The sequence below is a fragment of the Homarus americanus genome, unplaced genomic scaffold (assembly GCF_018991925.1).
Source record: "Homarus americanus isolate GMGI-L3 unplaced genomic scaffold, GMGI_Hamer_2.0 scaffold39675, whole genome shotgun sequence".
Lineage (NCBI taxonomy): Eukaryota > Metazoa > Arthropoda > Malacostraca > Decapoda > Nephropidae > Homarus > Homarus americanus.
Window position 1 is genome coordinate 1295516 of NW_024736071.1, and position 72089 is coordinate 1367604.

General features: G+C 44.1%; 1 protein-coding gene across 1 annotated transcript; it reads right to left on the reverse strand.

Moving 5' to 3' along the window:
- Positions 1-15507: 15507 nt before the first annotated feature.
- On the reverse strand, positions 15508-35273 carry LOC121871735 (GTP-binding protein RAD-like). The gene is made up of 3 exons (XM_042374147.1): positions 35187-35273; positions 23476-23668; positions 15508-17850 (listed from the first exon to the last, which is right to left on the reverse strand). The coding sequence occupies exons 1-3, from the start codon at positions 35244-35246 to the stop codon at positions 17579-17581; spliced, it is 525 nt and encodes a 174-aa protein (XP_042230081.1). The 5' UTR covers positions 35247-35273; the 3' UTR covers positions 15508-17578.
- Positions 35274-72089: the final 36816 nt, after the last annotated feature.

A 72089-nucleotide genomic window follows, 5' to 3' on the forward strand; every position in this document is an offset into this window, starting at 1 on the left:
TAATGTTTAAATGTATTTATATCATTATTTTGCATTTTTGCAAAATAAATTAGTATTATGTGCTTTAGAACAGAAATTAAATTGTGTTTCTCCCTTTTAATATTTCAAGTTTTTTGTCTGTTCTTCAAATAACATCGTAGTGGTAATCAACTTTTTTCATGGTTCCCCAAGATTGATTTGGGTTGAATTTCTTTTGGAAACACTAGACACTGTATTAAAGGATTTAGGGAAAAAATTGCTTGTTATACAAACCGCTAGTAAATGATCCTTTTTGGCTAGTTCTCACTGGCCTATGAAAAACATAAGATAAAGAGTAACTGGCAACTTGACGTATGGCATGCAGGGCTACCAACATACTGTAAGGCATATCTCAAGAACGTTTGACAAAATTCTTGCTCCAGTGTGGCATATTACATTAAACTGAAAATATGCAGATACCATTTTTTCTGACTGTACATGCAATAATTTGACAATGTCCAACAGCTGAAGCTCTTTAGGAGTGGCATCGATGGGAGCTTCATTTTGTAAAATTTTACCTACCTTTTTCAATCGACCATAATTGTTGTCTGTACTTAGAACTTCACTGGTTTGTTTTTCAAAGAAATTTTCCTTTTCAATATATTTAAAAACTTCTACAACTCCTTCTACCAGTTCGATGTTGCTTCTCAGAGACATTCCTTGTTTTCTCTAATTTCAGGAACATGGATGAAACGGATATCAAGTTGGTTTATATATATATTGTTACGACCCTCCTCCTGCCAATCGCTTACCTAGCTTCCACCACTGGTTACCAGCGGCTAGGGTCGTCTGTACAGAGCAGTAGATATCTCTCAAGAGTTGTCGAATTACCACTGGTTGTCCCGCCAGTCTCCAGTAATTTCCTGACGACCGGTATCAGTGTACAAACAAACAACAGGCAGGTAGATTTCCACCAGGTCACAGAAACACACTTGTGCACTGTAGTCTTCTTTAATATACGGGTCGTCAGACGCCTAGAGCATTCTAGCAATGTCTAGACTCAAGAAATCGGCTCGCGACACGCCTGGAAAAATCTAGAATGATCTAAGCTTACAATAATAAGAAGAAATCAGAACAAAAATGATGCAATACATTCTATAATATTCATCATTATATTCACGAAAAAATTTCTAAACTTGCCAAAATATCTGTTGCTTGGAATAGAAAATAATCGAAACACCTACCTGTAGTTTACAAAGTTATAATACGAAATTATGCCTTGGCTTAACAATATTTTCCTTCCTGAAGCCTTTCTGCCTCAACACATATGGTGCCTCTTTGATGCTTGATACTCCAAGGGCTCACACATAACCAGCTACATTTTTTGAAATTTTAAAATTATCAGCAAACTACGACGCTGTCTCAATCCAAGTCTTCCGTCCGGTCACTACTGGTGACAGAGGAAGCGGTTGTAATGGACGTCTCCCCTACAACTGCCTACAACTGCGTAGCGGCGTCACCAAGCTGCTACCATCCTCCCTAGCAACCAACCAGATGTTACCGTATCTTAGCAACCGAACTAGTGACCGGCGACTTCTCGGGTTTTCCCAACATGACTCATAGCGGCTGCTGCTGGGTATATAAGCTCTGTCTCTCCATTGAGATTCATTCCGCCCATCTTCCTGAACAAGCAACACCTCCTCCAGCAAGCTCCACGCTGTTAACACTTATTCAACCAGGAGGCCAGCAACAGGCAACATCTTCTCTAACGAAGCTCCTGCACATCTACCTCCTTCAACACGCTACTCACCGAACGTCTTCTACTGAGCAGCTCCCCACCACACGGCATCTCCAGCACCAGACTGTCTATCATATAACTTATATATTATACAAGAAAACCACATTAGAGTTTCCTTCCATCCTGAGTGCTAGACAACATTAATATCTCGATACCCCTACAATGGTGACTCCCGGAGATTAGCACTCACACAGGATGGAGGAGACACTGATCACGCTCCCAGTCTTCAAGCAGACACCGGCTCCTCTTCCTGCCCCACGCACCACATTCTGACGACCCCAGCACACCCGTCCTGCCTCAGACGCCGACCCCGGCCCAGCAATAACCCCTGACGCGGCCTCTGTTCCTGAATCCGGACCCACACACACCCTCTTTTCTCCCTCAGGTACTCCCTGCTAATGTCCTGCACCCTGCTGCTGTCGTGGACCCAGCTGCTGTCACGAGCCCTAATCCGCTTCTGCTGACGCAGCCCCTGCTCCTGACCCAGGCCCACACACACCCCAGCAGGCGCAGCTGACGACCCTGTACCTGTCGTGAGGGAAGCACACCAATCATCGCCTCCACACACCCTTTTCTCCCTTCTCCCACAGAAGTGTGTATCTAGACAGTTGTATTTCAGCGATCGGCTCATCACGCCATCGCCGTTGTCTCACATGAGGCATGCACCGCCCGGTCTGCCTCACATGTGCTAAGCAACTCTACCGACAACAAGTCTCCTACACCGCCTGGAGGGAAGGGGGAGTATTGTAGTGGACGTCTCCCCTACAACTGCCTACAACTGCGTAGCGGCGTCACCAAGCTGCTACCATCCTCCCTAGCAACCAACCAGATGTTACCGTATCTTAGCAACCGAACTAGTGACCGGCGACTTCTCGGGTTTTCCCAACATGACTCATAGCGGCTGCTGCTGGGTATACAAGCTCTGTCTCTCCATTGAGATTCATTCTGCCCATCTTCCTGAACAAGCAACACCTCCTCCAGCAAGCTCCACGCTGTTAACACTTATTCAACCAGGAGGCCAGCAACAGGCAACATCTTCTCTAACGAAGCTCCTGCACATCTACCTCCTTCAACACGCTACTCACCGAACGTCTTGTACTGAGCAGCTCCCCACCACACGGCATCTCCAGCACCAGACTGTCTATCATATAACTTATATATTATACAAGAAAACCACATTAGAGTTTCCTTCCATCCTGAGTGCTAGACAACATTAATATCTCGATACCCCTACACGGTACATTACTAGTAGTTTGTTGGCACTTCTGCTTGCAATTCGGATTCTTTTAGAATATATTTTAAACAGTAGAAATCAGTAACACAAACACACCATTCCTGCTGGGCTACACAAGTAATAAGAATACATTTTGGATAAACGATTTGGAACCCTTTCATACATCTGTGATCAGAAGTAACAGCGCGATGTACTGTACCTCTCCCTTGTGCCTATAAATTTGCAATTTAGCTAGAAAATTCTAAAGCTATATATATTTGTATACCCACACACGCAATTGTATAATCAACCAAAGTTTAATTATCATAAGTTTTCATAAAAGCGGTTTATCTGTTCACAATTCTCTTTTCGTGGGGAGATCCTAATACAGTCCAATGTTTTTGTTTTTTGACGATAATAATAGTAATTATCAAATCCAATTGATTTACGTTACAATTATGCAATTGCTCGCTCTAAGATAAATACCTTATACAGGTATATTAGGTATTCTCAATTAATTAACTGAACAAGGCAAACCTACGTGTCCATCATTATATCAACAATAGATGTTTTGTTTTCCGTTTGGTAGAGCTAAGCATTTACGAAGCCCAGACCACATTCAGTTGTCTCTATTCAATACTGACACTCGATGACAAAAAATAACAAAATGAAGTTTTGTTTTTTATTCCGTGGAATCAGTTGACATGAATGTGATATTAAGCTTTTGATATTGACCCGTTTGTCAGCACAGTGAACAACAATGCCGGAGGTAACAAATAGCTGCGACAATTGTTCACGCATTCATTTGTTTTATTGTGTATTTTTTTTAATATTTTATGTTTCAACTACAGATTTTTTGTCAATATATTTTCTGTTTGAACTCTTGGGTTTTTCTGTTATTTTTTTTTTTAGTTAGTTTTAGTTTTACCAATATTTTGTGTAAGAATTGGTGTGTATCTTTCACTGTTTTCTTTTTTAATTGTTTCCTTTATTTCAATGATTAGTTTTTGTACCCGCACCTCCCTACCAAATTTCAGCTCTATCTTGAAAACTGTGAAACTGCAGAAGGAACACACCCAAAAAAAATAGAATGTATTTTATAAGTGAGTATTATATATATATATATATATATATATATATATATATATATATATATATATATATATATATATATATATATATATATATATATATATATATATATATATATATGCTGATAACACAAGGAAAGAAGAAAACACGAAGTTCCCAAGCGCTTTCGTGTAATTCACATCTTCAGGGGTGAGTACAGTCTGTACTGCACAAAAGCATGTTCTTCTTTCAGATTATCTAGTGATTTACTTGCACATATATATATATATATATATATATATATATATATATATATATATATATATATATATATATATATATATATATATATCATGTAGATCCACAATGAAAACGTGGATAAGATAAATCTTGATAAAATCACACAGGGAAAAGGGAAACAATGGAGCACCTTAGCTTTCGTCTTTATTCAAGACATCTTCAGAGGCAACTGAATTACATGGACAGAGAGAGGCTTAAATATACAGGGTGACCTTATTAAACATGAGATCAGGTCATAATCATGACATCCACTAATCTGCACACCAACACCAACACACACGTAGAGGAGCTTAAGACTAAGGGCGACGTGACTAGTCAAGTTAGGTCAGGTCAAAAATATGGGACCTACTATACTGTATATCTATCCTACATCTAGTTCCAAGGTTTTCAAAGTACTGTATTATGATTACGTAATGAGGGATTACTATTTTACTTTTTAGTATGTATACTGTATGTTTAAGCAAATTGGCTATTGGTAATTCTGGTATTTTTCAGAATTAGCAAAGTTATTATTAAAATTTATTTTCCCATGTGGGATATCAACTCTATTTTCGTTATTTTAGAATAACTTAATGCTGAAACTTGTTTTCTAATTTTCTCGTAAATTAAAAAAACAAAACAATAATTACATTAATGTTGGGAATTTTTTATCTTTCAAGATTTATTAAAAGTATGGTGAAATGATTTAGTTAATTGGTTAGGATTTTTATTTTGCATGCAGTTTATAGACATATAATGTGCATCATTTGGTGTCTGTGGTCAGAGAACACCATTATAATTCCAACAACTGATCTCGAGGTGTTACTTGAAGTATTTTTGTTCGGAACTACACACTTTTAATCAGTTCACAGCTTCTTACCCATGTTCAGCATTCTAAAGAGGAGAATATATATAGCGCTCTGAAAAGGATATATTGTAATTTTCTGTACCCTTTCCTATGTCAAAATTAATTCAATTTTATATGTTCCTTTATTTTAGATTATTAAGGTATTCATTAAGTTTATTAAAATAATTTCAACCCCATAATATCATACTTTTAAGCACACTGAAATATTGTATTTTTATATATTACTTATTCCTTTGCATTTTTTTTCCAAATACAAAAAATGAGTTTCAAAGTAGAGGGAATTTTTGCTTTTAACTTCTACTACACTGCTATATTTAACATTTCAAACGTAAAAATAATACTAGGATTAACGAAAACCATATCTACGCTTTTGTTTATACATTCTTTTATTAATATCTGTACAATGTTATATCATCTGAAAATGTACAAAGATTACCACTACTGAACTGCCTCCTCATCCATACTGATATGACACAGTTAGAATTATTGGTTGATAAGTTCTAGACAAACTAGAGTCACCAGGCTGTGCTTAGACCTTAGGGGAAATGGAGAAAGAGTAGGAGGAGGAGGAGGAGGAGAAAAAGAATGAAAATGAAAGAGAGAGAGAGAGAGAGAGAGAGAGAGAGAGATAATATCTATCCCTTTCCTCCCTTTCTTAACTGTTTCCCCTCATCTCTCTCTCCCTCCCTCTCTATATCTTATATTCTACTACATCATTATTATCGCTCTCTAAAAAAATCTATAGCGAGTTTCTGTACAATATATATTTTATTTTTATATTTTACAATTAGACTTTGCAGTATAAAATTGTAGCAAATTTTCTAAATATTGCTACCGGACACCAAACACGTGAGGCAAAAATTCGTTTTAAGGGAGGCAGATGGGGAGGGGAAGAGAGAAGGAACATGGAAGAGGCATAGTAGGAGATTAGAGAGAGGGGGGGGGGTGACAGATAGACGGAACGAAAGGCGGAGAAAAGAAGCAAGTGGAGATGGATGAGAGAAAAGATGAGGAAGGAGGGCGAAGAATATGAGGAACAACAGAGAGAGAGAGAGAGAGGGGGGAGGGGAGGGGCACAGATCTGAATGCTCTGATGGCGGACCCAGCGTTGCCACCAGCTATGGTAGGCCGGTCGTCACAGCCAAGACTACAAAATATATTCCTTCTTCTTCTTCAAAAACCTTTCATTAGGAAAAATCAATCCACAAAAAAATCTTCCTATAGGAGACCCGGTGGTTCAAGATCACGTAATTACTATGTACAACAACACAAAGAGATGTTAGAGGTGCAACATTTTACGTCTTCTCAACAGGGATCAGTCCAGCTTATTTCACAGCCACACCTTGACAATGATATGCTTCTTTGGTTGGCAGCCCTAATTGGCCACCATATTTCACGCTGTAAGGGAGACAATGGGCCTATATTATAGGCTCCCAAAAAAGGCATTTTGTATTTTTTTTTACTCCGCTCAAGTTTTTTTTTGGAAGGTGTGGCCTAAGCTCTGATGTACTATCTCGCCTAGAGTGCAAATAAACACCAAGCTATAATCGTATCCTAGAAGCCATTCCCTATTGCTTAAACAAGGTGGAAACTTGCATGTTTGACGATAGTAGCGCCTCCTAACTGGAGTAATGACACTACTGCCTTACACAAGCACCTGAAAGCAGCTTTGCGATAAAGTAAATAAAATGTGAGTACTGCTATTAAATATGCAATTAATGTAGTTCGGGTGTGTGTGTGTGTGTGTGTAAACTTTGACTTGAGGATCATATTTACGAATCTTGATTGACTTTTTATTTTATATTTATGCATCCAGTGTCTTTGATCTTTATATTTCGTGAATTTTGTTTGACCCCATAATGCCATGACCTATGTTTAATCCCACGGTGTCATAACCATTGCTTGACCCCATAGCATCACTGTCTCGAAAGGGATCATGATGCGAATTAGACCTTAGCAGAGTCTTACTCGGCATTTGACCCCGCTGGTGTCATTAGCTAATTATGTTATTTTATGTTATAAACCAAAAGCCTCCCGACAATAATCAACGTATACGCAAAGACTCAATCTTGAATTATATAACTAGACACCTATAGTGTATTTAGTGAAAATTATACAAGAACACTTGTATGATTGTTTAAATCATAAATATGGAAAACTTAATTATTTATATATATATATATATTTATATTTATATATATATATATATATATATATATATATATATATATATATATATATATATTATATATATATATATATATATATATATATATATATATATATATATGAAGAGACGAAAAGTAGCAAAGCCGCCTCTCTAGCATAATTATCCCAAATCTTTGACATGAACAATATCCTAACTTTATCACTTCTCTTACAGTATCACAAGCCATCCCATAATCACTTCAAACATATCAACAATTTGATCAATGAAACTACAACCTAAAATATATAACTATTTACATGAGACATAGAAATTCTCCCTTTTAGAAAAGGTTGTATAAACACATTAAGTATTATGGTAATACTTTCAACATTGATGACATCACCTCAAGATGTTTATAAACAAAGACTGGCGTCATATTTGAATTTTTGTAAACAAAGGTTGACGTCACTTCCGGGTAGGGGATTGTCTAACGTCACCTGTACCCGTAGTGGTAAAATGTTCTCCTTGGTGATAGTCGAAGAAGAGAGACTGAGAAGGAAGGTGAAAGAGAGATAGAGGAAATAATGAAAGTAAAGGGAGAGAAGAGGGAGAGGGAAGTTAACTAGAACATGGTGGGACAGGTAGGTAAATGGGGGAGTGTTGGGATTATTAGAATAAATGAATGATGCGGGGATTAGAAGAACAACAAAAGAAGAAATAATGGATGACGAAAGGAGAAATGACTATACAAGTTTTGAAGGAAAGGAAGTGAGTAGAGAGAGAGAGCAAGATAAAGCTGGAGAAAAGGCGAAGAAAACAGAATAGCGAAGATAGAGAAAATGAAACGAGAGGGAAAACAGAGGGACGGAAGGGAAAAAGATGAAAGAAAACGAAAGTCGAAGCAAACACGGGTGAAGAATAGAAACTCTTAAGTGATTAAAAATAGGGAAATGAACGGATAGAAAGAAGGAAGGAAAGGACAGAATATAGGAAAGTAGGGTGAGAAGATGTAAAGGTATAAAGGAAAAAGCGAATGAGGAGATAAAGGTATGAGGAGAGGAATGAAGGACGAAATAAAGGAAGAAAGGAATACATAAGAAGAGCGGTAAAAGGGAAGCAGTAAAGAGATTAAATAAGAAATTTATTAAGACTAAAGGAAGAAGAGAAGAAAAGATGGAAGGAAATTTTGAAAGGAGAGAAAAGGAGAAGACAATTAATATGTAAAAATATAATTGACCAGAGGAAGGGAAAGAGAAAAGACTATTATTATCTGAATGAACATTTGAAGTAAGATAGGAAACGCATAAAGTACGAAAGAAATAGAGAAAGTATCGGACGGGAAGACGAAAGAAGTGAGTGAAATAACAAATAAGAAAAGAAGAGGAAACACCCAATGAAAATGGTAATATAAATTGAAACGGATTCACAAAAGGAAAAAGGGTAAAAGACAAGGGCAGGAGGAAGAAAATTAGAATAACGTAGAGGGAAGAAAGTAGGAACGACGAAACGGAAGGGAGAGATAAGACGTTTTGTTCATCACGTTAGACGGAGAATAACATTTTCTCGACAATATCTAGGACTTTGTGAGCTTCGCCCATTACAACTGAGAGGTAGTCTGTGTGGCCAGTGGGATCCTACAGCTCTTTAAGGATATCCTACAACAGTTTAACGGGATCCTACAGCTGTTAAGTTTCGTACAGTTATTTAAGGGATCCCTCAACAGTTTAAGGTCCTTTTGTTGTGTAAGAGGATCCTACAATAGTTTAAGAGGATCATCCTTTCAGGGAACACTACAGCAGTTTTTTAAGGGATCCTACAGCTGTTGCAGAGGTCCTCCAACTGTAAAGAAGGCTCTATAGCTGTTAAAACATTTTAGCAGCTGTTTAGGAGGATCATACAGCTATTTAAGGATTTCAAGACGTTACTAAGGGTATCCTACAACTGTTTAAGTAATTCTTGCGGCTTTTTAAGGGGGTCTTTACAGTTCGTATTGGAATCTTATTGCAATATAAAGATAGCCTACGGCTGGCAAGGGGCTCCCACAACAGTTTAAAGGGATCACTCAGCTACAAAAGAAAGGTCCTACGAAAGTGCCATAGCTATTTGAAAAGGTCTTACAGCTGTTAAGGGAATCTTCCAACAGTATCAGGAGATTCTACAGCCGCGAAGGAGATCTAAAGCAATATAAAGGAATTCTACAGCGGCTAAAGACGGTCTTAAGCCCTTTACGGATGTTTGACAGCTATGAAGGGCGTACAGCAATTAAGATCATACAATAGATTAAGAGTTCCTAGAAATTTTATCTTAATATTACAGAAGGTAAATGAATTGATGGGTATCCTGCAGCGGCGTCCATTATCACACAACAATATAATGGAACTCGTAACTACATTGCGGCGTTCCTGCAATTATGAGGATCCAACACTAAGTGTGAGGATCCTACACCAATTTTGAGGATCCTAGAACTACTGTGAAGATCACACACCTGCTGTGAGGACCCTGCTCTCGTAGTAAAGATACTATAGCCATAATGCTAAACTATACCTGTCGTAGTAAAGATACTATAGCTATAATGCTAAACTATACCTTTCGTAGTAAAGATACTATAGCTATAATGCTAAACTACGCCTGTCGTAGTAAAGATACTATAGCTATAATGCTAAACTACGCCTGTCGTAGTAAAGATACTATAGCTATAATGTTAAACTACGGCTGTCGTATTAAAGATACTATGTACAGCTATTTAGCTACAGCTGTCATGGTAAAGGCTATGGCTATATTGCCTAAGCTTCATGTCGTAGTAAGATACTATAGCCATAATTCTAAACTACACCTGTCGTAGTAAGATACTATAGCCATAATGAAACTACGGCTGTGTAGTAAAGATATATAGCTATAATGTTAAAAGCTACTTTGTCGTGGTAAAGTATATAACTGTAATGTTGTTGAAACACGGCTGTCGTAGTAAAGATACTATAGCCATAATGCTAAACTATGCCTGTCGTAGTAAAGATACTATAGCCATAATGCTAAACTTCGGCTGTCGTAGTAAAGATACTATAGCTATAATGCTAAACTACACCTGTCGTAGTAAAGATACTATAGCTATAATGCTAAACTACACCTGTCGTAGTAAAGATACTATAGCTATAATGCTAAACTACACCTGTCGTAGTAAAGATACTATAGCCATAATGCTAACCTACACCTGTCGTAGTAAAGATACTATAGCCATAATTCTAAACTACACCTGTCGTAGTAAAGATACTATAGCCATAATTCTAAACTACACCTGTCGTAGTAAAGATACTATAGCCATAATGCTAAACTACGCCTGTCGTTGTAAAGATACTATAGCCATAATTCTAAAGTACACCTGTCGTAGTAAAGATACTATAGCCAAAATGCTAAACTACACCTGTCGTAGTAAAGATACTATAGCTATAATGCTAAACTACACCTCTCGTAGTAAAGATACTATAGCCAAAATGCTAAACTACACATGTCGTAGTAAAGATACTATAGCTATAATGCTAACCTACACCTGTCGTAGTAAAGATACTATAGCTATAATGCTAAACTACACCTGTCGTAGTAAAGATACTATAGCCATAATGCTAAACTACGCCTGTCGTAGTAAAGATACTATAGCCATAATGCTAAACTACACCTGTCGTAGTAAAGATACTATAGCTATAATGTTAAACTACACCTGTCGTAGTAAAGATACTATAGCCATAATGCTAAACTACGCCTGTCGTAGTAAAGATACTATAGCTATAATGCTAAACTACACCTGTCGTAGTAAAGATACTATAGCCATAATGCTAAACTACGCCCTGTCGTAGTAAAGATACTATAGCCATAATGCTAAACTACGCCTGTCGTAGTAAAGATACTATAGCCATAATGCTAAACTACGCCTGTCGTAGTAAAGATACTATAGCCATAATGCTAAACTACACCTGTCGTAGTAAAGATACTATAGCCATAATGCTAAACTACACCTGTCGTAGTAAAGATACTATAGCTATAATGCTAAACTACACCTGTCGTAGTAAAGATACTATAGCCATAATGCTAACCTACACCTGTCGTAGTAAAGATACTATAGCTATAATGCTAAACTACGGCTGTCGTAGTAAAGATACTATAGCCATAATGCTAAACTACGCCTGTCGTAGTAAAGATACTATAGCCATAATGCTAAACTACACCTGTCGTAGTAAAGATACTATAGCCATAATGCTAAACTACACCTGTCGTAGTAAAGATACTATAGCCATAATGCTAAACTACGGCTGTCGTAGTAAAGATACTATAGCTATAATGCTAAACTACACCTGTCGTAGTAAAGATACTATAGCTATAATGCTAAACTACGCCTGTCGTAGTAAAGATACTATAGCCATAATGCTAAACTACGCCTGTCGTAGTAAAGATACTATAGCCATAATGCTAAACTACGGCTGTCGTAGTAAAGATACTATAGCCATAATGCTAAACTACACCTGTCGTAGTAAAGATACTATTGCTATAATGCTAAACTACACCTGTCGTAGTAAAGATACTATAGCCATAATGCTAAACTACGGCTGTCATAGTAAAGATACTATAGCCATAATGCTAAACTACACCTGTCGTAGTAAAGATACTATAGCCATAATGCTAAACTACGCCTGTCGTAGTAAAGATACTATAGCCATAATGCTAAACTACACCTGTCGTAGTAAAGATACTATAGCTATAATGCTAAACTACACCTGTCGTAGTAAAGATACTATAGCCATAATGCTAAACTACACCTGTCGTAGTAAAGATACTATAGCCATAATGCTAAACTACACCTGTCGTAGTAAAGATACTATAGCCATAATGCTAAACTACGCCTGTCGTAGTAAAGATACTATAGCCATAATGCTAAACTACGCCTGTCGTAGTAAAGATACTATAGCCATAATGCTAAACTACACCTGTCGTAGTAAAGATACTATAGCTATAATGCTAAACTACACCTGTCGTAGTAAAGATACTATAGCCATAATGCTAAACTACGCCTGTCGTAGTAAAGATACTATAGCCATAATGCTAAACTACACCTGTCGTAGTAAAGATACTATAGCCATAATGCTAACTACACATGTCGTAGTAAAGATACTATAGCTATAATGCTAAACTACGGCCGTCTAAGTAGTAAAGATACTATAGCCATAATGCTAAACTACACCTGTCGTAGTAAAGATACTATAGCCATAATGCTAAACTACACCTGTCGTAGTAAAGATACTATAGCTATAATGCTAAACTACGGCTGTCGTAGTAAAGATACTATAGCCATAATGCTAAACTACGCCTGTCGTAGTAAAGATACTATAGCCATAATGCTAAACTACGCCTGTCGTAGTAAAGATACTATAGCCATAATGCTAACCTACACATGTCGTAGTAAAGATACTATAGCCATAATACTAAGCTACACATGTCGTAGTAAGGATACTATAGCCATAATGCTAAACTACGCCTCTCGTAGGGATCTCATATCTATTTTGGGGATTCTAAACCAGCTGTGAGGTTCTTACATCTGTTCTGAGTATCCTTCATCTGTTGTGGAAATCTTACTATTAATCTAGAGATCCTATAATTTCTACGGGGACATACTAAAACTGCTGTGGCATTCCTGCTTATTCACGTGGGTTTCCTTCTTCTTTCGAGGATCATACAGACTTTAGAGTCTTAGACGGATCTTTGGCATATTCCTACGACGTCCTATTTTACCAAAACAGGTCATCAAATCCACTTTGTATTGACTGTACAAGTACACAAAGTGCATTATTATTATTATTATTATTATTATTATTATTATTATTATTATTATTATTATTATTATTATTATTATTATTATAATTAATTATGTTATTATTATTAATATTATTATTATTTTAAACGTAGTGTCATGCGAGTATCTCTTTCTAGTGTTGGAAAATGGAGTTAAGGGATAGAAGGCAAAATTTTTCCTTAAGAAAATTTGTACAAAAAATGGACAAAAATATTGTACACGTGCGCCATAAAAGCTTTCTTTCTGACGACTTAACAGTCGGATACCAGTAAAAAAGGACAAACATTTGCTTTCAATTTCTGTTTTCCACATTCAGCTCAGTGGATTTTTCTTGTGTGCTGCAACACTGCACTACACAGCATCATCAAGACACGGGCCTATTTATCACGGCCCTTTGAGTTCAACCTCAATAGCAGATGCCAACACATCTTGATGTGAACACATATAATTCCATAATGATGAGATGTCTGGATTCTCTATGCAGGCGATCAATTTAATAATAGGCTATTTCTTGTCCATCATTATATAAACATATTGCCATGGTACTTGATCCACACAGGGGCCTCCTTCAGGTTCATTGTGTAGAAATATTCCCACAATACTTGTCGATATGCATTTTTTGTCAAGTGGACATTTCTGCTGCATGTGTCATTTTCTTCCCATCAGTCTAATAAACCATGTTAATAAATTCCCGAAGTCGCCTAATTCATCCTGCACTCGACACAATTGATAAAAGTTATTTCAGGATGCTGTTGGCTCCTTTCGCAAACGAATCCTCTACTCGAAGAGAGACGCCGGGAGAGTCACATTCCACAATGTTTAAACATAAGAGAATATTAGCGTCTGTACAGAAATTCACTCATCTTGCCAACACTGCCGAAATCTTAAGTGAGCATTGCTAGTCGAGACTAAGACTCACTGTTTGTAACCTCAGGCAACAATTGTAATTCCAGTCATAACTCTGTTGACTACAGTCACAAGGAACATGCCAAGATATAATTTCTGTTGTTTACAATGATTAAATCGCGGCACCTGAAAAACAAATCTCTTTAATCACATTTGAATATTCATAAGATACGTTATAATTTCAGTTATTCTCCCCAGTACTTGTGATAAAACCAGTCAATAAATCGTAGTTACCTTATCATAAAAAAAACCTGAAAGCGTCGAGGAAGACGCTGGCAACACGAATCACAAGGTGATGCTGTCTTAGAAGTGTCTTCATATTTGGGGAAATTAAACCAGACCTTCCTTACTATCAGTAGACTCAAGCTTAACATACAATTTTCAAGACACTCATTTATCACAAACGTCGACCGACAACTACTGGAAGAAATTCAGGAGTCAGCGCCATTGACAGTAAACACATACACGAGTAGTGCAAGTGATATTTTCTTCCACTTAGTTTTCCAGAACTCATCCCGATACTGTACATGAATCCTACCAAAAATAAAGCTACATTAACTCCATCTAATAACAATTACAGACACTGTTTTCGAAGGAAAAATAAATATAGAACAGTTTTTGTAAGATGACAACAAATAATTAAGTCCTAGACCAGTTTGATTACATTTCTTGATTACACGATCATATATTTCTAAAATATAATGTTCAGAAGTCAGTGGATCACTGATGAGATCAAAACACACATGATCACGGCCAATCTCTAAATGAACAACCATGATTCATCAAATTCAAACAGAGGAGAAACATCTAATATAATCAGAGCTAAGGTTTTTGATCAATTTTTGATCAAGCATTATAACCTTCTTTTATAAATTATATTCAGTAAAAGACCTGAGTATGGCAAGTCAAGAATGGATATTTTTCCGTTATACTTCAACATTTTCTATGATGGTATTTTTTTTTCAACTTGCCTAACCTAACCTAATATAACCAAACCTCGCGTAATCTAGGTTAGGTTAGGTAAGTTTAGCTTAGGTTAATTGAAAAAAAGAGGGGATATAACGGAAAAATACAGAAGTCCAGCCTTCTTGGTTATTTGAGATTAATGGCCCTTTTGAAATATTATTCTGGGTACATTATTTTCTTTATAAATCACACATTAACAAACAAAAATCTTTCCTCCTAATATACATCTAAGAAACACCATTGTATCAAAGAAATACAAGAAATGTTCAGTGAAAAAAAGTAAAAAAAAAAAACATGAATAAAAAAATAACATCTTTCTAGTCCAAACAACATAAAGAAAACTCTAAGAATTCTCACCTAAATATACTGTACAGTATTAGTAATATAAAATATATATATATATATATATATATATATATATATATATATATATATATATATATATATATATATATATATCTTCTTCAACATATGGTAGACAAACTGCAGAGAGTGTTGGCCCTCCTGTCATAATACTGTCAAGCGGAGAAAACTTCCAACAGCCTGTCAGTGAAAGTGATGGTTATTGACAGAGAACCTGCTGTGCCTGATCTTGCAGAAATGGTATTGAGAGGAACTTGCATAGATACAGATAAACAGATATAAGGAATTAACAAAGGCTAGAATGACGAAGAATTATTGAATATAAATGTTAAGAAAATATATAAAATGTGAAAAAATATTCAATATAGTGAAAGAGAAAGAGAGAGAAAACTATCATAGTAAAGAAACATACTGGTGAAAAATATTTAAATAAATCAAAGGCAGAGAAAGAAAGATATAAAATAACACAAAACGGAGAATACTAAATATACAATTGAAAGAAAGATTTAGAACGATCATAAAAGACACAAAGAGGGAAAATATTTTGAAATGACTTATCAACTTTTAAAAGTTGTTTTCAAGTGTAGAAACTAAGATTAGTGAACAGTAGTTAAAGACCTTCCTTGGCTGTTAAAATGGTTAAGTTTAATAAGAAACTACAACTAAATTACTTACTTTAAATTGCTTGTTTTTTATACTCAAGAAATATATTGTGAACAGCATCGTAGTTTGTTTCTGATATCAGAAAGTCACAAAATAATCTTTGGTTAGAGCAACATATGCTTCTGCTTATTTTAGTCACATATACACTACCTAACACACCATAATATATTCTTTCCCGCCCCAAGTCGAATTGCTTACTCATAAAAACTTTTAATAGAAATGACCCAGCTAGCCGTCAAGGACCACATAAGATTATATTTTATTGTTAAAAAAACATGTACAAACTCCTTAGCTCAATGTCCAGTTTGAAAACATAATTTATATAATATATAATCCTTACGTACCTTTATCATATTAAACTAATAATATTATCCTCTCTACTATCTCGGCATAAACAGGCAGAGTTCATTTCGCCTAAAAACAGAATGTAAACTTTTAGGAAAATGTACGGATGAAATAATACCACAAACGGAACTATAAAACAAGTTTTAGTAGAAACCGAAACGAGCCAAACCAAACTAAATCTAACCTAATCAATTCTCAAATACTCTACAGTCGTTTTGTTAGGGCTGGTTATATTAAGTTGGGTTGATTCGTATTGCCTGAATAACAAATGACTTTTGTGACTTTGTTCACGGTTCGTTTTCCAAAAGGTACGCCTTGGCAACAAACTTTGCTTGAACAACAACTTATGACTATAAATTCACGTCTTATCTATCTCTTTGGTGTGACGATAACACTAATAGATATCACTACTACCTTAAAAAGTTATCTTATGATTATTGTGAATGTTGTTTGCTTCTACTTGTCATCTGCCGCTGTCATACGCGTTTGTGAACCGCAACTCTCAATTTGTTTCTGATTATTTGTGTCTAAAGATTGTTTGTGTTCTACAAGCTTCACGGATTTTCTTATCAATTAGTGATGTTAAATGTAGAAAGACAGTGTAACGAGAAAAAGATCGAAAGTAAAATCTACCCGTTCTCTACAGCTGCCAAATGAAACTTTGTAAGCAAATCTAGTTTGAAGATCTTGGATAAATATGCCTTCCTGCATCAAACATAACGTAACTTGTTCTCACACTTAGGAGAGATTACGTCTTTCAACGAGGAAAAATATTTTTTTAATACACTAAAGCAAGAAACTCACACTATATAAATTTCCCCAAAAAAATTTCTGAAGCGGATAACTTGTGTTTTCTACAAAAGCAAATTGCTTGATTCCTGTATGCTCTCAGTCGCACACTCTCAATATTCTGCAAGCAAAATAAGTGTACACATTTCCTATGTTTTTTGCTGTTTGTTTTTAGATACAAATAGAGTGCCCAGGTTCTATGGGTCTCAAACACAAATTCAAGCACCCATTTCCTATGCATTTCAGGCACCAAGTTGAGGACAGACTGTGCTCTCCGTCGTCTACATATTCCTCCACCGTAGAAAGGCCACTTTGAGATTTAGAAAGAGATAGAGAGAGAGAGAGAGAGAGAGAGAGAGAGAGAGAGAGAGAAGTCAGAGGACGTGGAGGTTCTCGCAGGACTTGCTCTTGGTCTCTTTGCCACACACCTTCGTCAGGAAGCTCTTCACCTTGAGGCTTGCTGACGTTTTGGAACCCCTGTACTTTTTTCTTCTGGTGCTACGCTTCCTGGCTGTGACCTCTGGGTTGTGCGTCTTGAGGCGGATCTGTTTCAGTATCCCCACCAGGAGCTCGTCCACCTGGTGGTTGAAGCCGCTAGAGGTCTCGATGTATTTACAGTCATAGGAGTCCGCCAGATTGGATCCCTCTGTGAGGAGAGAAGGAAAAAAAATCTTAAAAGTCGATTTTAAATTTTTGAAATTATATATTGTTCCGTTTATCTAGTCTTCTCTATAATTATCTATCCATCTCGTGATACTTCTATTTACCAATCTCATGAAGAGTCTATAAGTCTGAAACTTGCACCAGTTACTGCAAGCACAGAACTGTGTCTGAACGGAATAACTGGTTAAGATTTATATAGCTACCATTTTCTATCTATTATTCCTTCGTACTCCATTAATCTCTCTAAGTTTATATTTTTGTCTATCTTTTGTCTCTGCCTGTTTGTGGCTGTCTGCCTTCTCTCTCTCTCGCTCGCTCTCTCTCTCTCTCTCTACTGTATCATCTCTAAATCCCTTCTCTCTTTTCGGTAAAATTATTGTTTCAGTCATCCACCTATTTGGAATTTGCTCAAAACACATCAAAAGCCATCGGAAAAACATAATTTGAACCTAACCTAGCCTAACCTAACCTAACCTATCCTATCCTAACCTAACATAACCTAACCGTAAATCCTAAAATTCGCTGGACGACTTAAACGATAATAATACCCTCTTTTTCTCAGCTATTCTTTATCTTACTCCCTATATTTCAGTATAACTCTTACATTTTTTTCTCTCTGTGTCATTTTCACTTCTCCTTCCCTATGTGCTTCTTATCCTTTTCTTTCATTATCTCTCACTGCATCTCTCACCTATAAAGTTTTCCCAGATAATACACCAAAAACAATTATTATCAAATTATCTTTTAAAATTTGTAATGCTTTTGGAAAATAGCAATATGTGCTACAACTCCTCCCACACCACTAAGTCGTCTGTACAGGATCCCATTCTCTTGAAACATATCAATATATCCGTCAAAATTCTCTTACAGGTAATTTATATCTTTATTAACAGAGAGAAATAGAAAAGGTCCTAAACTCCTCTACAAACTGCAATGTTTGTTTACTATAACATTTTGGTCAATTGTAGAATGTTTTAGAGGCAAATAATATGAGAAAAACATCCTTCCAAATTACGAGAAAATAATGTTATTACGCTGTGTTATATACCATTTGGAACGTCCCTATTATCTCCACTAACTTTTTCGTCTTAAAGAAATATAAATAATGCTCCGCACAAGATAAATTTATTGCTTGTATTGTTTTGTATCGCTCATAGTAACAAAAGTATTAATTCGTTTGCCTCTATCAAACTGAAAACTAATCAGGTTAAATACCAGTATGAAAAGTAACAGCGGATCTCATAGGCCTGACAGTTAGTTAGTATATATTGAAGAAAAAACTACTGTACAGTACACAAGCGACAGCTTGGTCGACACGGTCTTCTACTGCTTATCACGTCGACTGGGGGCCAAACGGCCGGCCACGAGACTCAAAATTGTGGATTATGGGTCAGGAGAAGAGCACAACTGTATATCCATTTCACCACCGTCTTCCTAAGACATAAACATTAAAAGTTGTGAAAATATTTGCTATGATTATAGAGTTATATAGGTAAATTATACTATATACCTGAAGAATTAATGAAGAACTCTCATGGAGAAAAGAATAATTTCTTCTATCCTAAGTTTTTTCTTCACATTTACGTCGCTAAGAACGATTTTGTTTCTTTATTAAGATAAAGTTTAGTGTTCATTTTGTGGTCTGAGCTCAACTCATATTTCAGAATACTTCAACAGGGAACTTCTCAGACCACATCTCCAATAACACTGTGTCTGATATTCTTAGCGTATAAACAATACTGTATTATTCGTCTCTAGCCTCCTATTATAAAACCCCTTACAATATATTCATTATGTTCATACTGTACTTACTTCTCGAAATGAATCTGGGAATTCCTTTCCTTCCGGAAAAGGACTCCGAGTTATGACACTTAACTGGGATTTACACTGTTTTTACTGGAGCCACTGTTACATAATGCAAACGGAAGGGTTCGTTCCGGGAGTGACCTGAAGATCATTGATATCGGTATTTACGAAATGTCGTTGATAAAGTTTTGGAATTCTACGTATTCACCGCGACTGGGTCGAGGATTAGGTTGAATTTCTGGGCAGCAACTAGATGGTCGTAAGTTCAGAACACATTAAAGGGGGAGGATCGAAGGTTTCTTGAGATAGTTTATGGTGATTGTAAGACTGAAATATATTCCCTGTGGAAGACTAACAGCAATTACTTATATTCTTTGATTTAAAATTGTTTGATTCCTTGGCATATTAAGAAAAAGTCGACAACAACACATGCTCACAATTACACTCCATAATACAGGCAAGATAACAGAGACCTCGTGTTCAGCTGATCATAACAAAGGGGGCGGGGTTAGCCTCGATATACTCACCTACATCCAATTCAGTAAATTTTAAACTTTACTTTAAATTTGTTATATAACTTACTTATTTCTAATAGATTTAGCTATTATCGCTTTTAGTTTTAGTTAGACCCATAACGGGTCCTGGGGAATATGAAGAAAATAGAGGAGAAAGAATGTGTTAATCTATACCACGAAGATGCCGGAAACGCAGTTCTTTTGAAGTGAGACAGATTGTATGAGGATGGAAACATAGAAGAAGCCAAAGCATTCCAGAGTTTGGCTGTGTGAGGAAAAAAGGATGTATGAGTACTGTAACGGGATATTCTATTCTAGTGTGAGTCTGTGACCGACAACCATGCATGTCCGGCATGGATGCCGCAAGGTCTTACACCAGCCCCGGTCCAAGTCTGTCAATGTACACCATAATGTCAAATTACAGTATGTAAAAGTTGATTGAGCAAATTGTTTCGTGAACTTATTAAACAAAACAATGACATCCTTTCCCAGCCATCATTGAAATTTGGAAGTATCATAGCTCGATTGTTGAACTGCTTGGGTGCTTGTTTGTGTGTAGGGGACAATGGCTGGACAATGGACACGCCTTCCAGTAAGGGTGGGCCGACTTAACTCCCTTCACCTTGACTGCATCACGAACTTCGGTCCGGGACTGTACGTCCCAGAAGTGAGGACCTGTCATTTACCTTATAGAAAATTTATTTTATTAAATTAAGATGAAGTAAAAAGGACAGAACCAATGAGAAAAGAGGATAGAACAAATAAGTGTGAGTATGGTACTTCGCCTTATGTAATACATTGGATATGATGTGTTTAGATTACTGATGTCACGATTGTCATATTTCAAAGCTCTATAATTGCAGTTGTTACAGTCGTCTCCCCTTTCCCTCAATATTTGTTTCAGCTACCCATTGTATTTAGTTTCTGTTGTTTCCCGTTTTTCTTTAGAATCGAATTTCCAAGCTTATGGTAAAAACTTTTAAAAATGCCTTGATTATTTTATATAAGTATGTATACTAGTATTTGATTCATTATGTAAACTTTGTAGAATGCATTCTTATTTTGTATACAGCTATACAAGACTGTAAGAAGCAGGTGAAGTATAAAAAAAATAGAAATTATATGTTGATGAAACAAGAAAGTATTGGAACATTGTTCTGGGTTTGGCGGTACTCTCGGTAGCTAGGTTGAGGAGGATAGGAGGGTCAAGTTTGTGTGGTGCACATTTATCTATTATTATCTGGGCAATCATGGATAATTATGGTGTTAACTAAAGTGTAATATGTTCATTATAGTCTAAAGAATATTACAGTAGTGAGAGAGCATTGTATTTGGTGGAGATAACATTATTTTGAGTGAATATTTTGTGGTTTTTTTGTATGCACATGGAAGGAGAGCACATATTTATTATATTTTTGTTGTTAAATATATTTTGTTGTAATTTTAAAGCTGTGTTTTGATTAAACCAGTTTTATTGGAAACAGTGGTATTAAAATAAACACCCGTCAGCTGTCAGGAGATTGTTAGCCAGAAATAAGGTCAGGGTCTGTGTTTAACATTTAATCTCTCTGTTAACAGAAGCTGTTATTTCAGAGTCTCCTCTGATATAATGGGTCTGTGGGCTGATTATACATCCTCTGGCGAGTCCTAGAAGAGGGTGTGAAGGCTGTAACACAGTTGAGGTTGTCAGGAAGTCACAACTGCACGGGTGCGGTTGGATTAATGCTGTAACCTGTGTGAACTTTTCAACTTATCTTCCTATGATTTTTCCCTTTGAAAAAGCTATAATTTTGAGCAACGTATTACTTTAGTTTAGCGTATAACTTGTACTATAATGTTCTAAGCTGAAGGATTAAAAATTTAATCTCAGTGCAAACTATGAGATGTTTATACTCACATTAATCGCTATATTACAAAAATTCCAACAATGCAAGTCATATTCTCAGTGCCGGATTTAGACCTGTGGAGGCCCATGGGCAGCCTCTTTGTGGAGGCACCCCTCATTATAACTACCCAAGAGGGTGGGGTGGCGAGTGAAGCGAGCCTAAACATCTGGGAGTTCCGGGGAGCGCTGTAAGCCCCCCGGGAAAATTTTGAAATTTGAACACTTCTTTGGAGAATTTTGAAGCCATATGCAGTTATATTGAGGAAATTAGAACATTGAGAAATGTTTAATTAACTGTATATTTATTGATGGTGTACAAATTCCCAACACACACACACACACACACACACACAAAAAAGTGATAGATAAACATGAATTTTATAGAATGAAAATAAAAACCTTCCAAATGAATAAACAAATAAATAAAATATTGTAATATGTGGAGGCCCCCAGATTGTGGAGGCCCCTGGGCAGCTGCCCACTTTGCCCACTCCTGAATCCGGCCCTGCATATTCTGCTAAGTCAAATCTGTGACATTTTATAAAAGAAAACTATAAGCCTAAACCAAATTCATCCTGTAAAATCCTGATCACCGCCATCTTGCCTCCCTTGTTGGCTGGGAGGAGGGGGTGGGGGGTAGTGGGGTGTTGACAGCCAGCAATGGGAGATTAGTTGTCAGTGGAGGGGGAGGGATGGTGCAGGTCAGGGACTCGTGATTGTACAAGACAGGGAATTCAAGTTTATGCTCATCAGATTGTCCAATACTACTATTTTTTTTACACTCCATGTGTGAAAAAGATCATAAATGGTCACCTGTAATTATGCAAGTTACTCAAGATTTATCTCTGTAAATATCGAAAAACATTGTTCTCTTTATCTATCATTGTAGTATATTGTACATAAAGGCAAAATAGTGGTTGAAAGGTCCCACTGCCCAATTAATTTCTCAGATCTCAACCCTCGTTTGTGATTGTTTTACAATCGCGACAACAGTGTGGGTTCGTGCGGTTGTTTCTGTAGCGGCGGGTGTTGTAATTTATGCGCTTGCTTCGCAGTTGCGGTTGCAGTTGCGAAGCTTCGTGACATGACGAGTTTAGATACTGTGACGTTGGACATATTGACTTTGGAGACCTTACCTTTGAACATATTAGTGCCATGGACATAATTCATATGCATATAGTATATTTGAACATAGTATATTTGGACATTATACATTTAGATACATAGTACTTTTGGATATCTAGTACCTCTAGACATACAACATATTTGGTAACCCAGTACTTCTGAATGTCCAGTACATTTGGATACCGAACACAAACTTTTAGGTACACAGTAAAGTTTTGCATCAAGTACTCCAGGATATGGCACATTTGGAAACACATTACCTCTCCACGCACAGTACCTTTGGAGGTGACAGAGCGTGACCTGACGATATCCGTTTTGTTGGCCACCAGAATGACACCCTTATTGGTCATGACGTCAAGGCGCCATAGGTATTGCAGCACCTCCTCCGCCCGCTGGTAGCTGCCGCGCTCGATTACGCTGAACACCACCACGAAGGCATGAGGCTCGTACGTCGACAGGTAGTTTTCCACCTATATGAGGAAAGTAAGGGAAGGGTTATATTACGATGAGGGTCAGTGTGTGTGTGTGTGTGTGTGTGATGGGAAGGAGTTATATGAAAAGGTAGATTGAAGTGGGTGTTCATGGGTGAAGAGCGTGAAGATTTTTTGTTTGTGGGTCAGTTCATGTCTTGGATCCTGGTGTTTGTGTGGTGGGCTATGGTGGGTCTTATGTGTGTAGCGTGGGTTAAGGTGGGCCTTTATATGTGTAGGGTGGGTTAAGGTGGGTATTTATGTGTGTAGGGTGGGTTAAGGTGGGTCTTATGTGTGTAGGGTGGTTTAAGGTGGGCCTTTATATGTGTAGGGTGGGTTAAGGTGGGTATTTATGTGTGTAGGGAGGGTTAAGGTGGGTCTTATGTGTGTAGGTTTAAGGTGGGTCTTATGTGTGTAGGGTGGGTTTGTATGTGTGTAGGGTGGGTTGACGTGGGTCTTTATGTGTGTGTAGGGTGGGTTAAGGTGGGTTAAAGTGGGTCTTTATGTGTGTAGGGTGGGGTAAGGTGGGTCTTATGTGTGTAGGGTGGGTTAAGGTTGGTCTTATGTGTGTAGGGTGGGTTAAGGTGGGTCTTTATGTGTGTAGGGTGGGTTAGAGTGGGTCTTCAAAACAATAAACATTATACCACACACTTATCACAGTACACATTACTCCACACACTCACTACACCTCAATCATCACATGCATCAATGCATCTCACCACACACTCATCATAACACACGCTAAAAACTCTTCACTACGCCACTTGCTACATAACTCACTACACACATTCATTACAATATTCAATAAGCACTCACAATATTACAACACTATGCACTCATTAAGCACTCACATCACTGCAATACGCACTCTCTGAGCACTGACTGCAATACGCAGTCACTAAGCACTCACAACGACAATACAATATGCACTCACTGAGCTCTCACATCAATGCAATACGCACTCACTAAGCACTCACAATATCACTACTATAAGCACTCACTAAACACTCACAATATCAATATAATACGCACTAATTAAGCACTCACAGTATCATTACAATAAGCACTCACTAAGCACTCACAACATCACTATAATACACACTCACTAAACACTCACAACATCACTATAATACACACTCACTAAGCACTCACAACATCACTATAATACACACTCACTAGGCACTCACAACATCACTATAATACACACTCACTAAGCACTCACAACATCACTATAATACAAACTCACTAAACACTCACAACATCACTATAATACACACTCACTAAGCCCTCACAACATCACTATAATACACACTCACTAAGCACTCACATCACTATAATACACACTCACTAAACACTCACAACATCACTATAATACACACTCACTAAGCCCTCACAACATCACTATAATACACACTCACTAAGCACTCACATCACTATAATACACACTCACTAAACACTCACAACATCACTATAATACACACTCACTAAGCACTCACAACATCACTATAATACACACTCACTAAGCACTCACAACATCACTATAATACACACTCACTAAACACTCACAACATCACTATAATACACACTCACTAAGCACTCACAACAACACTACAATACACACTCACTAGGCACTCACAACATCACTACAATACACACTCACTAAACACTCACAACATCACTATAATACACACTCACTAAGCACTCACAACAAAACTACAATACACACACACTAAGCACTCACAACATCACTATAATACACACTCCTAAGCACTCACAACAACACTACAGTACACACTCACTAAGCACTCACAACATCTAATACACACACACTAAACACTCACAACAACACTACATACACACTCACTAAACACTCACAACATCACTATAATACACACTAAACACTCACAACACACACAATACACACTCACTAAGCACTCCACAACAACACTACAATACACACTCACTAAACACTCACAACATCACTTTAATACACACTCACTAAACACTCACAACAACACTACAATACACTCACTAAACACTCACAACATCACTATAATACACACTCACTAAACCTCCCACAACATCACTATAATACACACTCACTAAGCACTCACAACAACACTACAATACACACTCACTAAACACTCACAACATCACTATAATACACTCACTAAACACTCACAACATCACTATAATACACACACTAAGCACTCACAACACTACAATACACACTCACTAAACACTCACAACATCACTATAATACACACACTAAACACTCACAACATCACTATAATACACACTCACTAAACACTCACAACAACACTACAATACACTCACTAAGCACTCACAACATCACTACAATACACACTCACTAAGCACTCACCACAACACTGATACCTCACTAAGCACTCACAACATCACTATAATACACACTCACTAAACCTCACAACAACACTACAATACACACTCACTAAGCACTCACAACATCACTATAATACACACTCACTAAGCACTCACAACAACACTACAATACACACTCACTAGCACTCACAACATCACTATAATACACACACTCACTAAGCACTCACAACATCACTATACATACTAAGCACTCACAACATCACTATAATACACTCACTAAGCACTCACAACATCACTATACACACTCACTAAGCACTCACAACATCACTACAATACACACTCACTAAGCACTCACAACAACACTACAATACACACTCACTAAGCACTCACAACATCACTATAATACACACACTCACTAAGCACTCACAACAACACTACAATACACACTCCTAAGCACTCACAACAACACTACAATACACACTCACTAAGCACTCACAACATCACTACAATACACACTCACTAAGCACTCCCAACATCACTATAATACACACACTCACTAAACACTCACAACATCACTACAATACACACTCACTAAGCACTCACAACAACACTACAATACACACTCACTAAGCACTCACAACAACACTACAATACACACACACTAGCCTCCAACATCACTATAATACACTCACTAAGCACTCCCAACAACACTACATAATACACACTCACTAGCACTCACAACAACACTATAATACACACTCACTAAGCCTCCCAACATCACTATAATACACACTCACTAAGCACTCCAACAACACTATAATACACACTCACTAAGCACTCCCAACAACACTACAATACACACTCACTAAGCACTCACAACAACACTATAATACACTCACTAAGCACTCACAACATCACTATACACACTCACTAAGCACTCACCACATCACTACAATACACATACTAAGCACTCCCAACAACACCATTACACTCACTAAGCACTCACAACAACACTACAATACCACTCACTAAGCACTCCCAACATCACTATAATACACACTCACTAAGCACTCACAACAACACTACAATACACTCACTAAGCACTCCCAACAACACTACAATACCCTCACTAAGCACTCACAACATCACTATAATACACACTCACTAAGCACTCACAACAACACTATAATACCACTCCGCTCCCAACACACTATAATACCCGCACTCGCACCCAACAACACTATAATCCACCTCACTAAGCACTCCCCAACAACATTACAATCACACTACTAAGCACTCCCAACACTACAATCACCTCACTAAGCCCAACAAACACTACACTCACTAAGCACTCCCAACAACACTACAATCACACTCACTAAGCACTCACAACAACACTACAATACACTCACTAAGCACTCACAACAACACTACAATACACCTCACTAAGCACACTCCAGCACACAATCCTCACTAGCACTCAACAACACTATAATACACACTCACTAAGCACTCCCAACAACACTATAATACCACTCACTAAGCACTCCCAACAACACTACAATACACACTCACTAAACCTCCCAACAACACTACAATACACACTCACTAGCTCCCAACATCACTATAATACACACTCACTAAGCCTCCCAACAACACTATAATACACACTCACTAAGCACTCACAACACACTACAATCACACACTCACTAAGCACTCCCAACAACACTACAATACACACTCATAAGCACTCCACATCACTATAATCCCACTCTCATCCCAACAACCTACAATACCTCACTAAGCACTCACAACAACACTACAATACACTCCAGCCTCCCAACAACACTACATCACTCACTAAGCACTCCCAACAACACTATAATACACACTCACTAAGCACTCACAACAACACTACAATAACACACACTCACCTAAGCACTCCAAATACACCACTAACCACCCCAACACTACAATACACACACTCACTAAGCACTCCCAACAACACCAGTACACACCTCACTAAGCACTCCCAACAACACTACAATACACACTCACTAAGCACTCCCAACAACACTACAGTACACACTCTGCACTCCCAACAACACTATAATACACACTCACTAAGCACTCACATCTCTATAATGCCTCACTAAGCACTCACAACATCATATAATACACACTCACTAAGCCTCCCAACAACACTACAATACACACTCACTAAGCACTCCATCACTACAATACACACACTCAAGCACTCAACAACACTACAATACACACTCCTAAGCACTCCAACAACACTATAATACACTCACTCGCCTCCCAGCTAACTATACTCACTAAGCACTCCCAACAACACATAATACACACTCACCTAAGCACTCCCCAACAACACTATAATACACTCACTAAGCCTCCCAACAACACTATAATACACTCACTAAGCACTCACAACACTGTACACTCACTAAGCACTCACAACATCACTATAATACACACTCACTAAGCACTCACAACAACCTACAATACACATCTAAGCACTCACAACAACACTACAATACACACTCACTGCACTCACAACAACACTATACACACTCACTAAGCACTGCCAACAACTTCTACACACTAAGCACAACAACACTACAGTACACACTCACTAAGCCTCAACTTACAATACACACTCACTAAGCACTCCCAACACTACGACATTCACACTCACTAAGCACTCCCAACATCACTACAGTACACACTCACTAAGCACTCACAACAACACTATAATACACACTCACTAGCACTCACAACATCACTATAATACACACTCACTAAGCACTCACAACAACACTATAACTACACACTCACTAGCACTCAACAACACTACAATACACACTCACTAAGCACTCACAACAACACTACAATACACTCACTAGCACTCCCAACAACACTACATACACACTAAGCACTCACAACAACACTACAATACACACACTCACTAAGCACTCCAACATCACTATAATACACACTCACTAAGCACTCCCAACACTACAATATACACACTAGCACTCACAACAACACTACAATACACACTCACTAAGCACTCACAACACTACAGTACCACCGCCTCCCAGCACCCTCCCAACAACACTCTAATACACACTCACTAAGCATACAACAACACTACTAATACACTCACTAAGCACTCCCACAACAACACTATAATACACACTCACTAAGCCTCCCAACAACACTATAATACACACTCACTAAGCCTCCCCAACAACACTACAATACACACTCACTAAGCACTCCCAACAACACTACAATACCTCACTAAGCACTCCCAACAACACTATAATACACACTCTAAGCACTCCCCAACATCACTACACTCACTAGCACTCCACAACACTATATTACACACTCACTAAGCACTCCCAACAACACTTCTAATACACTCACTAAGCACTCACAACACTATAATACACACTCACCTAAGCACTACAACATCACTATAATACACACTCCACTAAGCACTCACAACATCACTACAATACACACTCACTAAGCACTCCCAACAACACTACAATACACACTCACCTAAGCACTCACAACAACATACAATACACACTCACTAAGCACTCCCAACATCACTATACACTCCTAAGCACTCCACAACACTACAATACACACTCACTAATCACTCCCAACAACACTACAATACACACTCACTAAGCACTCACAACATCACTATAATACACTCACTAAACACTCACAACAACACTATAATACACACTCACTAAACTCCACCTCACTATAATACACACTCCCTAACCTCCCAACAACACTACACACTCACTAGCACTCACAACAACATTATACACACTCACTAAGCACTCACAACAACACTACAATACACACTCACTAAGCACTCACAACAACACTACAATATACACACACTAAGCACTCACAACAACACTACAGTACACACTCACTAAGCACTCACAACATCACTATAATACACACTCACTAAACACTATCCACACACTCAATAAACACAAACTCACTCTAATGATTTTTTTCTCAGGTGAGAAGAAATGCCCTCCTCCTCCTCCAAGAGTTACAGCTGATTGGCTTTACAAATCTGTCCGGTTTCGTCGCAATGATGTATTTCTAAATTAGTTTATTCATAATCGTTGGGATGACCGTTTCTGACAAGAAAGATATTTGAGTAAATTATATAAAGATACATACATTCATAATTTCAAACATGAGCGCATAGGAAGTTTATCAGGAATCTTATACGGGAATTAACAGTTAAACTCTGGTAGCAAATTCACGCTTTGGAGGCGCATTTAATATATACTTATTTTTTTAACACAATGTGGAATACTAAGACAAATTACGTATCAGTAATTCTTCATTATGCAAAAGCTAACATTTTAAAAGATCAGAATCACAATGAAATATTACACGGCCCATGAAAGTTGGTGGATGAGTATGACAGACTAGGAGCTTGGCCGTTCGAGCTTTCAGCAGAGGCAGAAATATGAAGTTGTTCGCAGTTATAGTTCCTGCCTCTGCTGACGGCCATGTAACATTTCAATGTGATTCTGATCTTTTAAAATGTTTGTTTTTGCATAATGTAGTATTACTGATACGCAATTTGTGTTAATATGCATTATTGTGGGTAAAATTAAGTATATATTAAATGCGTCCTCCGAAGGTAATTTGCTACAGTTAATTCATATATAAAATTTCTGATAAACTACCTACGTGCTCATGTTTGAATTAATGAATGTATGTATCTTTATATAATTTAGCAAATTATCTTTATCGTCAGAAACGGTCATCCCAACGATTATGAATAAACTAATTTAGAAATACATCATTACTTCAGGACGAAATCGGACAGATTTGCAACAGTCAATCTGCTGTAACTCTTGAAGAGGGGGCGGGGCATATCTTCTCAGCTTGAAAAAAAAAACCGCACAATGCACACTCACCACACGACAAACCTGCTACAAAATCACCTCCTCACACACACAAACACACACACACACACACACACACACACGCTCATTGCACACCACTACATAAGAAACCCCATACACTCATTACACTTTATATTTACCACATACTCACCAGACACAACATGTTCACCACACCCACTACATCACACAGTCACAAAACACTCACTCCCTCCTCTACACAATCACCACACCAAGCGACCACGACATCATAAACTTACCACATCACACACTTATCACATGCTCACTTCACTATATATTCACAACACACTTCCTACATTATACGCTCACCATTCACTCACCACACATTCACATTACCACATATACAGAGCTCACCATACACTTACCACACACTCATCACGTTACACACTCACATCAGCATACACCATCACCACACACTCATCTCACCAAATACTTGCCTCACCAAAAACTCGCCTCACCACACACTAGCCTCACCACATAATCGCCTTACCACACACTCACTTCACCTGACACTAACCTTACGAAAAACTCGCCTCACCATACACTCATCTCACCACACTCACCTTACCATACACTCTCCATCACCATACACTTGCCTCACCACCCACCCTCACTTCACACAAAAAGCGTTTCATCACACACTCAACTCACCACACACTCGTCTCGTCTCACCACATACTCCCCTTATCATACACTCGCCCTACCGCACTCTTATCTCACCAAACACTCATCTCGCCACACACTCACTTCACCACCAACTCGCCTTACCACACACTTGCTTCATCACACACTCACTCCCCACACTCACTTCACCACACACTCACCTCACCATACACTTGCTTCATCACACACTCTCCTCACCACACACTCGCATTCACCACATACTCGCCTCACCTCATACTCACCTCACACACTCACCCCACCACACCTCTCACCTCACCACACACTCACCAAACCACACCTCCCTGTCCACACCTGCCTACCACACACACTCCCCACCACACACATCTGCCCCACCACACACTCACTTCATCACACACTCACCTCATTACACACTCACCTCACTAAACACTCATCACACCACACACTCACCCCACCACACACACACACACCCCCCACCACACACCTGCCTTACCACACACCCACATCACCACACACCCCGCCCACCACACACTCACTTCATCACACATTCACCCCCAATATACACTCATCTCACCAAACACTAACCTCACCACACACTCACCCCACCACACACTCCACCCCACCAAACACTAACCCCACCACACACCCCACCCCACCACACACACACACACCCACCCCACCACACACACCACCCCACCACACACTCACCCCACCACACACCCCACCTCACCACACACCCACCCCACCACACACCACCCCACCCCACACACTCACCCCACCAAACACTAACCTCACCCACACTCACCTCACCAAACACCAACCTCACCACACACTCACCTCACCAAACACTAACCTCACCACACACTAACCCCACCAAACACTAACCTCACCACACACTCCACCTCACCAACACTCACCATACCACACACTCACCTCACCAAACACCAACCTCCACACACTAACCCCAACACACACTCACCCCACCACACACTCACCTCACCACACACTCACCCCACCAAACACTAACCTCACCACACTCACCTCACCAAACACTAACCTCACCACGCACTCACCCCACCAAACACTAACCTCACCACACCACCCCACCACACACTCACCTCACCACACACTCCCTCACCAAACACTAACCCCACACCAACCCTCACCAAACACTAACTACCACACACTCACCTCACCCAACACCACCAACCACACACTCACCTCACCAAACACTCAACCCCACCACACACCAACCTCAACACACACTCACCTCACCAAACACTCAACCTCACCACACCACCTCACCAAACACTCAACCTCACCACACACCCAACCCCAACACACACTCACCCCACCAAACACTAACCCCACCACACACCCACCCTCACCAAACACTCAACCCCACACACTCCACCTCACCACACACCACCCTCACCAAACACTAACCTCACCACACACTCACCTCACCAAACACTAACCTCACCACACACTAACCTCAACACACCACCTCACCAAACACTAACCTCACCACACACTCACCTCACCAAACACTAACCTCACCACACTCACCTCACCACACACACCCACCACCACACACTCACCTCACCACACACTCACATCATCACACTCACATCATCACACAGTCGTCTTACCACACAATCACATCATTATACACTGACTTCACCACCCACTCACTTAACCACACACATCACCTCAACAACACTCACTTCACCACACACTCACCTCACCACACATTCATCCATCCACACCACCACCACACACCAACCCCACCACACACTCATCCCATCATACACCAACCACCACCACCACCCCACCACACACCACCCCACTACTCACTCACCTCACCACACACTCACCTCACCACCCACACACCTCACCACCCACACACCTCTCCACATATTCGGCCTGCCACACACTCACCTCACCATGCACTCACCTCACTACACACTCACCTCATCACACACTCCACTTACCACACACTCATATCATCACACAATCGTCTAACCACACACTCACATCATCACACATTCACTTCAACACACACTCACCTCACCACACACTCACATCACCACAAACTTACCTCACCACACACACACTCACTTCATCACACACTCACCTCAACCTCACACTCCCGTCAGTACACACTCACATCATCACACAGCTACCTCACCACACCCACTTACCTTATCACACACTCATTTCACAACACACTCACCCATCCCACACTTACCTCATCACACACTTACCTCACCACACACTCACCTCACCACATACTCACTTCACCACACACTCATCTCCCACACACTCATCTCACCACACACACTCACTTCAATACACAGTCGCCTCACCACTCTCTCACCTCACCATGCACTCACCTCACCACACACTCACCTTACCACGCACTCACCTTATTACACACTCACCTCACCTCACACTCATCTCACCTCACACTCATCTCACCACACACACTCTCTTCAATACACAGTCGCCTCACCACTCTCTCACCTCACCATGCACTAACCTCACCACACACTCGCCTCACTACACACGTATCTCATCTCACACTCACCTCAACACACACTCCCCTCATCCTTACACTCACCTCATCACAAACTCACCTCATCACACACTCACCTCATCACACTCTCACCTTACCACACACTCGCCTCATCACACACTCGCCTCATCACACACTCACCTCATCATATACTCACCTCACCACACCCTCATCTCTTCACACACATGCCTTACTACTCACTCACCTCACCACACACTTCGCTTCAAAACACACACTCGCCTCACCACACACTCACCTCACCAGGTAGCAGGCTGTTATCAAACAGGGAGGTACTACCACCTGGGAAGATATTGGAAGCATAATGTGTTGTCTAATGGTATACCCTGCTGCCATATGGCATCACAAATTTTTTTACCAAGTTTCAGGTTGCTGATCTGACTTTTACACAATTGCAGGGTCTCAATTGTTTCTCTTACCATTGACAACATAACATACATATATCGTTTCTCACACTTGATCTTTTATTTAAATTTTGTATTTATTTTTTTTATTATTATAATTTTGATTGGTTGATTTATTGAATTATTTATTTAATTTTTTTTACGGGGATTAGCCCACCCGGACACAGGCCACTTCAGGTCAACCATTGGCGGGAGTAATAATAATGTAATAAATAAATGAAAACACAAATAAAAAAACAAATCAAGAGTGAGAAACGATAAACAACAGGTTTGATGTGTTGTCGATAGTAAAAGAAACAATTGAAACCCTGTAATTGTGTGTTTTAGAGGCAGAAAGTCAAATCAGCACTTCCCCACACACTCACCGCACCAGAAACTCACCTTACCACACATTCACCTCACCACACACTCACCTCACCACACATTCACCTCACCACACACTCACCTCACCATACAGTTACCTCACCACACACTCACCTCACCCCACATTCGCCTCACCACACACTCACCGTCATCTCATCAGCTGGGTGGTCAATAAACATGATCTCACTCTCCTCGCCGTCCAACATCACCGACACCGAATGTTCACCAAACTCCTCATCTGGAAAGACAAGAAACTCCTTCAGCTTTTTCAGTTCTCCGAGAGGATCGACGAGTCCTTCGGGTATTCCCCAAAGGATCCTAGAAGACAGACGAACCGAGAATTGTCCCTTAACAGTGAGGGACATCTTGGAAAGGTGTAAGAACTTCTTCGGGAGTTGGAGTTTAAGTTAAAGGTATCGAAGGACTCCCAGAAATTCAGCACCGAAGGACCCTAGGAAGCTTACAATAAAAGCAACACGAGAAAATTGGTGAAGGAATTGTACATCTCACCTTAAATAGTTCGTCTTAAGGAATTCTTTATGGCAGAGGGAAGAGGACTAGATACTCTGTAATAGCCTTTTTTAAGAGGGGGGGGGGACTCTAAGAGGATATGATACTTCGAGTTGTAATTTGTAAATGCGTTTCACTGATTGGGTGACATTAGGTGAGTAGGAACGAGTAGCTTAGTTTGCATAAGTAAGTATGGATTCGTTTCTTGGAGGCGGTAAACAAGAAATTTAGTAAGGTAAATACTTCATATATTAATGAATCTGATAGGAATAACTCAGCATGTGCATAATGGGTGGGACGGACGAAGAGGGGTGTGACGGATGACGAGGGTTGTGACGCACGATGAGGGGTGTTGTAACGTTAGTGAATTGATTTTATGTAACTTTATACCAAAAATTTAATTTATATTTTTCTAAAAAATATTCTGACTATGTGACGCAAAAATGGCGTAATAGAATTAGTTTAGTTGTCGCTCTGAAAAGAAAGAGCATGGAATGACCAACTGGTAACCATTGTTTACAGAAACACTAGAATTGTGAAGTAATCTTTGATTATTTTAATATTTAAAGTTTTGTGTGAAGTATTTTGAGGATTGAAGAACATTTGGAAATATGAAGTAAATCTTTCAATTTTATAACCATGTAAATTCAGCAAAATAAGTTTGCATCTTGTTAAAACTTTGTATGTTATGGTAATACATATGTAATTTTCTCAGTAAATACACACCGTTATCTTTTTAAATGCTATTTGCATGATAGCTTAATGATTATAGATCATTTTTATATAGCTGAGTACCTATAAATATTTCAGATTGCTTTATAAATTGGGAGTGACTGAGGGAAAGTTTTGTGGAAATTTTGGAGTGTTGTAAGGGAGTGGATAAATTTGTTCATGTAGTTCATTGGTCCCCAACCTTTTGTAAGCTCTGGGCCACATTTATCATCGTAAATATAGTGGAGGGCGCCAGAACTTTGGATCTACATTCAAGAATTTTTTTTTTCATATATACTGTACAGTTATTTGCAGTTTTACACGTCCAGCTGTTACCCCAGTGAGAAGGCTGGATCTCTCTCTGGGCTCGGGTCGGGTAAATACACACGTCCCGTACACGACAGACCCAAGACAAACGCGCAGATCCTCCTTCTCCCTATTTCTCAAACTATAAAGTTGTATCAACTTTTATATATTCTCATTAATTTCACTCTTACAAAGAATCCCAAATAATTAAAAATTTTCTAATAAACTCTTGCGGGATCCATAATATGGATCCGGGCGCCCGCGAACTGCAGGTTGTGGACCACTGGCTGAAGGCCAGGGTAATAATGAAAGAAAAGTTTCTTCAGAGTTATAAACATTCAAATAAAATGTATAAGATTATAATGTGAACAAAATTAATAATATATTTAATATAATAAACTGGAAATGTGTAAATTATATTATAATTATTCGTGATGGAGAGTGTGGAGGCCGCCATTGTTATTTCATATTTTGGAGAGGCAACATGTAATTTTCCCTCTAATATATATATTTTTTAATTAAGTGTTAATACCATAAAAAAGATGGTAAGATAACTGTTATTTTTGTAGTATTGATTAGAGTTAGATGTAGAGTTAAAAATATTTGTTACAAGTGAATTATTAACTTGCTATAGTGAAATTGTAATCAGGCTGAGTTTGTAAACAATCGAATTTTTCAGTCATGTTAGAATGTTTTTGTGTGATGATTCTTAAAGATAATACTAAATTAATACAGTAAGTAATTAGTGAGGATACTTAACAGTGAATATAAGAAAGATATTATAGTTTCTCCAATTTTTAATTGAACAGTGAGAAAGCAAAGTGCAGTATTACTTATTATTAATAGGAAATATTTGAGTGAAATTTCGGTGAACTTCTTGGCAACTTAAATGATTCTATGTAAAGTGATTTTCACTGATTTAAAGTGAATTATTAATATATATATAAATATATATATATGTTAGGAACTGAAAATAAACATTTTTTCAGGGGTTCGTGAGTGTGCAGTTTGTAAGGAACAGTTAAAACTTTGCTGTAAGTCTGAAACTGTGGCTAGTCCAAGAGGTTTCCACGTATTTTAAACATATTGGTGGAAAGGAATACTGTATACAACTTGGAACAAAGGCTTATGGTTTACCTAAGTGTAGAAGTTATGTGATAAAGCTTTTTAAGGTCAATTAAAGGTGAAAACTTATTTTATTTTTATAAGCAAATGAATTTTTAGTGAGAAATTATCACCATATAGGGTATGTGTGATTGAATTATAAATAATTATGTTTATGTATAATTAAGATTTTCTATCAAGAAATCATCACTAGATAATGAATTGTTTGATTAAATTACAAATAATTATGTCTGTATAATTAATCTGAGTATTGATTTAATCCCCATCTTTGCAAGCAAGGAATTTCTTGATTTGGTAACACATATATATATATATATATATATATATATATATATATATATATATATATATATATATATATATATATATATATATATATATATATATATATATATATATATATATATATATATATATATATGCAAATAAATCACTAGGTGCGCGTGATCCAAGTATATGCTGATAAACTACAACAAGAAAACACGAAGTTCCCAATTGCTTTTGTATTCATAAGAACATAAGAACATAAGAAAGGGATACTGCATGAGGCCGACTGGCCCATACAGGGCAGATCCTTTCACACCCATTCCAGCACTTCCATGTGCTTCCATCCAACTTCTGTCTTGAAGTTTTCTCCCTAGCGTCTTGATCCTACTATAGCACTTCCGGTAGCCTATTCCACATATCCACAACTCTATTACCAAACCAGTGCTTGCCTATATCCTTTCTGAATCGGAATTTATCTAATTTAAAGCCATTTGTTCTAGTTAGTTTCTGTTATTACTGGAGCTTCAGAACATCTTCCATTTTACCCTTGTTAATCCCACTTACCCAATTTGTACACCCTATCATATCTCCCCCAACTCTATTACGCCTCTAATGAATGTGTTCAAGCTTTTCAGTCTTTTCTTCTTCATATGGAAGGTTTTAATATTATGGGATCATTTTTTGTTATCTTCTTTGTACTCTTCCAAAAGAATCTATGTCCATTCTATAATAAGGACACCAGAACTGGAACCGCATAATCCATGTGTGGCCTCACTAATGCTAGGTAAAGTTTCAAGATAACGTCAGCAGTTCTGTTACTCACAGACCTAGATATGAACCCAAGAACTTGCTTGCCTTGTTGCTAACGCTAATACATTGTTTTCTAGGTTTCAAGTCGTTGCTACCAAATACACCCAGATCTTTTCACAAACCGAGTTTTCTATTTCCGTGTTACCTAGTTTATACTTAACAACAGATTCGTCTTCCTATCTGCACCTTGCATTTATCAGTATTAAAAATTCATTTTGCCAGTCTACTGACCACCATGTAAGGTATCTAGATCTCTTTGAAGTTGCGTTCAAAGTCACTGTCTGAATTTATCACCTCCCTATTTTGGTATCATCTGCAATCTATTTGCTAATCCTACTAGTTATGCCTAAAATCAAGATCATTAATGAATATACAAAAGCAGAGGGCCTAATACAGATCCCTGGGGAACTCGCTTTGGACTCGCACCTCAGTCTGACTTAATCCATTTATGCTGACTTTACTTCCTACCAGTTAACCATGACTCCATCCATTTAATACTGATCCACCTATTCCATGTGCTTCTACCTTCCTTATCAATCTCTCTGAGGGACTCCCCATCGAATGCTTTTACTGAAATCTAAATAAATTATATCATATGATTTATCATTATCTACCGCCTACATACTTCTGGAGAAAAAAAGCTACAAATTGTGAGACAAGAACGCCCCTGGTGAACCCAAGGAGAAGAATGTATTGTTGAATGTTCTAAGGTGGCTTCTTGATTTTTGTAGCACACTGACTCTCTAGCAACTTTGCCTATGATTGACGTGAGACTAATGACGGTAATTTGATGCTATTGATTTATCACCCTTTTTGAAAATCGGAATCACATTTGCAAGTTTCCAAGCTTCTGGCACTGGGCCCGATTCTACCGACTTATTAAATAAACTGCTAATGGATTACTCAACTCATCTCTACATTCTTTTAATATTCTAGCATATACCCTTGCCTGACCAGGCGATTTATGAGGCTTCAGTTTGTTAATTACTTGAAGCAATATCGTTGCTTAGTAATATTGATATTCATCAACATATTTTCTATACTGTCGTTATATATAATTATGAACTTCTGAAACTGTGCTAGGTTTTCTATTTGTGAATACGGAGCGAAAATGACTATTTAACGTGACTACACATTTAACTCATATCATCAGTCATTTCTCCTGTCGTAGTTTTAAGGGGACCAATTGTATCTCTAACCTTGATTTATACAGTTGATAAAAGCTTGGGGTTATTTTTCGATTCGTTTGCTACCTTGATTTCATAATTTCGCTTTCCTAATTTCTGTTTTACCTGTCTTGTTAGGTTCTGATAGTAACCAAGTAAGTGATTTTCGCCTTTCTAACTTTTCTATATACTCCTTTTTTCCCAGAAGATCTAAGAGTCTATTATTCATCCATTTTGCTGGTTCCAGACGATCTGAATTTTCTTTAGGGATGTAGTTTATTTTGGGTATTATTGATTGTCTAATAAAATTGTTCATAAGTAGCTGCTAAATTCAAATTCGCTATCCCGTCCTAAGTTGACAGTTTCCGGAGGTGTGGGGGATTAATTTTTGACCATAGGTCATCCTTAGGTCTTCCCTTTATGTACCGTAATTAGCCTTTTCCTAAATCCGATGAAGGCCGCTAATTTTCTTTCCCGCCATCCCATATTATGTTAAAATATATGGCTTTTATGATCACTGTTTCCTCAGTTCGCTCAATCCCAACATCTTTACTAGATTTTCATTATTACTGAGAACCAAATCGAGGATATTATTTCCTCTAGTGGGCGAGTTTATGAATTGATATAAAAACTATCCTTGTACTACTTTCTAGAAAATCTTTCAGATTCATTATCGCTAAGTTGATTTTTCCAATCTATGCCTGAAAAGTTGAAATCGCCTAGAATACATACATTGTTTCTATTAGATGCCTTCTTTATTTCCTCCTCCCATAGCACTTACCATCGTTCCTACTCAAATTAGGTGGTTCATATATAACACCAATGACTACGGATTCACTGCTCCTCAACACCACCCCACCCAAATACTTTCATTGTCGCTATTTGTTTTAATGTTTGGATTTATTGCGCTTTTTAATGACACCCTGATATACACTGCCACACCACCACCTCTCCTTCCTACTGTCAAATTTGTATTGAGGTTATATCCTGGAATATGAAATTCTGCTAAAAATGCTTGCTGTTTGAATTTATCCATGTTTCCGTTATTGCAATTATATCTATAAATTTTCTTTACTAACAATGGCCCCTGAGCTGGTCCATTTTGTTAGCAGAGGCTTCTACTATTAGTATAATAAACACTCAATATATTTTTTTTTCCGTTGCTATCTGTTTTACATTTATTACTTTGAGTAATTATTCACAAGGCTCATATGTTGTGTAAGGGAGAGTGAGATCAAGTCCCAAGGGGCAGCAGGTGTCCACCATATTCAGGTCATAAGGTAGAGTGACCCAACCCTTTCACCTGGTTACAAAACTTCTTAATCACAAAATTGTCCAGTTTGTACATGGCATTACTCAAATTGATGTTGACAGATTCGGTATGTTAATGAGACTAGATTCTATAATGTTCCTGCTGACAGTTGAATTACAAGGTGAAAAGGCGAAGGTAATCTTATTAAACATTTTCTTCAATATCTCCTTCACTGCCATACATGTACGGTCTTATCAAGACCCATTATTAGCTCAGTTGGGTCAATCACTTATAAGTTATCTTAATGGTTAGTTTGTTTACTGAACCCCCTAGTTGGCAACATATCAAACTCTAATATCAAAAATAATGTGGATTTGGTTGATAAACCCAATAACTTACACATTAATTATGATTTTATACTGGTTAGCTTTGATGTAACATCACTCTGCAAAGGTCCCAGTTGATGATTTCCTTGAGTTCCTCACAGATTCCCTAGAGAATATTCCCTTACCCGTCTCAACATATTTTTCATTGATCTTATCAAACTGTGTATTAAGGATTGTTAATTTGAATCCAAAGGAAAATATTATGCGCACATCTTAGCAGATCAAAACAGTAATCAAGCATGAACTTCTTCCATTTACTCGGTGTATATTTATAAAAAGATTGTTTTTTTCTTTCTTACAATACGAAAAAAAAAATTCCACTTCAATCTACTTTATTTCAATGCGCTTCTTTAGGATGATTTCCTGGAATTTATCAAAAGGGCGGTCAGACATCTGCAATACTTAGGGGTACTTGTAAGCCCGGACCTTCGGCCGAGGAAACAGTGCGTTAATGTTCGAAATAAGGCAAATAGAGTATTAGGTTTTATATCTAGAAGTGTAAGTAATAAGAGTGCAGAGGTCTTATTGCAACTATATCTTGTTCTAGTCATGCCGCACCTCGATTATGCCGTTCAGTTATGGTGCCCTTATTATAGAATGGATATCAATTCACTAGAGTCGGTGCAGCGAAGAATGACGAAAATGATTCCGGGACTTAGAAACCTTCCATATCAAGTTAGGTTAAAGAAACTAAACTTGCATTCCCTAGAAAGACGAAGAGTGGGGGCGGACAGCAAGTTAAAACCTAAACTCGGCAAAGGGGGGACTCAGAACACAACTAACTTAAATGTTCACTACGCCAACAGTAGAAGTATGAGAAACAAAATGGATGATATTAGGGCCTTGGTTTGTACTGAAAAAATCGATATAATAACATTCACTGAAATATGGATCAAATCCCACCACGAGTTACCTGTCGAATACCAAAGTGCAGGTTACAAATTATTCCATACTGATAGGCAGATTAGGAAAGCGAGGCGGGAGTAGCACCTGGCGTTGTGGATATTCTGAAGTGTGAAATAAATATGAAACATAAAACTAAGCGAATACAGAAAACAATTTTTGGATAGAATTAATCGACAGGGATACTAATCACAGGTAGTAATATATAAGACCTCCAATCTTGATAGAGCACGAGCGATTTATTCGGGATGAAATGCCCAGGCTTCCAATACCACAACAAAGTCTGTATAGTATGACTTTAACCTTGGCCAAATAGATTGGATTGACTCACGTGGTAACCTTGTGAATCAGAGGATTTTCTGGAAAACGATCCAGGACTGTTTCTAAGTCAACATATAACCGAACCCACTCAGTAATAATATACTGATTTAGTTCTGTCGAACAGAGAAAAACACATCATTAGTAATGTCGAAACGAGCTTGCAAAAAAAACAGCTATCACAAAGAAGAAATTAGATTCCAGTTAGATTTCTAGGCAGCCATATGAAAAATTCCAACAAAAGTCCCAGATTTTAGAAGGCAAACTCTTGATAGTTTGAAGAGGCGGAAGCTGGAGAGAAGAGGCATCAAGCTTCGAGTGAACTGGCTGATGGGATCTGGACGGTTGAAAACCGACCTGATAACGCTTATTCGAAAGCGTTGAAAGTTCCACGCATAATTCTAAATAATGAGTTACTTAATGCACAAAAAGCAGAACACAAACATACAAAAACACTCAGATCAAACAACAACAATGACCTTAAATGATAAATAATTGCTTAAAAGAACATTATTGGTCAAAGGAAGGCTGTAGGTAAGAGGATAAATCATGGCACTTACTCTCCGGATTATTATAAGGTATTCACGGTATGGTTAAGACCCAGATAAAGAAAAGCAAAGAGGAATAATGAGCTGAGGATAGCAAGGGAGGCGAAGACAAACCCTTATGTGACTTATCAAATGTATCAAACTAAACACGAGAAGAGATTGGGCCAATAGTCAGATACCGAAGTAGCTAACTGATAACGAAGGAGAAATGAGCAATAATTCGATTAAATATTTCAACAAAGCTACCACCGAAAATTTAAACATGATACTTAGGCAATCACTTATTCAGAAGATAGTGAAAACAAATTAAGCAAGATAATAGTGACTAGTAACGATGTTAGTAAGCAAACAGACAAACTAAAAGCCTAATAAGTCACCTGGTCCCGGATGATATAGTAGAAGGTAAGGAAGAGCTTAGCATGCCCTAGCAAAATTGTTTAAAATGTCCTTAAAAAACAGGCAGTACCAGAATCCTGGAGGATAGCTATCGCACACCGATTTTCAAGAAGGATAGATCACTAACTTAACTACTACTCATCCAACGCTTAACATCAATTGTAGGCAAATTTCTGGAAGTAACTATTTCAAACTCTATTCGAAACCGCCTGGAGAAGCAATAAAATTGATCAATGTTTCCCAGCATGGCTTGGCCAAGCGGGCGTTCATGCCTAACTAATCTATTAACGTTCTTTCATCAGTTTCGAACTGCGGGACGCAGGGACACAATTATGATGGTATACCGACTTAGCAAAGTTTTCTCACAGAGTCCCCACGAAAGACCAATTGAGTGGTAGCTGACATGCATTAAAGGCAATATCTAAAAATCCAGATTAGGCGTGAAGTTGCAGGACAGGAAACAGCTTAGTGAGAATGTAATCTACCAAATCCCATTGGAGCAACGGCCACTCAGTGGAGTTCCCTGCTCATGTGCACGGACCATTATTATTTATTATATACATAAACCATACAGAGACATCGCATAGACAGCAACATAAGTAAATTTAAGCGATGACACTAAAAACAGGACGGTAATTAACTGACTAGATTCTGCAAAACTACAGGAAAATTCCAAAACAAATTTTTTCGAATGGCCTGAAAAATGACAGATGAAATTCAATGTGGACAAATGTAAGTACTCAGTATAGGATATAAACAGTGAAACCATAGTTATTACCAGAAGAGCTAATGAGATGCCACAGAAATCCGACTGCCAGAGATTTAGAGCAATGACAAGTAGGAATCTTGGGTCAAGTAAAACAACAAGTGGTTTCTAACAAGGCTAATGTGCTACTTGGGTTCATACAAAGGATTGTTAGTTAAGAAGACTAGCGAGGTCATCTTAAAATTATATCTTATGCCAGAGACCTCACCTGGATTACGCAGTTCAGTTCTGGTCAACAGATTGCAGAATGGATATAAAACTGTGGAAAGAATTCAGAGGAGAATGACAAGACTAATCCTGGGCATTAGGAACCAAGAATAGGAGACAGGTTAAGGCATTTTAATTTGTACTCGAGAGACGAGAGCGAGGGGCGACATGATAGAGGAGTATAAATGGAAGCTAGGCCAAACAAAAGGACATTACAAAGGTACTAAACTATCCAACCAGGAGCGAAATTCGTGAACAATGGTTTTAAATTAGACAAATTTAGATTTAGGGCGAAACAGGTTAAACACTGGTTTGGAAACAGAGTAGTGGATGAATGAACTAGTTACCAACATCATCATTAACCTGAATACGCTGGATAGCTTCAAAATAGGTTGGATGCTTATATGAGCAATAGGGGTTGGGTGTAAATGGGACTGTCAGTATGGGCCAATAGGCCCACTGCAGTTTCCTCCATTCTTATGTTCTTATGTTCTTATATGATAGAGGTGTTTAAGTGGGTGAGAGGAATCAATAAGGGCGATATAGATAAAGTTCTTATAATATCCGAGCAGGATAGGACTCGTAGCAACGGATTTAAGTTGGATAAGTTTAGGTTTAGGAGGGAGATAGGAAGGAACAGGTTCACAAATAGGGTGGTGGACGAGTAGAACAAGCTTAACAAGTTTGTAGTAAGTGCTGGAACACTGGAAAGTTTTAAAAGGAGGTTAGATAGATTCATGGATGATAGACAGTGGTAGTAAGTCTCGACAGGAGCTGTTATGCACAGGCCTACCGGCCTATTGCAGACCCCTTATTTTCTTATGTTAGGTTCTTAATACACGTTGTGGGAGGATTAATCTTGACATAACTTGTTCACTAAGGCATATCTGATGAAATTTTAATCGTATTTTAAATTTATGGACCTTGACCATCGAAGAGGAGTATTCAGTAATGGAGGGAGACTGTCCAGGACAGCTTGTAGAGAAGTAGAAGGGATGTGTGGAATCCATAATGAAAATCTAGTCTCATTAAACATACCTAATCTGTCAACATGAATTTGAGTAATGGCATGAACAAATTGGAGCAGTTTGTGATAAAGAAGATTTGTAACCAGGTGAAAGGTTGGGTCACTCTACCGCATGTCCTGAATATGGTGGACACCTGCTGCCCCTAGGGACTTGATCTCTTTCTCCTTTACTGTATAATTATTATCCCTGAAGATGCGAGTTACACGAAAGCGCTTGGGAACTTCGTGGTTTTCATTTTTCCTGAATGGTTATCTGCATATACATGGATCACGCGCACCTACGGTGATTTATTTGGATAAACATCAACAAGTACATTGACAGAGAAAAAAAAATTGAACAAACAAACCATTGAGTAGTTAATTTAATAATTTTCGTTCAATTTAACTATACAGAGTAAAATACTAAAAATAAGCATAAATCCTACAGATGAATATACAAAGATGAATGGGTCGTGAGGGCTGGACAGTGGGTTCGGTCGTGGGAGATGGCTGGAGAGTGGGTGGGTCGTGCGTGGGTTGGTTGGAAAGTGGATGGGTCGTTTCTGGGGGCTGGAAAGTTGGTGGGTCGTGATTGGGGATGGAAAGTTGATGGTTCTTGTGTCTGCCGGTGAGGGTGGGAAAAGTAAGTAGGTAGTGTGTGTGTGTGTGTGTGTGTGTGTGAAGGGAGGGGTAGAAAGTGGGTGGATCGTGTGTCATATGTCTGTCGGTGGGGATGTAAAGTTGGTGAAACGTGTGTCTGTCGGTGGAGGGATGAAGAGTGATGGATCTTGTGTCTGTCGGTGGAGGGATGGAAAGTAGAGTTGTGCTGTCGGTGGGGGGATGTAAGTTGGTGAAACGTGTGTCTGTCGGTGGAGGGGATGAAAGTGAAGGATCGTGTGTGTCTGTCGGTGGAGGGGAAGGTGAGTAGATCATGTGTCTGTCGTGGAGGTGATGGAGCGGAATGGATCGTGTGTCTGTCGGTGGAGAGTGAGAGATATGGATCTTGTGTATGTCGGTGGAGGATGAATAGTAAATGGATCGTGTGTCTGTCGGTGGAAGAAGAAGAGTGAAAGGATCGTGTGTCTATCGGTGGAGGGATAAAGAGTGAATGGATCGTGTGTCTCGGTGGAGGGATGGAAGTGAGTGGATCTCGTCTGTCGGTGGAGGATGAAGAGTTAATCGATCGTGTGTCTGTCGGTGGAGGGATGAAGAGTGGAATGGTCGTGTGTCTCGGTGGAGGGATGGAAAGTGGAGTGGGTCGTGTGTCTGTCGGTGGAGGGGATGGAAGCGTTGGGTCGTGTGTCTGGGTGGAAGGGATGGACAGTGGAGTGGATCGTGTGTCTGTCGGTGGAGGGATGGAAGTGAGTGGATCGTGTCTGTCGGTGGAGGGATGAAGTAGGTGGATCGTGTGTCTGTCGGTGGAGGGATGGAAAGTGAGTGGGTGGTGTGTCTGTCGGTGGAGGGATGGACAGTGATTGGATCGTGTGTCTGTCGGTGGAGAGGATGGAAGTGAGTGGATCATGTGTCTGTCGGTGGAGGGATGGAAAGTGAGTGGATCGTGTGTCTGTCGGTGGAGGGATGAAGAGTGAATGGATCGTGTGTCTGTCGGTGGAGGGGATGAAGAAGTGAATGGATCGTGTGTCTCTCGGTGGAGGATAGAGAGTGAGTGGATCGTGTGTCTGTCGGTGGAGGGATGGAACGGTGGGTCGTGTGTCTGTCGGTGGAGGGAGATGGACAGTGAGTGGATCGTGTGTCTGTCAGTGGAGGGATGGAAGTGAGGGGATCGTGTGTCTGTCGGTGGAGGGATGGAAGTGGAGTGGATCGTGTGTCTGTCGGTGGAGGATGGAAAAGTGAAGTGGGTCATATGTCTGTCGGTGGAGGATGGACAGTGATTGGATCGTGTGTCTGTCGGTGGGTGGAAGTGAAAGGGATCGTGTGTCTGTCGGTGGAGCGGATGGAAGTGAGTGGATCTTGTGTCTGTTGGTGGAGGGATGGAAAGTAGGTGGATCTTGTGTCTGTCGGTGGAGGGATGGAAGAGTGAGTGGGTCGTGTGTCTGTCGGTGGAGGATGAAGATGAATGGATCGTGTGTCTGTCGGTGGAGGATGAAGTGAAAGGATCGTGTGTCTGTCGGTGGAGGATGGAAAGTGAGTGGATCGTGTGTCTGTCGGTGGAGGGATGGACAGTGAGTAGATCGTGTGTCTGTCGGTGGGAGGAATGGAAAATTGAGTGAGGTGGTGTGTCTGTCGGGTGGAGTGGATGGAGAGTGGAGGGATCTTGTCTGTTGGTGGAGGGATGAAAGTGTGGTGGATCGTGTGTCTGTCGGTGGGAGGGATGGACAGTGAGTGGATCGTGTGTCTGTCGGTGGGGATGGAAGTGAGTGGATCGTGTCCTGTCGGTGGAGGGATGGAAGTGAGTGGATCGTGTGTCTATCGGTGGAGGGTTGGAGAGTGAATGGATCGTGAGTCTGTCGGTGGGAGGGATGGAAGTGGTGGATGTGTGTCTGTCGGTGGAGGGATGAAAGTGAATGGATCGTGTGTCTGTCAGTGGAGATGGAAATAATGGATCGTGTGTCTGTCGGTGGAGGGATAAGAGTGAATGGATCGTGTGTCCGTCGGTGGAGGATGAAGGTGGTGGGTCGTGTGTCTGTCGGTGGAGGGATGGAAGTGAGTGGATCGTGTGTCTCTCCGAGTGGAGGATGAGAGGAATGGATCGTGGTGTCTCGGTGGGAGGGATGGAGAGTAAGTGGATCGTGTGTCTGTCGGTGGGAGGGATGAAGAGTGAATGGATCGTGTGTCGCCGGTGGAGGGATGAAAGAGTAGATGGATCGTGTGTCTCGGTGGAGGGGATAGAGAGAGTGGTGGATCGTTTGTCTGTCGGTGGAGGATGAAGAGTGAAATCAGTCGTGTGTCTGCGGTGGAGGATGGGAAAGTGGATAGATCGTGTGTCTATCGGTGGAGGGATGAAGAGTGAATGGATCGTGTGTCTCTGTCGGTGGAGGATAGAAGTGGAGTGGATCGTGTGTCTGTCGGTGGAGGGATGAAGAGTGGATCGATGTGTCTGTCGGTGGAGGGATGGAGGTGAATAGATCGTGTGTCTCCGGTGGAGGGATAGAGAGTGAGTGGATCGTGTGTCTGTCGGTGGAGGGATGGAAGTGGAGTGGATCGTGTCTGTCGGTGGAGGGATGAAGAGTGATGGTCGTATGCCTCGGTGGAGGATGGAAGTGGAGTGGATCGTGTGTGTCTGTCGGTGGAGGATGAAAAGTGGAATGGATCGTGTCTGTCGGTGGAGGAGAAAGTGAATGGATCGTGTGTCTCGGAGGAGAGGATAGAGAGTGAGTGGATCGTGTGTCTGTCGGTGGAGGGATGAAAGGAGATGATCATGTGTCTGTCGGTGGAGGGATGGAAGTGGGAATGGGTAACGTGTGCTCTCGGTGGAGGGATAGAAGTGAGTGGATCGATGTGTCTGTCGGTGGAGGGATGAGAGTGGATGGATGTGTCACGGTGGAGGGATGGGAGTGAGTGGATGTGTCTGTCCCTGGAGGGATGAAGAGATGGATCGTGTGTCTGTCGGTGGAGGATGGAAAGGTGAAGTGGGTCGTGTGTCTGTCGGTGGAGGGATGGAAGTGAGTGGATCGTGTGTCTGTAGTGGGAGGATGAAATAGAATGGATCGTATGTCTGTCGGTGGAGGAAGGACAGTGAGTGGATCGTGTGTCTGTCGGTGGAGAGGGATGGAAAGTGGAGTGGGTCGATGTGTCTGTCGGTGGAGGGATGGAAGTGGGTGGATCGTGTGTCTGTCGGTGGAGGGATGGAAGAGTGAGTGGGTCGTGTGTCTGTCGGTGGAGGGATGGAAGTGAGTGGATCGTGTGTCTGTCGGTGGAGGGATGAAGTGAATGGATCGTGTGTCTCTCGGTGGGAGGGATGGAAGTGAGTGGATCGTGTCTGTCGGTGGAGGGATGAAGAGTGAATCGGTCGTGTTTTGTCAGTGGAGATGAAGAGTGAATGGATGTGTCTCTCGGTGGAGGGATAGAAGTGAATGGATCGTGTCTGTCGGTGGAGGATGAAGAGTGGATGGATCGTGTCTCGGTGGAGGGATGGAGGTGAGTGGATCGTGTGTCTGTCGGTGGAGGGATGTAGAGTGAGTGGATCGTGTCTGTCGGTGGAGGGATAGAGGTGGATCGTGTGTCTGTCGGTGGAGGGATGAAAGTAGATGGATCGTGTGTCTCGGTGGAGGGATAGGGAGTGAGTGGATCGTGTGTCTGTGGTGGAGGATGAAGAGTGATGGATCGTGTGTCTCGGTGGAGGATGGGAGTGAGTGGATCGTGTTCTGTCCTGGGAGGATAGAAGTGAATGGATCGTGTGTCTGTCGGTGGAGGATGGAAAGTGAGTGGGTCGTGTGTCTGTCGGTGGAGGGATGGAAGGTGGATCGTGTGTCTGTCGGTGGAGGGATGAAGAGTGAATGGATCGTGTGTGTCTCGGTGGAGGGATGAGGTGAGTGGATCGTGTGTCTGTCGGTGGAGGGATGAAGGTAGATGGATCGTGTGTCTCGGTGGAGGGATGGAAGTGAGTGGATCGTGTGTCTGTCGGTGAGGGGATGAAGGTAGATGGATCGTGTGTCTGTCGGTGGAGGGATGAAAGTGATTGGGTCGTGTGTCTGTCGGTGGAGGGATGGACAGTGAGTGGATCGTGTGTCTGTCGGTGGAGGATGGAAGTGAAGTGGATCGTGTGTCTGTCGGTGGGATGGGAAGAAGTGAGTGGGTCGTGTGTCTGTCGGTGGAGGATGGACAGTGAGTGGATCGTGTGTCTGTCGGTGGAGGATGGAAGTGGGTGGGTCTTGTGTCTGTCGGTGGAGGATGGAAGTGAGTGGATCGTGTGTCTGTCGGTGGAGGATGGAAGTGAGTGGATCGTGTGTCTGTCGGTAGAGGTGATGAAAGTGGATCGTGTGTCTGTCGGGGAGGTGGATGGAAGTGGAGTGGATCTTGTGTTTGTTGGTGGAGGATGAAAGTGAATGGATCGTGTTCTGTCGGTGGAGGGATGGACAGTAGTAGTGTTGCCTGTGTGGAGAGGATGAAAAGACTGGATCGTGTGTCTCTGGAGGAGGATGGAAGTGAGTGGATCGTGTGTCTGTCGTGGAGGGTGGAAGTGAATGGGTGTCTGCCGGTGGAGGATGAGGAGTGCCGTGTGTCTGTGGTGGAGGGATGAAGAGTGAATGGATCGTGTGTCTGTCGGTGGAGGGATGAAGGAGTGGGTCGTGTGTCTGTCGTGGAGGAGGACAGTGAGTGGATCGTGCTGTTGGTGAGGATGGAAATTAGGTCGTGTGTCGGTGGAGGGATGGAAGTGAGTGGATCTGTGTCTGTCGGTGGAGGATGAAAGTGAATGGATCGTATGTCTGTCGGTGGAGGAAGGACAGTGAGTGGATCGTGTCTGTCGGTGGAGGGATGGAAAGTGAGTGGGTCGTGTGTCTGTCGGTGGAGGGATGGAAGTAGGTGGATCGTGTGTCAGTCGTTGGAGGATGGAAGTGAGTGGATCGTGTGTCTGTCGGTGGAAGGATGGAAGTGGAATGGATCGTGTGTCTGTCGGTGGAGAGATGAGTGAGTGGATCAGTGTCTGTCGGTGGAGGTGATGAGCGAATGGATCGTGTCTGTCAGTGGAGATGGAAGTGAGTGGATCTGTGTCTGCGGTGAGAAAAATAATGGATCTGTGTCTGTCGGTGGAGAAATGAAGAGGAATGGATCGTGTGTTCTGCAGTGGAGGGATAAAGAGTGAATGGACGTGTGTCGGTGGAGGGATGGAAGGGGACTGTGTCAGCCGGTGAGGGATGAAGAGTGAATGGATCGTGTGTCGGTGGAGGATGGAAGTGAGTGGATCGTGTGTCTGTCGGTGGAGGGATGTAGAGTGAGTGGATGTGTCTGTCGGTGGAGGGATAGAGTGAGTGGATCGTGTGTTTGTCGGTGGAGGGATGAAGAGTGGAATGGATCGTGTGTCTCGGTGGAGGGATAGAAGTGAGTGGATCGTGTGTCTGTCGGTGGAGGATGAGAGTGAATGGATCGTGTGTCTCGGTGGAGGGGATGGGGAGGTGGATCGTGTGTCTGTCCTGGGAGGATGAAGTGAATGGATCGTGTGTCTGTCGGTGGAGGGATGGAAGGAGGTGTCGTGTGTCTGTCGGTGGAGGGATGGAAGTGAGTGGATCATGTGTCTGTCGGTGGAGGGATGAAAGATGAATGGATCAGAGGGAGTGTGTCTACGGTGGAGGGATGAAGAGTGAATGGATGTGTGTCTTCGGTGGAGGATAGGGAATGGATGTTGAGATGTGTCTGTCGGTGGAGGATGGACAGTGAGTGGATGATGTGTCTGTCGGTGGAGGGATGGAAGTGGTGGATCGTGTCTTCGTGAGGATGGAGGTGGGTCGTGTGTCTGTCGTGGAGGGATGGACAGTGAGTGGATCGTGTGTCTGTCGGTGGGATGAGGAAGTGAGTGGGTCGTGTGTCTGTCGGTGGAGGGATGAAGGAGTGGATCGTGTGTCTGCGGTGGAGGATGGGTGAGGGATCGTGTTGCTGTCGTAGAGGATGGAAGTGAATGACTGTGTCTGTGGTGGAGGGGATGGAAGTGAGTGGCCGTGTGTCTGGTCGGTGGAGGGATGAGAGTGAATGGATCGTGTGTCTGTCGGTGGAGGGATGGAAGTGAGTGGATCGTGTGTCTGTCGGTGGAGGATGAAGAGTGAATGGATGTTGTCTGCGGTGGAGGGCAGGAGTGGATCGTGTGTCAGTCGGTGGAGGATGAAGTGAGATCTGTGTCTGTGGAAGGATGGAAGGAGTGGATCGTGTTCTGTCGGTGGAAGATGGAGATGACATGTCTGTCGTGGAGGGATGGAAGCAAATGGATCGTGTGTCTGTCGGTGGGAGGAGGAAGTGAGTGGACTGTGTCTGTCGGTGGAGGGATGAAAGTGAAGACGTGTGTCTGTCGGTGGAGAAATGAAAGGACGTGTCTGCGGTGAGGAGAGTGAATGATGTTGTGGGGGAAGATGGATGTCTTCGGTGGGGATGAGGAATGGATCGTGTTCTCGGTGGAGGATGGAATGTTCTGTCGGTGGAGGATGGAGTGAGGACTGTGTCGGGTGGAAGGATAGAGAGTGGATCGCAACTTCGGTGGGATGAAAGAAGATGCCGTGAGGGAATAAATTTGTGTCTCTAGAGGGATGGGGAGGGGATCATTGTGCGGAGGGATAGAAGAGTGAATGGATCGTGTGTCTGTCGGTGGAGGGATGGAAAGGGGGGATGTGTGCTGTCGGTGGAGGGGAAGTGAGGATTGTGTCTGGTGGGGGATGGAGGAGTGGTGTGGTCTCGTGGGAGGATGAAAGTGATGATCTGTGTCTGTCGGTGGAGGATGAAATGAGTGTCTCCGGAGGATGAAAAATGATCGTGTCGTCGGTGGAGGAGACAGTGGGTAGTGTCGGAGAGATGGAGTGATGGATCGTGTGTTCTGTCGGTGGAGGATGGAAAGTGGAGGATGTGTGTCTGCCGGTGGAGGAGGAGGAGTGTCGTGTGTCTGTCGGTGGAGGGATGGAAGTGAGTGGATCGTGTGTCGTGAGGGATATCTGTCGGTGGAAGGAAGTGAGTGGATCGTGTGTCTGTCGGGGGGATGAAAGTGACGTGCTGGAGAGGTGATGGAGGTGAATGGATCGTGGCGTACGTGGAGATGGAAGGAGGGATCTTGTGTTTGTTGGTGGAGGATGAAGAGTGAATGGATTGTGTCTGTCGGTGGAGGGATGGACAGTGAGTGGATCGTGTGTCTGTCGGTGGAGGGATGGAAAGAGATGGATCGTGTGTCTGTCGGTGGAGGGATGGAAGTGAGTGGATCGTGTGTCTGTCGATGGAGGGTTGGAGAGTGAATGGATGTCTTAGAGGAGAGGAGGCTCGCGTGAGGAAAAGACGTGTTCTGTCGGTGGAGGGATGGAAAGTGGAGTGGTCGTGTGTCTGTCGGTAGGAGGGATGGAAGTGAGTGGACGTGTGTGTCTGTGGTGGAGGATGGAAGAGATGGACTGTCATCGTGAGGGAAGGAAGTGACGTGGTCTGCCGGTGGAGGGATGGAAGTGAGGGTGTGTCGCGGTGGAGGGATGGAAGTGAGTGGACGTGTGTCATCGGGAGGGATGGAAGTGAGTGACGTGTGTCTGTGGAGAGGAGGAAGTAGTACGTGGCAGCGGGAGGGATGGAAGTAGTGGATCGTGTCTGTCGGTGAGGGATGGAAGCAATGACGTTCTGTCGGAGGAGAGAGTGAGGACTGTTCAGCCGTGGGATGAAAGATGTAAGCTGAGAAATGGAGGAATGGACGTGTGTCTGCCGGTGGAGGGAAAAGGAATGGACTGTGTCTTGTGGAGGGATGGAAGTGAGGGACGTGTTTGTCGGTGGAGGGAGAGAGAAATGACGTGTTTGTCGTGGAGGGGATGAAGAGTGAATGGATGAAAGGGAGGGGAAAAATGTGTCAGGTGGAGGATGAAAGGTGTGTCTGTCGGTGGAAGGAAGGACAGTGAGTGGACGTGTGTCTGTCGGTGGAGGATGGAGAGTGATGGGTCGTGTGTCTGTCGGTGGAGGGAGAGAAGTGAGTGGATCGTTTGTCTGTCGGTGGAGGGAAGAGTGAAGGATCGTGTGTCGGTGGAGGGATGAGTGGACGTGTGTCTGTCGGTGGAGGATGAGAGTGAATGGATGTCTCGGTGGAGGAGGATAGAGGAGGACGTGTGTCTGTCCCTGGGAGGGGATGAAGGAATGGACGTGTCTGGGGGAGGGATGGAAGTAGTGGATGCGTGTGTCTGCCGGTGGAGGGATGGAAAGTGAGAGTGTGTGTCTGCGGTGGAGGGATAAGAGGAATGGATCGTGCTCGGTGAGGGATAGAGAGGAGGACGTGTGTCTGTCGGTGGAGGATGAAGAGTGAATGGAGAGTGCTCTGGTGGAGGGATGGAGAGGAGGGATCGTGTCTGTCGGTGGAGGATGAAAGAGAATGGACGTGTGTCTGTCGGTGGAGGGATGGAAAGTGATTGGTACTCATGTCTGTCGGTGGAGGATGGACAGTAATAGATGGAGTGTCTGTCTGCGAGGAATGGAGAGTGAGTGATCGTGTGTCTGTCGGTGGAGGGATGGAAGAGGATCAAGTGTCTGTCGGTGGAGGGGATGGACAGTGAGGGACGTGTGTCTGTCTGTGGAGGGATGGAAGTGAGGGGGTGTGTCTGGGTGGAGGGATGGAAGTGAGGGACAGTTCTGTGGTGGAGGATGGAAGTAAGTGGACGTGTGTCTGTCGGTAGGAGGATGGAAGTGAATGGACGTGTGTCTGTCGGTGAGTGGATGGAAGTGAGTAGATCTGTATGTTGTTGGGGGGATGAACAGTGAGTGATCGTGTGTCTGTCAGTGGAGATGGATGATGAGAGATTTGTGTCTGTCGGTGGAGGGATGGAAAGAGTGGGCGTGTGTCTGTGGTGGAGGATGGAAGTGAGTGGATCGTGTCTGTCGGTGGAGGATGGAAGTGAGTGGCTGTGTCTGTCGGTGAGGAGGGATGGAAGTGAATGGGCGTGTGTCTGTCGGTGGAGGGATGAAGAGGAGGTTGTGTGGGGAGGAGGAGAACGTGTGTACAGGTGGAAAAGTCGTGGTGGGAGGGATGGAGAGTGAGTGTGTGTCTGTCGGTGGAGGTGGAATGAAGACTGTGTCTGTGTCGGTGGAGGGATGAAGAGAGTGTGTCTGTCGGTGGAGGATGGAAGAATGGACTGTGTGTCTGTGGTGGAGATGAAAGTGAGTGGATCGTGTGTCTGTCGGTGGAGGGATGAAGAGTGAATGGATCGTGTCGTGAGGAGGAAGAGTGAGGGTGCTGTTGCAGGGGACAAGGTGATGGACGGCCCGGGGAGGGATGGGAGTGTGGGAGTGTGTCTGTTGGTGGGGATGAAGAAGTGGATCGTGTCTGTTTGTGGGGATGGAAAGAGGGCTGCAAGCTGCGGTGGAGGGATGAGAGGGATGTGTGTTCACGGTGGAGGATGGGAGAGAGGGATGTGTGTCCGGGAGGGGATGAAGAGGAATGAGTGTGTCTCGTGAGGGATGGAGTGAGGGACTGTCTGTCGGGTGGAGGGATGAAGAGTGAATGGACGTGTGTCTGTCGGTGGAGGGATGAAGAGTGAATGGACTGTGTGTTGGTGGAGGGGATGGAGAGGAGGGACGTGTGTCGTCGGTGGAGGGATGAAAGAGGAATGACGTGTGTCTGCTCGTGAGGGATGAGAGGAGGACGTGTGTCTGCTGGAGGGATGAAGGGAGAGGATGTGTGCTGGTGGAGGAGACAGAGTGGATGTGTCAACGGTGAGGATGGAAGGAGTGGGTCGTGCTGCTGAGGGAGGAAGGGAGGGACGGAGCCAGGTGGAGAGAATGAGAATGTGTCACGGGGGAGGAGGAGAGGAGGATTGTGTGGTGAGGGGATGAAGAGATGATTGTGTCTTCGGGTGAGGGATGAAGAAGTGGACTGTGTCTGTCGGTGGAGGGATGCAGGAGAGATCTGTGTTGTCAGTGAGGGGATGGAAGTGAGGACTGTGTCTGTGGGAGGGATGAGGTGAATGATGTGTCTGTCGGGGGAGGGATGGAGAGGAGTGGACGTGTCAAGAGGTGAGCGGAGAGAATGACTGTGTCTGTTGGGAGGGATGGAAGGAGGATGTGTCAATGGTGGGAGGGATGGAAGGAGGGACTGTGTCTGCCGGAAGAGGGATGAGAGGAAACGTGTGTCTGCGGTGAGGGATGGAAGGAGGGACGTGTGTCAATTGTGAGGGGACAAAGGAGGGACGTGTGCTGTGGGAGGGATGAAGGAGACTGTGTGTTTGCCGGTGAGGGGGGAGGAAGGACGTGTTCAGCCGGTGGAGGAAGGAGAGTGAGTGACTGTGTCTGTCGGTGGAGGGATGAAGAAATGAATGTGTCTGTTGTGGAGGATGGAAAGTGAAGGGAGTGTGTCAGGAGGGAAAAGAGGAGGATAGTGTCTGTGGAGGAGGGATGGAAGTGAGTGGACGTGTGTCTGTCGGTGGAGGAGATGGAAGTGAGGGACGTGTTCCGGAGGGGATGAGAGGAGGGATGTGCTCAGCGAGGGATGAAGAGTGAATGGACGTGTGTCAACGGTGAGGGAGAAAGAGGGACGGCGTTGGGAGGATGACAGTGAGTGGATAGTGTAGCTGGTGAGGGATGAGAGGAGGGAGCTCAGGTGAGGATGGAGGGGTGTTCTGTCGTTGGAGGGGATGACAGGAGGGACTGTGGTTTGTCGGTGAGGGATGGAAGTGAGGGATCGTGTGTCTGTCGGTGGAGGGGATGGAAGGGGAGTGGTCGTGTCTGTCGGTGAGGGATGGAAGGAGTGGACTGCATGTCTGTCGGGTGAGGAGATGGAAGTGAGGACGTGTCTGTCGGGAAGAGGTGATGGAGAGGAATGGACGTGTCAGTGAGGGGAGGAGAGGAGGACGTGTTCAGCGGAGGGATGAAGAGGAATGGGTGTGTCAGTGGAGGGGATGGAGAGGAGGACGTGTTGGGGAGGGATGAGAGGAGGGACGTGTCAGAGGAAGAGAAGGACGTGTGGGGAGGGAGAGAGGAGGAAGTTTGCCTGTGAGGGATGGAGAATGAGGGACAAAACACGGTGAGGACAAGAGGAAGGGATGTGTTGGGGAGGGAGAGAGAGGAGGGATGGGTTAAGCGGTGAGGGAGAAGAGGAATGACGTGTGCGGTGAGGATGAAGAGGGATGTGAGAGGGAGAGAGGTGTTCGTGTAGAGGGAGAAAGTGATCTGTGGGAGGGATGGACAGGAGTGACGTGTCTCCGGGAGGGAGGACAGGATGGCCTTGAGGGATGGGGAGGGTTGTGTGTTCGGGGAGGGGGATGAAGTGAACGTATGCAAGTGAGGAAAAAAGAGAGAGTGAAGATGTGTTCGTGGGAGGGAGAGAGATTGTAACAGGAGGAAAGAGGAATGACGTGTTGCCGGAGGAGGGACAGAGTGATCACGGTGGAGGACGGAGAGTGAGGGATCGTGTGTCTGTCGGTGGAGGATGAAGAGTGAATGGATCGTGTGTCTCTCGGTGGAGGGATGGAAGTGAGTGGATCGTGTCTGTCGGTGGAGGGATGAGAGTGAATGATCGATGTTTTATCGTGGAGATGAAGAGTGAATGGATGTGTCTCTCAGTGGAGGGATGGGAAGTGAGTGGATCGGTGTCTGTCGGTGGAGGATGAAAGGTAGTGGATCGTGTCTCGGTGGAGGGATGGAGGTGAGTGGACGGTGTGTCTGTCGGTGGAGGGATGGAAAGTGGAAGTGGATGGTGTCTGCCGGTGGAGGGATAGAGGTGGATCGTGTGTCTGTCGGTGGAGGGATGAAAGTAAGATGGATCGTGTGTCTCGGTGGGAGGGATGAGGGAGTGAGTGGATCGTGTGTGTCTGTGGTGGAGGATGAAGAGTAGATGGATCGTGGTGTCTCGGTGGAGGATGGGAGTGAGTGGATCGTGTGTCTGTCCTGGGAGGATAGAAGTGAATGGACGTGTGTCTGTCGGTGGAGGATGGAAAGTGGAAGTGGGTCGTGTGTCTGTCGGTGGAGGGATGGAAGGTGGATCGTGTGTCTGTCGGTGGAGGGATGGAAAAGTGAGATGGATCGTGTGTGTCTCCGGTGGAGGGATGAGGTGAGTGGATCGTGTGTGTCTGTGCGGTGGAGGATGAAGGTAGATGGACGGTGTGTCTCGGTGGAGGGATGGAAGTGAGTGGATCGTGTGTCTGTCGGTGAGGAGGATGAAGGAGAGGATCGTGTGTCTGTCGGTGGAGGGATGAAAGTGAATGGGTCAATTATGTCTGTCGGTGGAGGGATGGACAGTAGGTGGATCGTGTGTCTATCGGTGGAGAGATGGAAGTGAAGTGGATCGTGTGTCTGTCGGTGGGATGGGAAGAAGTGAGTGGGTCGTGTGTCTGTCGGTGGAGGATGGACAGTGGAAGTGGATCGTGTGTCTGTCGGTGGAGGATGGAAGTAGGTGGGTCAAATTATTGTCTGTCGGTGGAGGATGGAAGTGAGTGGATCGTGTGTCTGTCGGTGGAGGATGGAAGTGAGTGGATCGTGTGTCTGTCGGTGGGAGTGATGAAAGTGGATCGTGTGTCTGTCGGGGGAGGGGATGGAAGTGAGTGGATCTTGTGTTTTGTCGGTGGAGGATGAAAGTGAATGGATCGTTTGTCGTCAGCCGGTGGAGGAGATGGACAGTAAAGGAGTGTGTGTCCTGTCAGTGGAGAGGATGAAAAGGTAAGATCGTGTGTCCAATGGTGGAGGATGGAAGGTGGAAGTGGATCGTGTGTCTGTCGGTGGAGGGATGGAAGTGAATGGACATATGTCTGCGGTGGAGGGATGAGGAAGTGAGTGGCACGTGTGTCTGTGGTGGAGGGATGAAGAGTAGATGGATCGTGTGTCTGTCGGTGGAGGGATGGAAGTGGAAGTGGGTCGTGTGTCTGTCGGTGGAGGATGGAAGTGAGTGGATCGTGGATCTGTTGGAGGGAGGATGCGGAAATTAGGTCAGGCCTGTCGGTGGAGGGATGGAAGTGAGTGGATCTGTGTCTGTCGGTGGAGGATGAAAGTGAATGGATCGTATGTCTGTCGGTGGAGGAAAGGAAGGAGCAAGGTGGATCGTAGTGTCTGTCGGTGGAGGGATGGAAAGTGAGTGGGTCGTGTGTCTGTCGGTGGAGGGATGGAAGTAGGTGGATCGTGTGTCAGTCGTTGGAGGGATGGAAGTGAGTGGATCGTGTGTCTGTCGGTGGAAAGGGATGGAAGTGGAAGTGGATCGTGTGTCTGTCGGTGGAGAGATGAGTGAGTGGATCATGTGTCTGTCGGTGGAGGTGATGAGCGAATGGATCGTGTGTCTGTCAGTGGAGATGGAAGTGAGTGGATTGTGTCATCGGTAGAGGATAAATAATGGATCGTGTGTCTGTCGGTGGAGAAATGGAAGAGGAATGGATCGTGTGTGTCTGTCGGTGGAGGGATAAAGAGTGAATGGATCGTGTGTCGGTGGAGGGATGGAAGTGGTGGATCGTGTGTCTGTCGGTGGAGGGATGAAGAGTGAATGGATCGTGTGTCGGTGGAGGATGGAAGTGAAAGGATCGTGTGTCTGTCGGTGGAGGGATGTAGAGTGAGTGGATCGTGTGTCTGTCGGTGGAGGGATAGAAGTGAGTGGATCGTGTGTATGCCGGTGGAGGGATGAAAGAGTGGAGTGGATCGTGTAGCTCAGTGGAGGGATAGAAGGAGTGGATCATGTGTCTGTCGGTGGAGGATGAAAGAGTGAATGGATCGTGTGTCTCGGTGGAGGGGATGGGGAGTGAGTGGATCGTGTGTCTGTCCCTGGGAGGATGAAGTGAATGGATCGTGTGTCTTCGGTGGAGGGATGGAAGAGGAATGGTGTGTCTCCGGTGGAGGGATGGAAGTGAGTGGATCTGTGTCTGTCGGTGGAGGGATGAAGAGTGGAATGGATCGTATTGTCGGTGGAGGGATAGAGTGAGTGGATAGTGTGTCTGTGCGGTGGAGGATGAAGAGTGGAGTGGGTCGTGTGTCTGTCGGTGGAAGGATAAAGAGAAATGGAATAGTCGTGTCTGTCAGTGGAAGAGTGGAAAGTAGTGGTGGATCGTAATGTCTGTCGGTGGAGGATGGACGGTGAGTGGATGTGTGTCTGTCGGTGGAGGGATGGAAGTGGTGGATCGTGTCTGTCGGTGGAGGGATGGGAAGTGGGTGGAATTGTGTCTGTCGGTGGGAGGGGATGGACAGTGGAAGTGGATCGTGTGTCGCCGGTGGGATGAGGAAGTGAGTGGTGCGTGTGTCTGTCGGTGGAGGGATGGAAGTGGGAGTGGATCGTGTGTCTGGCCGATGGAGGATGAGGTGAGTGGATCGTGTTCCTGTCGGTAGAGGGATGGAAGTGGAATGGATCGTGTGTCTGTCGGTGGAGAGGGATGGAAGTGAGTGGATCGTGTGTCTGCCGGTGGAGGGATGAGAGTGGAATGGGTCGTGTGTCTGTCGGTGGAGGGATGGAAGTGAGTGGATCGTGTGTCTGTCGGTGGAGGATGAAGAGTGAATGGATCGTGTATGTCTGTCCGGTGGAGGGCAGTGAGTGGATCGTGTGTCAGTCGGTGGAGGATGGAAGTGGAAGTGGATGTGTGTCTGTGGAAGGATGGAAGTGAGGGACGTGTGTCTGTCGGTGGAAGATGGAAGTGGAAGTGGATCATGTCTGTCAGTGGAAGTGATGGAAGCAAATAGACGGATGTCTGTCAGTGGAGAGGAGATGGAAGTGAGTGGATCTTGTGTCTGTCGGTGGAGAGGATGAATAGTGAATGGTCGTGTGTCTGTCAGTGGAGAAATGAAGAGTGGAATGGATCGATGTGTCTGTCGGTGGAGGGATGAAAGGAATGGATAATGTCTCCCGGTGGAGGATGGAAGTAAGGTGGTGTCTGTCGGTGGGGATGAAGAATGAATGGATCGTGTGTCTCGGTGGAGGATGGAGGTGAGGGATGGAAGTAGTGTCTGTCGGTGGAGGATGAGAGTGAGTGGACGTGTGTCTGTCGGTGGAAGGATAGAAAGTGAAGGACGTGTTCTGTAGAGGAGGATGAAAAGGAAGATGGATCATTATGTCTCGGTGGGATGGAAAGTGAGTGGAGAGTGTCTGTCAGTGGGAGAGGATAAGAGTGGAATGGATTGTGTCTCGGTGGGAGGGATGGAGAGGTGGATCTGTGTCTGTCCTGGAGGGATGGAAGAGTGAATGGATCGTGTGTCTGTCGGTGGAGGGATGGAAGAGGTGGGTTGGTGGGTGGTGTCTCTGTCGGTGGAGGATGGAAGAGGTGAGGTGGATGAGTGTGTCTGTCGGTGGGAGGGATGAAGTGAGAAGATGTCGTGTGTCTCGGTGGGAGGATAGAAAGTGAAGTGGGTCGTGTGTCTGTCGGTGGAGGATGAAGAGTAGGAAGATGGATCGTGTGTCTCTCTGGTGAGGGATGAAGAGTGAATGGATAGTGTGTGTCTCTGCAGGTGGAGGGATGGAAAGTGATTGGTAGGTGTGTCTGTGGAGGGGATGGCAGTGAGTGGATCGTGTGTGTCTGTCAGTGGAGGATGGAAAGTGGAAGTGGACGTGTGTCTGTCGGTGGAGAGGGATGGAAAGTGAGTGGGTCGTGTGTCTGTCGGTGGAGGGATGGAAGTGAGTGGATCGTGTGTCACGGTGGAGGGATGAAAAGTGGGTGGACGTGTTCTGTCGGTGGGAGGATGGGAAGTGAGGGACGTGTTCTGTGTGAGAGGGATGAGAGTGGATCGTGTGTCTGTCGTGGTAGAGGTGATGGAGTGAATGGACGTGGCTATCGGTGGAGTGGATGGAAGGAGGTGGATCTTGTGTTTGTTGGTGGAGGATGGAAGAGTGAATGGATGATGTGTCTGTCGGTGGAGGGATGGACAGTGAGTGGATCGTGTGTCTGTCGGTGGAGGGATGGAAAGAGAGTGGATCGTGTGTCTGGCCGGTGGAGGGATGGAAGTGAGTGGATCGTGTGTCTGTCGATGGAGGGTTGGAGGTGAATGGATGCGTGTGTCTGTGGTGGGAGAGGATGGAGAGTGAGTGGCTGCGTGTGTCTGTCGGTGGAGGGATGAAGAGTGAATGGATCGTGTGTCTGTCGGTGGAGGGATGGAAAGTGGAGTGGGTCGTGTGTCTGTCGGTGGAGGGATGGAAGGTAGGTGGATCTGTGTGTCTGTCGGTGGAGGGATGAAGAGTGAATGGATCGTATGTCAGCGGTGGGAGGGAAAGGACGAAGTGGACGTGTGTCTGTCGGTGGAGGGATGGAAGTGAGTGGGTGTGTGTCTGGGGTGGAGGGATGGAAGTGAGTGGATCGTGTGTCAGTCGGTGGAGGGATGGAAGTGAGTGGATCGTGTGTCTGTGGTAGGAGGGATGGAAGTAGGGATCGTGTCTGTCAGTGGGGAGATGGAAGTGAGTGGATCATGTCTGTCGGTGGAGGTGATGGAAGCGAATGGATCGTGGTGTCTGTCGGTGAGGAGATGGAAGTGAGTGGATCTTGTGTCTGTCGGTGGAGGATGAATAGTGAATGGATGTGTGTCAGCCGAGTGGAGGAAATGAAGAGTGAATGGATCGTGTGTCTGTCGGTGGAGGGATAAGGTGAATGGATCGTGTGTCTCTCAGTGGAGGGATGGAAGTGAGTGGATCGTTGTCTGTCGGTGGAGGGATGAAGAGTTAATCGATCGTGTGTCTGTCGGTGGAGGGATGAAGAGTGGAATGGATCGTTTCTCGTGGAGGATGAGAAATAGTGGTCGTGTCTATCGGTGGAGGATGGAAACGGTGGGTCGTGTGTCTGTCGGTGGAAGGGATGGACAGTGAGTGGATCGTGTGTCTGTCGGTGGAGGGATGGAAGTGAGTGGATCGTGTGTCTGTCGGTGGAGGGATGAGAAGTGAGTGGATCGTTTGTCTGTCGGTGGAGGATGAAGAGTGAATGGATCGTGTGTCGGTGGAGGGATGAAGTGGATCGTGTGTCTGTCGGTGGAGGATGATGAGTGAATGGATGTCTCGGTGGAGGGAGGATGGGAGTGAGTGGATCGTGTGTCTGTCCCTGGGAGGATGATGAAAGTGGAATGGATCGGTGTTCTGTCGGTGGAGGGATGGAAGAGTGGAGTGGAGTCGTGTGTCTGTCGGTGGAGGGATGGAAAGTGAGTGGATCGTGTGTCTGTCGGTGGAGGGATGAAGAGTGAATGGATCGGTGTCTCCGGTGGAGGGATAGAAGTGGTGGATCGTGTGTCTGTCGGTGGGAGGGATGAAGAGTGAATGGATCGTGTGTCTCTCGGTGGAGGGATGGAGAGTGAGTGGATCGTGTGTCTGTCGGTGGAGGATGAAAGTGAGTGGATCGTGTGTCTGTCGGTGGAGGGATGGGAAGTGATTGATATGTTGTCGGTGGAGGATGAAAGAATAGATCGATGTGTCTTCGAGTGGAGGATGGAAGTGAGTGGATCGTGTGTCTGTCGGTGGAGGGATGGAAGGTAGGAGTGGGTGGGTGTGTCTGTCGGTGGAGGGATGGAAGTGAGTGGATCGTGTGTCTGTCGGTGGAGGGATGGAAGTGAGGTGGGTGTGTGTGGGGTGGAGGGATGGAAGTGAGTGGATCGTGTGTCTGTGGTGGAGGGATGGAAGTAAGTGGATCGTGTGTCTGTCGGTAGGAGTGATGGAAGTGAATGGATCGTGTGTCTGTCGGTGGAGTGGATGGAAGTGAGTAGATCGTGTTTTTGTTGGTGGGATGAAAAGTGGAATGGATCGTGTGTCTGTCGGTGGAGAGGATGATGAGTAGATCATTGTGTCTGTCGGTGGAGGGATGGAAAGACTGGGATCGATGTGTGTCTGTGGTGGAGGGATGGAAGTGAGTGGATCGTGTCTGTCGGTGGAGGATGGAAGTGAATGGACGTGTCTGTCGGTGGGAGGGATGGAAGTGATGGGTCGTGTGTCTGTCGGTGGAGGGATGAAGAGTGAGGTGATTATTGTGTGGTGGGAGGTTGGATGACCGTGTGTCTGACAGGTAGGAGATGGAAGTTAGATCGTGTTCTGGGAGGGATGGAAGTAAGTGATCATGGTCTGTCGGTGGAGAGGATGGAAGTGAGTGGATCGTGTGTCTGTCGGTGGAGGGGAAGTGGAAATGGATCGTTGTCTGTATCGGTGGAGGGATGAAGTAGATTGATCGCATGTCTGTCCGGTGGAGGATGGAAGTGAATGGATCGTGTGTCTGTCCGGTGGGAATGGAAAGTGAATGGATCGTGTGTCTGTCGGTGGAGGATAAAGTGAATGGATCGTGTCTCTCGGTGGAGGGATGGAAGTGAGTGGATCGTGTGTCTGTCGGTGGAGGATGAAAGTGAATGGATCGTGTGTCTCGGTGGAGGATGGAAATTAATTGATCTGTGTCTGTCAGTGGAAAGAAGTGGAAGTGGATCTGTGTCTGTCGGTGGGAGGGATGGAAGTGAGTGGATCGTGTGTGTCTGTCGGTGGAGGGATGAAGAGTGAATGGATCTTGTGTGTCTCGGTGGAGGGATGGAAGTGAGTGGATCTTGTGTCTGTCGGTGGAGGGATGAAAGAGTGGAGGATCGTGTGCGGTGGAGGGATGGGAGTGAGTGGATCGTGTCTGTCCTGGAGGGATGAAGAGTGAATGGATCGTGTGTCTGTCGGTGGAGGGATGGAAAGGAAGTGGTGGGTGGTGTGTCTGTCGGTGGAGGGATGAGAGAAGTGTGGATCGTGTGTCTGTCGGTGGAGGATGAAAGAGTGAATGGATGCGGTATTGTCGGTGGAGGGATAGAAGTGAGTGGATCGTGTGTCTGTCGGTGGAGGGATGGAAAGAGTGAATGGATCGATGTGTCTCGGTGGAGGGATGAAGGAGTAGATGGATCGTGTGTCTGTCGGAGGGATGGGAAAGTGAGTGGATCGTGTGTCTGTCGGTGGAAAGGATGGACAGTGATCGATATGTCTCTGTCGGTGGAGAGGATGGAAGTAGAGTGGATCGTGTGTCTGTCAGTGGAAGGGATGAAAAGTGAAATAGGTAAAATGGCATGTCTGTCGTGGAGAGGATGGACAGTAAGTGGATCGTGTGTCTGTCGGTGGATGGAAGTGGAAGTGGGTCGTGTGTCTGTCGGTGGAGGGATGGAAGTGAGTGGATCGTGTGTCTGTCGGTGGAGGGATGGAAGTGAGTGGATCGTGTGTCCTGTCGGTGGGAGTGGAAGTGAATGGGTCGTGTCTGTCGGTGGGGGGATGGAAGTGAGTGGATCTTGTGTCTGTTGGTGGAGGGATGAAGAGTGGATGGATCGTGTGTCTGTGGGGTGGAGATGGACGAGTAGAGTGGATCGTGTGTCTGTCGGTGGAGATGGAAGTAGATGAATTAATGTATGGTAGAGGATAAAGGAGTGGATCGTGTGTCTGTCGGTGGAGGGATGGAAGTGAATGGGTCATGTCTGTCGGTGGAGGGATGGAAGTGAGTGGCTGTGTCTGTCGGTGGAGGGATGAAGAGTGAATGGATCGTGTGTCTGTCGGTGGAGGGATGGAAAGTGAGTGGATCGTGTGTCTGTCGGTGGAGGAAGGAGGTAGAGGTGGATCGTGTGTCTGTCGGTGGAGGATGAGAGAGTGGAATGGATCGTGTGTCTGTCGGTGGAGGAAGGACAGTGAATGGATTTGTTCTGTCAGTGGAGGGATGGAAATAGTGACGTGTGTCTGTTCAGTGGAGGGATGGAAGTGAGTGGATCGTGTGTCTGTCGGTGGAGGGATGGGAAGTGGTGGATGTGTGTCTGTCCGGTGGAAGGAGGAAGTGGAGTGGATCGTGTGTCTGTCGGTGGAGGGGATGGAAGTGAGTGGATCGTGTGTCTGTCGGTGGAAGGGATGGAAAGGGAATGGATGATGTGTCTGTCGGTGGAGGGATGGAAGTGAGTGGATCGTGTGTCTGTCGGTGGAGGATGAAAAGTGAATGGATCGTGTGTCTGTGGTGGAAATGAAAGTGGAATGGACGTGTTCTGCGGTGGAGGGATAAAGTGAATGGATCGTGTGTCTCGGTGGAGGGATGGAAGTGAGTGGATCGTGTGTCTGTCGGTGGAGGGGATGAAGAGTGAATGATCGTGTGTCTGTCGGTGGAGAGGATGAAGAGTGAATGGTCATGTGTCTCTCGGTGGAGGGATGGAAAGGAGGAGTGGGCGTGTGTCTGTCGGTGGAGGGATGAAGGGTGGAGTCGGTGTGTCTGTCGGTGGAAGGATGGAAGTGAGTGGATCGTGTGTCTGTCGGTGGAGGGATGGAAGGTAAGTGGATCGTGTGTCTGTCCGGTGGAGGATGGAAGTGGAAGTGGATCGTGTGTCCCAGTAGTGGGATGGAATAAAAGTGGATCGTGTGTCTGTCGGTGGAGGGATGGAAAGTAGGTGGATCGTGTGTCTGTCGGTGGAGGGATGAAGAGTGAATGGATCGTGTCTGTCGGTGGAGGGATGAAGAGTAGATGGATCGTGTGTCGGTGGAGGGATAGAGGTGAGTGGATCGTGTGTCTGTCGGTGGAGGGATGAAAGTTGGGTGCGTGTGTCTGTCGGTGGAGGATGGACAGTGGTGGATCGTGTGTCTGTCGGTGGAGGGATGGAAGTGGAGTGGATCGTGTGTCTGTCGGTGGGAGGGATGGAAGTGAGTGGATCGTGTGTCTGTCGGTGGAGAGGGATGGAGAAGTGGAGTGGAGTCGTGTGTCTGTCGGTGGAGGGATGGACAGTGAGGATCGTGTGTCTGTCGGTGGAGGATGGAAGTGAGTGGGTCGTGTGTCTGTCTGGTGAAGGGATGGAAGTGAGTGGATCGTGTGTCTGTCGGTGGAGGAGATGGGGAGGTAGGTGGATCGTGTGTCTGTCGGTGGAGGGATGAAGAGTGAATGGATCGTGTGTCTGTCGGTGGAGGGAAGGACAGTGAGTGGATCGTGTGTCGGTGGAGGGATGGAAAGTGAGTGGGTCGTGTGTCTGTCGGTGGAGGATGGAAGTGAGTGGATCGTGTGTCTGTCGGTGGAGGGATGGAAGTGGAGTGGATCGTGTGTCTGTCGGTGGAAAGGATGGGAAGTGGAAGTGGATCTTGTGTCTGTCGGTGGAGGGATGGAAGTAGTGGATCATGTGTCTGTCGGTGGAGGGGATGGAAGAGGAATGGATCGTGTGTCTGTCGGTGGAGGGATGGAAGTGAGTGGATCTTGTGTCTGTCGGTGGAGGGATGAAGAGTGAATGGATCGTGTGTCTGTCGGTGGAGGGATGAAGTGAATGGATCGTGTGTCTGTGGGTGGAGGGATGAAGAGTGAATGGATCGTGTGTCTCGGTGAGGGATGGAAGTGAGTGGATCTGTGTGTCTGTCGGTGGAGGGATGAAAGAGTGAGTCGTGTGTTCTGTCGGTGAGAGGATGGAAGAGTGAATGGATGGTGTGTCTCGGTGGAGGGATGGAAAGTGGAGTGGATCGTGTGTCTGTCGGTGGAGGATGGAAGCGATTGGGTCGTGTGTCTGTCGGTGGGAAGGGATGGACAGTGAGTGGATCGTGTGTCTGTCGGTGGAGGGGGATGGAAGGTAGGTGGATCGGTGTGTCTGTCGGTGGAGGGATGGAAGTGAAATGGATCGTGTGTCTGTGAGGATGGAAAAATGAGTGGGTACGTGTGTCTGTCGGTGGGAGGATGGACAGTGAGTGGATCGTGTGTCTGTCGGTGGAGGATGAAAGTGAGTGGATCATGTGTCTGTCGGTGGAGAGGATGGAAAGTGAGTGGATCGTGTGTCTGTCGCTGGAGGGATGAAGAGTGAATGGATCGTGTGTCTGTCGGTGGAGGGATGAAGAGTGAATGGATCGTGTGTCTCGGTGGAGAGGGGATAGAAGTGAGTGGATCTTGTGTCTGTCGGTGGAGGGATAAGGCGGTGGGTGTGTCTGTCGGTGGGAGGGATGGACAGTGGTGGATCATGTGTCTGTCGGTGGAGGGATGGAAGTGAGTGGATCGTGTGTCTGTCGGTGGAGGGGATGGAAGTGGAGTGGATCGTGTGTCTGTCGGTGGAGGGATGGAAAAGTGAAGTGGGTCATGTGTCTGTCGGTGGAGGGATGGACAGTGGTGGATCGTGTGTCTGTCGGTGGAGGGATGGAAGTGAGTGGGTCGGTGTCTGTCGGTGAAGGGATGGAAGTGAGTGGATCGTGTGTCTGTCGGTGGAGGAGATGAAAGTGAGTGGATCGTGTGTCTGTCGGTGGAGGTGATGGAAGTGAAGGATCGTGTGTCTGTCGGTGGAGGGGATGAGTGAAGTGGATCTTGTGTCTGTTGGTGGAGGATAAAGTGAGTGGATCGTGTCTGTCAGTGGAGGATGAAAAGGTAAGTGGAGTCGTGTGTCTGTCGGTGGAGGGATGAAAGTGAGATGGATCGTGTGTTCTGTCGGTGGAGGGGATGAAGAGTGGAAGGGATCGTGTGTCTGTCGGTGGAGGGTGGAAAGAGTGAGTGGATCGTGTGTCTGTGGTGGAGGATGGACAGTGAGTGGATCGTGTGTCTGTCGGTGGAGGGGATGGAAGAGTGGTGAGGTGTGTCTGTCGGTGGAGTGGATGGAAGTGAGTGGATCTTGTCTGTTGGTGGAGGGATGAAGAGTGATGGATCTGTGTGTCTGTCGGTGGAGGGATGGACAGTGAGTGGATCGTGTGTCTGTCGGTGGAGGGATGGAAAGTGGTAGGTCGATGTGTCTGTCGGTGGAGGGGATGGAAGTAGGTGGATCGTGTGTCTGGTGGAGGGATGGAAGTGAGTGAATCGTGTCTGTCGGTGGAAGGGATGGAAGTGAGTGGATCGTGTGTCTGTCGTGGAGGGATGGAAGGTGGCTGTGTGTCTGTCGGTGGAGGATGAAGGTGAATGGATCGTGTGTCTGTCGGTGGAGGGATGGAAATAAATGGATCTGTGTCTGTCGGTGGAGGGATGAAGAGTGAATGGATCGTGTGTCCGTCGGTGGAGGATGGAAAGAGTGAGTGGGTCGTGTTTCTGTCGGTGGGAGGGATGGAAGTGAGTGGATCGTGTGTCTGTCGGTGGAGGGATGAAAGTGAATGGATCGGTGTTCTCGGTGGAGGGATGGAGAGTGAGTGGATGGTGTGTCTGTGGTGGAGAGGGATGAAGAGTGAATGGATCGTGTCTGTCGGTGGAGGGATGAAGAGTGAATGGTTCGTATTGTCTCGGTGGAGGGATGGAAGTGAGTGGATCGTGTGTCTGTCGGTGGAGGGATGAAAGTGAATGGTCGTGTGTGTTTGTCGGTGGGGATGAAGAGTGAATGGACGTGTGTCTCTCGGTGGAGGGATAGAGTGAGTGGATCGTGTGTCTCGGTGGAGGGATGAAGAGTGAATGGATCGTGTGTCTCCCGTTGGAGGATGGAAGTGAGTGGATCGTGTGTCTGTCGGTGGAGGGATGAAAGTGGGAGTGGATCGATGTGTGTCTGTCGGTGGAGGATAGAAGTGGAAGTGATCGTGTGTCAGTCGGTAGAGGATGAAGAGTAGGAATGGATCGTGTGTCTCTGGTGGAAGGGATGAGAGTGAGTGGATGATGTGTCTGTCGGTGGAGGATGAAGTGGATAGGATGTGTGTCTCGGTGGGAGGGATGGGAGTGAGTGGATCGTGTGTCTGTCGCTGGAGGGATGAAGGTAGATGGATCGTGTGTCTGTCGGTGGAGGGATGGAAGGTGAGTGGGTCGTGTGTCTGTCGGTGGAGGGATGGAAAGAGTGAGTGGATCGTGTGTCTGTCGGTGGAGGGATGAAAAGTGAATGGATCGTGTGTCGGTGGAGGGATAGAAAGTGAGTGGATCGTGTGTCTGTCGGTGAGGGATGAAAGTAGATGGTCGTGTGTCGGTGGAGGGATGGAAGTGAGTGGATCGTGTGTCTGTCGGTGGAGGGATGAAGAGGTAGATGGATCGTGTGTCTGTCGGTGGAGGATGGAAAGTGAGATGGGTCTATGTCTGTCGGTGGGAGGGGATGGACAGTGGTGGATCTGTGTGTCTGTCGGTGGAGGATGGTGAGTGGATCTGTGTCTGTCGGTGGAGGGATGGAAGTGGTGGGTGGTGTGTCTGTCGGTGGAGGGATGGACAGTGAGTGGATCGTGTGTCTGTCGGTGGAGGATGGGAAGTGGGAGGTGGTCGGTGTGTCTGTCGGTGGAGGATGGAAGTGGAAGTGGATCGTGTGTCTGTCGGTGGAGGGATGGAAGTGAGTGGATCGTGTGTCTGTCGGTAGAGGTGATGGAGGTGAATGGATCGTGTGTCTGTCGGTGGAGGGGATGGAAGTGAGTGGATCTTGTGTTTGTTGGTGGAGGGATGAAGAGTGGAATGGATCGTGTGTCTGTCGGTGGAGGGATGGACAGTGGTGGATCTGTGTGTCTGTCGGTGGAGGGATGGAAAGAGTGGATCGTGTGTGTCTGCGGTGGAGGGATGGAAGTGAGGTGGATCTGTGTCTGCCGGTGAGAGGATGGAAGTGGGAATGGATCGGGGTGTCTGTCGGTGGAGGGGATGAGAGAAGTGAGTGGCTCGTGTGTGTCTGTCGGTGGAGGGATGAAGAGTGAATGGACGTGTGTCTGTCGGTGGAGGGATGGAAGGTGAGTGGGTTGTGTGTCTGTCGGTGGAGGGATGGACAGTGAGTGGATCGTGTGTCTGTTGGTGGAGGGATGGGTAGGTGGGTGGTATGCCTGTCGGTGGAGGGATGGAAGTGAGGTGGATCGTGTGTCGGTGGAGGATGAAAGTGAATGGATCGTGTGTCTGTCGGTGGAGGGATGGACAGTGGAGTGGATGTGTGTCTGTCGGTGGAGGGATGGGAAAGTGGAGTGGGTCGTGTGTCTGTCAGGTGGAGGGATGGAAGTGGAGTGGATCGTGTGTCAGTCGGGTGGAGGGTGGAAGTAGTGGATCGTGTGTCTGTCGGTGGAAGGATGGAAGGTAGGTGGATCGTGTGTCTGTCGGTGGAGGGGATGGAGAGTGAATGGATCGTGTGTCTGTCGGTGGAGGGATGAAGAGTGAATGGATCTGTGTGTCTGTCGGTGGAGGGATGGAAAGTGAGTGGATCGTGTGTCTGTCGGTGGAGGGGATGAAGAGTGAATGGATCGTGTGTCTGTCGGTGGAAGTGAAGAGTGAATGGATCGTGTGTCTGTCGGTGGAGGATAAAGTGAATGGATCGTGTGTCTCTCGGTGAGGGGATGGAAGTGAGTGGATCTGTGTCTGTCGGTGGAGGGATGAAAGTAATGGGTCGTGTGTCTGTCGGTGGGAGGGATGAAGAGTGATGGATCATGTGTCTCGGTGGGGATGGAAGAAAGTGAGTGGGTCGTGTGTCTGTCGGTGGAGGGATGAAGCGATGGGTCGTGTGTCTGTCGGTGGTGGAGGATGGACAGTGGTGGATCGTGTGTCTGGCCGGTGGGGATGAGTGAGTGGATCATTTGTCTGTCGGTGGAGGGATGGAAGTGAGTGGATCGTGTGTCTGTCGGTAGAGGGATGGAAAAAGGTGGGTGTGTGTCTGTCAGGTGGAGAGGATGGACAGTGAGTGGATCGTGTGTCTGTCGGTGGGAGGATGGAAGTGAGTGGATCGTGTCCTGTCGGTGGGGATGAAGAAGTGAATCGTGTGTCTGTCAGTGGAGGATGAAAGAAGTGGAATGGATCGAATGTCTGCATTGGAGGGATGAAGGTGAATGGATCGTGTGTCTTCGGTGGAGGGATGAGAAGTGGAAGTGGATCGTGTGTCTGTCGGTGGAGGGATGAGGTGGTGGATCGTGTGTCTGTCGGTGGAGGGATGGACAGTGAGTGGATCGTGTGTCTGTCGGTGGAGGGATGGAAGTGAGTGGATCGATGTCTGTCGGTGGAAGTGGAAGTGAGATGGATAAACGTGTCTGTCGGTGGAGGGATGGA

Bases quoted from the DNA above. Each gene is read 5' to 3' on its own strand.
- LOC121871735 (XM_042374147.1), bottom strand. From the start codon at position 35,246: ATGTTGGACGGCGAGGAGAGTGAGATCATGTTTATTGACCACCCAGCT. The intron at 23,669-35,186 runs GTGAGTGTGTGG...TTCCTCATATAG, and splicing joins ACCCAGCTGATGAGATGACG to GTGGAAAACTACCTGTCGAC. The intron at 17,851-23,475 runs GTACTGTGCGTG...CTCTCCTCACAG, and splicing joins ACGCTCTGTCACCTCCAAAG to AGGGATCCAATCTGGCGGAC.